The sequence below is a fragment of the Melanotaenia boesemani genome, chromosome 9, assembly GCF_017639745.1.
Source record: "Melanotaenia boesemani isolate fMelBoe1 chromosome 9, fMelBoe1.pri, whole genome shotgun sequence".
NCBI classification, from domain to species: domain Eukaryota; kingdom Metazoa; phylum Chordata; class Actinopteri; order Atheriniformes; family Melanotaeniidae; genus Melanotaenia; species Melanotaenia boesemani.
The window spans coordinates 17,228,403-17,282,513 of record NC_055690.1 but is presented as its reverse complement, the minus strand read 5'-3'; the positions used below and the strand labels follow the sequence as shown (position 1 = coordinate 17,282,513).

At 37.7% G+C, this 54,111-nt stretch overlaps 1 protein-coding gene across 2 annotated transcripts; it reads right to left on the bottom strand.

The window, feature by feature from the left end:
• Positions 1 to 11,683: 11,683 nt before the first annotated feature.
• On the bottom strand, positions 11,684 to 53,837 carry LOC121645593 (CD166 antigen homolog A-like). 2 transcript variants are annotated; one of them, XM_041994110.1, is made up of 16 exons: positions 53,542 to 53,836; positions 27,504 to 27,610; positions 27,071 to 27,284; positions 25,379 to 25,443; positions 24,861 to 24,948; positions 24,521 to 24,694; positions 21,920 to 22,044; positions 21,659 to 21,791; positions 21,224 to 21,336; positions 21,010 to 21,136; positions 19,785 to 19,906; positions 16,075 to 16,207; positions 15,461 to 15,490; positions 14,900 to 15,011; positions 13,446 to 13,585; positions 11,684 to 13,345 (listed from the first exon to the last, which is right to left on the bottom strand). In XM_041994110.1, the coding sequence occupies exons 1-15, from the start codon at positions 53,600 to 53,602 to the stop codon at positions 13,483 to 13,485; spliced, it is 1,707 nt and encodes a 568-aa protein (XP_041850044.1). In that variant the 5' UTR covers positions 53,603 to 53,836; the 3' UTR covers positions 11,684 to 13,345; positions 13,446 to 13,482. The 2 variants fall into 2 exon arrangements, with proteins under 2 accessions (XP_041850044.1, XP_041850045.1); XM_041994111.1 differs by lacking the exon at positions 15,461 to 15,490 and having other exon boundaries at positions 53,542 to 53,837.
• Positions 53,838 to 54,111: the final 274 nt, after the last annotated feature.

Sequence of the window (54,111 nt, the reverse complement as noted above, 5' to 3'; positions counted from 1 at the left end):
AGGAGAAGTCACTTCTCCACAGCAGCACCATAGATGGACAGCAGGGGATGCTGTAAAGACCTTCTCCTAAAGTCAATGCCCATTTCCTTGGTCTTCCCGACATTGAGAAAGAGATTATTGTCATTGTACCACCACACCAGCTGGCTCACCTCCTTCCTGTAGATAGCCTTGTTATTGTTGGCGATGAGGCCTACCACAGTCGTGTCAGCCGCAAACTTAATTTTGTGGTTGGTGTTGTAGCTGTTATAGATATGTTATAGATTCCTTCTGGAAGAACTGACCACTACATCCAGGAAGCCTTATCCCATCCTCATCAGTATAGCAACATAAGAGTGTATGTTTTAAAGACTGATAGATAGATAGATAGATAGATAGATAGATAGATAGATAGATAGATAGATAGATAGATAGATAGATAGATAGATAGATAGATAGATAGATAGATAGATAGATAGATAGATAGATAACTAAAAGTAACAATTATCTGAATAACATAATCAGTTTCTCACATCATGTGAAAGAATTCTAACTAATTTATTTCTTTTCAGAGCTTTGCTTCAGTTTACTAACATTAGTGAGCATTTGTTTTTGTACATCTTTCTTCAGGTGCCAACACAGCATTTAAACTAGTTAGATCTGGACCTTTGCACTGCTACACCTACAATAGTTTCTTTTTCAACCATTATACTGTAGATCTCCTGCTATGTTTGTGATCATTATTCTATTGCATGATCCAGTTCCAGCTAATTGTAGTTGTCAAACAAATGACTCCACACTTTACTTTAGAATACTTTGCTGTACAGAGGAGTTCAATGTGGACTCGATAACTCCAAAGTATACAGGTCTGTGGCTGTAAAACAAACCCAAATCATCACCCCTCCACCACTGTGCTTGACTTTTGCAATGAGGTGTTTTTTGTCAGATTCTGTGTTTTTTTGCTTTACACCAAACATGTTGCTGTGCATTGTATCCAAACGTTGTTGTTCATTTAAGGTTATATTAACCTAATTCTAAGATATACAAACCTGAGAATTACAAGGCATTGCTCCCTTTTTTCACTTGTGGTCAGGCAATTAACTTGTGAAGCTGAACATTTCACTCTTATTGTTTTTGTCTGGAAGACCTGGAGATTGAATAGATTATAAGGGCTTTGTGGTAGCCTATATCAAACCTGCTTATAGTAAAATACATTAACATCTTATTTTTTGATTGCAAGGGACACTTCCATCTTACTTGATTTAGCTTGACTCTATTTGTTTCTACCTTGCTTTCCACCGCAGGTAGCATTCAGTCAATGGTGTGAGCAAATGTTTGTCATTGAAACTCTTACACTGAGGAAGATAAAACAAAAGCATCCAGCCTATCAGTGGACTCAGGTGAAAAAAGTAAAGCTATTTTTTTATTAAGTTCAACCAAAACTAAAACATGCAAATGTTGCCAGCAAAATTCACATACCTCACTTTATCAATGTTCCAAGTTACACTAGACTCAAAGATAGTTTTGATGAATGTGCTGTGAACTTTTTTCTTTGTGACAATACACACATGAACTCAGATTCATAATCACAGTCACATTGCTTTGTGCCAATAAATAAATAAAGTTTGGAAAATCAATGTTATCCACATATTTCATACACCATTAATCGTGACCTATCTTTTAGGCTTCACCACATTAGAGTCTAAGCCTTTATTTAGCCCTAATTCCTAAGTCTTGGTTTTCAAAGTCAGAGACATTAAATAAAAACAGTTTAACTAATCTGAATGGATTGCAAATATTCAACCTTTTTAGTTTTTTTTTAATGGTCATCAGAGTGAATCAGGGGCAAAGTTTGTTCTGTGTTTTGCCCAAGTACACATTGATATGGGAACTGGGAAAGCCAGGGAATAAACCAGAAACTCTTTGATTGGCAGATGACCGTTCTACCTCCTGCACCACAGTTGCTTGTATTTAGAAAAGAAATATTGAGAATAATCTGATTAATTGTTATTCTATCAACTTAAACTGAAATCCTCACAAATGCTGTTTTGTTATCTTCCTATTTTATCTGATTTCCACCATGGTCAGATTCTTAAAGTTCAACTAACAAAAGAGACACAAAAATAGTAGGCCTACTGTAACTTATTGAATGCAAAATGTATTAAAACCCATGAGATCCCTTTTACTTCTGCTTTAATTTCACAGAGACATTGGAGGATGCCAAAATTGGCCTGCCGCCAATAATGCCTGGCCTGCAAGATTACATTGATAAAAGAAACACTGATTGCAAGAGTTATATGTCAATGCACAGCAGCACAGTGCTATTTACAGCATTGATTTAAAAAATCAGAATGGCCCCTTTAAGGTTGAGTTAGCATAGCATGTCAGCTGGTACACGACATACAGCACAGGTCTGAGTTAGAGCCGGGGGTATCAGAACAGAGAAATTTAGCTGTGAGAAACTGCCTGTTTAGTGGTGAATTCTTTGCAAGCATTAGCAATAAACACCATGCAGCTCTTCTAGTTACAGCAGAGTCCTGTGTCTGACCACTGCTGAGTAAAGTGGAGGGAGTTTACCCTGAAGCTAGTTGCAGCTTTACCCAGGAGGAATCACTCATCCTCACAGAATGGTAAAAATTAAGGGTGGGACTTTACCGTGTTGATTACAATTAATTAATTAAAGAAAAATTAAAGAGTTAAAAAATTAATGCATTTAATCCCAGTTTACATTTTGAATAAAGTGGAAAATTTGTCAGTTTATGATTTTCTGACTTTTTCTGGTGACACTGGAGACTGACATGAAAGCTCCAAGCTCACTAGAACAGTGGCTCTGTTTTGCTTCATGACCCCCTTCATGCAAATACTAAAAAAACCCACCCCATGCTGAAACCATGTTTGGTTTTATGCTTTCACAAGTGAGATTCTCACCATAAATAACCTATTCTGGCTTAGTCTTGTCCTTCGATAAAGCCAGTTAAGTTCACAACATATAGCTATTTTTCTTAAAATAGGGACAGTGGCCCTCATTTATCAAACAAGTGTGAAAATGAATGCACATCTGATCGCAGCAATGATCTTTCGACCTGGGTTTTGATACAAGGATATTCAGATCTGACCCATCCCAGTGTACAAATGATAAGGTCTTGAGAAATGCTGTGGCTGAAATCCATTGTCATTTACATGTTATTCATGGTCCAGAGGCCTCTCCCAGTGAAGTCAAACCATGGAGAGGAGACATTTTGCCAAAAAAAAGAAACTTTCTGAGAGATCGAAACTCTCACTTGTGAGGTGGAAATGAATAATAAAGTACTGTTTGGCAGCCGAAAAAACAGATTTAAAGGTGTGCACAAAAACGTTACATGGAAGAGGATTACAAGGTAGTCAATAGCCTTGCCGTTGTTGAACAGACTCAGGCTGAGGTATGAATATAATTCTTAATACGTACCCTACATATGCCCATGATTATGTTTTATCCATTATCTTCGCTTTTAGTTTTGATTATACCCCATGCTTGGTAACTGAAAGTCACAACTCTGTACTTTGCACACTTGAAAATATAAACGACACACTAAGAGAGCAATAAAGACCTTAAAAAGAGGTGAATAAAACTTTTTCAAACTGCTAAACGCCTGTGTTTAGATGCATTAGCTAATAGCTATTTGCTAAGCATTATTGCTTTCAAGAAACTGTTATTACTATTCCTCTCTAGAATTTGTTTTTAGAAACTTTTTTGCAAATGAGTTAAGTACTAGTAAGTACTGAATATGTAGCTTCTTGTGCATAGATGACAGTTTGAGGTGTTTTTAATAATGATTTTCAGGGTCTCCTGTGGTTCATCGCAAATCCACTGTCTCAAACCTATGTACACCATCTCAGACCTGTCATGAGATTTGATCGTATCCTACACTCACATCCAAATTAATAAATGCAGACCCTTGCATGGACATGGTCATGTGCACAAATTTCCTTGGTACATTCATTTGATAATTGAGGGCCAATGTGTGGACATTAATTTCAATGCCTCTGAATTTTCAAAGCCTCGGGGACCCCTTTGCTCTTTGAGGGACCCCTTAGGGGGTGTCAGACCCCAGGTTGGGAACTACTGCACTAGAGCCTCAGCTCTCAATTCCGAGCTGCATTCAGAGCTTCATGACCAGACTGAAAATGTAACATGCAAAGTTGACTGTGCTTACTGTCAGATGTTAATGCCTATTAAAGAGTGTGGATGAAAGTACTGTAACATGTTGTAGACTCTTAATTAAAGAACTGCTGGAGTTGTTAGTTAAAGTACTTAAAATAACTTTAGGTCTATTCATTTTTGGCCAAGGATATTTTTTATTTCTTTAAGTACTGTATTGAACTGCAAAAAATGTAACTGAAAGCATTTTTCCAGATATGACTAGAACTTGCGTTTACAATGTTAATGTTTGTATTTATTACTTGATTCAGTCATCCACTAAAATCCATTTAAATAAACCGAAAATATTGCTTTTTGTTATGCAATTAAAATGTGATTATTCAAGATGAATTAATTACAAAGCCTCTTTGGGTGCATTTCTTTAATCGAGTCCCGCCACTAATATATATACTCGGCTCAATAATCAAATAAATAAAATAAAATAAAAGCAACAAGTTCTGCTTGTCTCAGACAATGTTATCTCAGTGTCATGCCTACACCCGCCTCTCGGGTGCGTGCCACTTCTCCTGAGTACTAACCACCCTGCACTACATCACCCAGAATCCTTCTGTTCCAGCCATCTTGGATCTCACCTGCATCCCATCATCATCAGTCTGCACCTGGCCGTCTACCTATATAGACTCCCTGTCCAGGCTGATACTTTGTGTAGTATTGTTTGTCTATGTTGCCTAAACATCTGTTCTAGAGGCTTCATAAAACACTTCGGTTTTGTACCTGCACTTGTGTCCGGCTTCTCCTCCTGGCTCACCTGACACTCAGCATAAAAACAACAGCGTCAGGATTTCACACGAGAATAAGTCGTGTAACTAACGGAAAGCCAATTCATTACAATAAATGTCTTTAAAATGATTACTGTGTTAGTTAGGCTCAGATAAGTTTTAAGTATTTAAAATGGGAATTATTTAACCCCGATATTGTAAAGGACAGAGTATGTGAGTGGGTAATTAAAGGCAGCAGCCTTATTAACACCGGGTTACTGTCTGTTTCACAACATAGGCACATTGGGGAGTAAAAGTAATAACACAGTACCTACAGTCTGTTGCAAATTTAACTGATTTTGAATAAAAAAAAACTTTATTAAATTGCATTTTTGTACAAGATATAGTGGTATAGATATGAAACATTTTGTTTAATTGGAAAAAAACAGGTTTTGCCTGTAGCTCAGGAGGAAGAGCAGTCGTCTTTCAACCAGAAGGTAGGCAGATCAATTCCAGGCTTCCACTGACTACATGCCGAAGTGTCCTTGGCCAAGACACTTAACCCCACGTTGCCTCCCGATGTGCCTATCGGGGTGTGAATGTGTGTGTGAATGGGTGAATGTGATAAGTAGTGTAAAGCGCTTTGAGTGGTCAAACTGACTGGAAAAGCGCTATATAAGTACAAGTCCATTTACCATAAAGATGCAATTTGATTAAATTTGAAAATTGGCCCCTGCAGGCCACATTTAGTTGCAAGTTATCCACTTGTTTTACATGAACTCATTGCAACAGTTATTTATTTTAATTATTGTATTAGTTAATATTTATGTTATTGTAAAAGCTCTTTTTGGTTGTAAGTGTATTAACATTAAGAATGTTTCCATCTGTTTTATTATACTGTGCACATGTTAGTAATGCCATTCAGCTGTGGTAAATTTACTAAACTGTTGAACAAATAGCATTTCTTTTTGACTGATTAAAAAGCAAATAGAAGTATTTTAAAGTATCAAGTAGCTTGAAATTTGTTCATAGTCTGAATTAATTAGAATTTTAGATTTAAGTATCCATACATCCCCACAACCAAAAGCAAAAACACTGTAGGTCGCATGTTCTTTGTTGTCTCTCAGAAAACTTCTCATTTAATAATAGGTTTTTCTGTTCCAACATCAACAAATTACAGTTTATTCTTTTTGCCACTGGATGGCAGCAAAAGCTTATTCAGCTGATAGTGTCTGTCTCTCATGACTTAATCTGTGAAAGCTACATTTAGTAGTTAACATTAGCAGAAGGAAGGGTCCAATAACTCCTACCAGCTGGTTGGAAAGAGAAGTAAATACTTGTATAAACACTGACTCATTATTTGACTCTCATAGCTTGAAGACCACTGAACCCTCATGTGACATAGACCTGTAAATCACCATTATTTCTGTGAGAAATGTGAATTAATGCCTTCAATAACATGAACATTTAGTTATTAGAAGATGTCTCAGCTGAATCGTGTCCCTGGATATTCAGGACTCAGATTTAACATTATTGTTCATTATTGTGCTCAGCGGTCTCTTCCACATATACTAATGTCATCTTGCACAGTAAGACACAATATGAAATTCTAGCTTGCAAAAAGCAGTACCAAGGTGTAAAAATCAAAGGACAGAGTAACTGCTATTAGAAAAATATGAAAAGATATCTATGTTAAAAACACTCTCAAAAAAGAAGCTTTAAAATGAAAGCTTTGGGGATATTTCATTGGAAGTCATAGATCAAATACCATTTGATTTTTATTGTGATTTTGGCTATTTGTTACTGCCTTTTACTACTTTTTACTTGTAATGCTTTTAATGTTATATATAAAGCTTTTTGAATTGTCTTGTACATGAAATGCGCTATATAAATAAACTTGCCTTGACATCAGGCATCAAAAAGCCGGGTTCTGTATAAAATTATTGGCAGAGCCATTTTACTTTTCTATATAATTTAAAAGCAGCATTGCTACCACAATTTGAAATGTCAAAGACATGACAGGAGAAGAATAAACGCAACTACGATTTGCATTAGAAACAAAAACGTAGTGGAACCATGAAGGTTAAAACACTAGTTTGGTTATCCTGACCGATATGTTATTTTAAAATCTTAACCTCTTCTTGATGAGGCCTATTTTTTCTGCCTCTTGTCCAAAATGACACATCCAAAATAAATTGGACATATCTTTACACTTACAAGGGCTGAACGTATAATCTCGGTTGGAAAATAAAGCTGAAACATGTGAGATTACTACAGAAGTGTCGGAATTAAGATACAGTACAGTGTGTGCAGAATTATTAGGCAAATGAGTATTTTGACCACATCATCCTCTTTATGCATGTTGTTCTACTCCAACCGGTACAGGCTTGAAAGCCTACTACCAATTAAGCATATCAGGTGATGTGCATCTCTGTAATGAGAAGGGGTGTGTTCTAATGACATCAACACCCTATATCAAGTGTGCATAATTATTAGGCAACTTCCATTCCTTTGGCAAAATGGGTCAGAAGAGAGATTTGACGGACTCTGAAAAGTCAAAAATAGTGAGATGTCTTGCAGAGGGATGCAGCACTCTTAAAATTGCCAAGCTTTTGAGGCGTGATCATCGAACAATCAAGCGTTTCATTCAAAATAGTCAACAGGGTCGCAAGAAACGTGTTGAAAAAACAAGGTGCAAAATAACTGCCCATGAACTGAGGAAAATCAAGCGTGAAGCTGCCAAGATGCCATTGGCCACCAGTTTTGCCATATTTCAGAGCTGCAACATCACTGGAGTGCCAAGAAGCACAAGGTGTGCAATAATCAGGGACATGGCCAAGGTAAGGAAGGCTGAAAAACGACCACCACTGAACAAGACACACAAGATAAAACGTCAAGACTGGGCCAAGAAATATCATAAGACTGATTTTTCTAAGGTTTTATGGACTGATGAAATGAGAGTGAGTCTTGATGGGCCAGATGGATGGGCCCGTGGCTGGATCAGTACAGGGCAGGGAGCTCCACTCCGACTCAGACCCCAGCAAGGTGGAGGTGGGATACTGGTATGGGCTGGTATCATCAAAGATGAGATTGTGGGACCTTTTCGGGTTGAGGATGGAGTCAAGCTCAACTCCCAGTCCTACTGCCAGTTTCTGGAAGACACCTTCTTCAAGCAGTGGTACAGGAAGAAGTCAGCATCGTTCAAGAAAAACATGATTTTCATGCAGGACAATGCTCCATCACACGCATCCAAGTGCTCCACTGTGTGGCTGGCCAGAAAAGGTCTAAAAGAAGAAAAAATAATGACATGGCCTCCTTGTTCACCTGATCTTAACCCCATAGAGAACCTGTGGTCCCTCATCAAATGTGAGATCTACAGGGAGGGAAAACAGTACACCTCTCTGAACAGTGTCTGGGAGGCTGTGGTTGCTGCTGCACGCAATGTTGATCGTGAACAGATCAAGACACTGACAGAATCTATGGATGGCAGACTTTTGAGTGTCCTCGCAAAGAAAGGTGGTTTTATTGGTCACTGATCTGTTTTTGTTTTGTTTTTGAATGCCAGAAATGTATATTTGTAAATTTTGAGTCGTTATATTGGTTTCCCTGGTGAAAATAATTAGTTGAAATGGGTATATATTTGGTTTTTGTTAAGTTGCCTAATAATTATGCACAGTACCTGCAGTCACCTGCACACACAGATATCCTCCTAAGATACTAAAACTAAAAAAGCTCCACTCCAACATATATTCAGCTTTGATATTTATGAGTCTTTTGTGTTCATTGCAAACATAGTTGTTGTTCTATAATAAAATTAATCCTCAAAAATACAACTTGCCTAATAATTCTGCACACCCTGTATGTATTTCTTTGTCCAAGTAAATTCACCTGGAACACAGTAGAAAATGTAAATGTTATCTCCTCCTAAAGCAGCCTAATTCATCTCAGATTTATTAAAGTAATGTCTGGTGAGAGCAAAAATAGAGGCTAAAAAAGTTAACCGGAGGGGTTTTCCCTGTTTTTAATAAAGGTGTTATACTAATAAATACCTCAAGAGCCCATCAGCTGATGTTGATTGACTCCTCTGTCAATGGTCAGATTTAGAAGAATCAAGGGATAGCCCCTAAATATTCACATTAGATGCCCCATGGTATCCAAAAAGAAGTGATCCCCAAAATAGTACATGATTGGAAGAGTGAATATTTTAAACCTCCTTCAATTCCATGGAAACTACCAGGACCTTCTCTATTCCTTTTAAACAAAGACAGAGTCATGGAAGAACACATTAGCAGAATTTTTTTCAAGGTGGAATGAAACTTTTGACCACAAAATGGTTAAACTGAGACATGCTCTAAAACTTTTTTGTCACTCTTTGGCTGCTGACTTGAAGAGATTTAGTCCCACAGTGATGTGGTAGACATTTTTGTAATCAGCAGAGTCTCTGCTTTCATGTGAGACATTGTTTATGTGGTTGCTTGAAGTAGAGATCCCAACAGAAGCTCCAAAGTGGGCATTGCTGTTCTCATTTTTTGTTACATTCACATACAATTACATGGGGTTTGAAGTGTGTTTCTTTTGGGTGACAATGCAATCTTTCTCCCTGGGATTTTGGTGTGCTTCATGTCAGGATTGTTGCTTCCTAGCATGTGCAAAGATCTTCTGTACTACATGCATCTCAAGTTGCCCCCTGTACAGGGAACTCTAGTCAAGAAGAAGCTCATAGTAGATAAAAAAAAGCATAAATTTTTGAGCTGCAGAATGTGGCTCTGATTGAACCTGATTTCAGTTTCTTGGCTTTCATCTTCTCTAAAATATTTGCTGAACTGTGTGTTTATATAAAGATTTATTGAAATAAAAATTTGAGGAACAACATTGATTGGAAGCCCAGATAATAAAATCTTATCAAATCAATGTTGAAACATCAGCCACTGATATTGAAATAAAGTGGATATCTGACATTAAAACCACTTTGAAAGTGCTCATTATGATCATTGTTGATCAATGATCAATGATCAGCAATGCTTCAGTGTACCAAAAGTCACGTGGCCACTAACCGAGGCCTTGTCAACCTGTAAATGTACAGTATTTAATTGCATTGTAAACCACAGGTTTTAGTGAGATTTTCCTAGCAATCTTTCATCTTTTCGATTTGAAAAAGGACTGAAGGAAAGCATCACATTAGACTGACCTTGGGTCAGCTTTCGGGAGTCAAACATCTGTGCGAGATGCTGTTTTCAGGGTAACTGCTGAACGTGTATGAAAACAGAGCGGGCAGGTACGATACATTTCATTTTCTTGTAGCCTATATTGCTGTCTTTTATATAGCTTTACAATAAGCATACTTGAAAAGTTGATCATTTTAGCTTTCTCAGGAAGCATCAGAAGAAACATCTGGGTTTAGCCTCAAATCACCATCAGCATTCATTTTTAATGCTTTTAAAGTTTGTTAATTGTCATTTCTTTTTTCTTTCAGGTGTAACGCTAGTTTGCCAGAAGAGGGGCAGAATGAAGCCAAACATCATCAAATAAATAATTTTTAAAAATCTATTAAACTTTGTAAAGTCGCACAAGCATGTCTTAAATTTTATTTATACAGCTTTATAAAAAAAAGATTAGACAGGAAGCCACATGAGAATAGTCCCTCAACTGCATCACACACAAACAGCCAGTAGATGGAGCTTCTTTTGAATCAACGTTTCGAAGCATTGAGTCAAGCTCATGGCACTTAAAGAAAGTGATTGTGTTTCATGAGGCTTCGTTTTAAACATCCCTAAACCAAAGTTATGATAAAAATGTACAACATTATTATTATTATTATTAAGCTTTATACAGGTAGTCCAAATGAGACATATGGTCTAATTTACAAGGGAGACCTGTCACCTAACCTAACATACATGTCTTTGGATTAACATTCCGTTAACCTTGTATTTACTTTTTCCGTGGATATTACCATCATGTTCGGTGCAGGAAGAAATGGTAAAACTGGGCAATTCTGAGGAAAATGCTTCAAGAAAAAAAAATAAATAAAAAAATTAAAAAGCTTAACAAGAATAAAAAACAAACCATTTTATGTTGGTGGAAAAATGCCAACCAATGGAAAAATAATAAAATAAAGATAACATGACATATTTGGTTGCTGAGGAAGGGGGCGATTTGTAGAAGTTACCAAAAGCAGATTGAAGTGCTGCCTCCTGGTGGACAAGAGGACTAACATATCCTGGAAATGTCAGACCTGTGATTTCACTCGTTTCTTTTCTCATATTACCCTTGCTGTTATACATATAAGTACAATAAGTCTCCTATTTACAGTTTGATGTAAAAAAGTCAAAGTTTAAAATAAATTATTTATGTTTGAATAAAAAAAAGTTATAAAATGATCTGTTAAACATGTTTGTGGTTTTCACACACACACACACACACACACACACACACAAAAGCAAAATTACGCATGAGGTTGGGCAGAAAAGAATGATACCAAACAAGGCAGGTAAACCGTTTTAAAGGTGAAACCTAAAGGTAAAATCTAAAGTGGAAGTCAAAAACAGCCAATATACCCTAGACCCAGAGGGTCATAAGGGGAAATTCTTGCAAAACACATGCAAAAAAACAGTTTTGCAAGAACAAATTTCCAGATTGTTGACACAATCATATACATCTTAGACAATTTCTCTACAAATATAAAAAATATTGAAAAACCTTTAGACTTTTCATAATTTAGCACCTTTTGCAGAAATGATTTGCAGAACGAGTGTCATGATTTCAAAAGATGATCAGATGGAAAATGTGAAAACTTTGACAAATTCAGCCGACATAATTTTCCAAATGTACACTTTATTTTAAACAAAAGTACAAAAACAACCGTCAGTTATTTACAATACTTGCATGGCAATGTGTTCACTTTCTTTGGTCATTTTTCCAATTTGACGTTTTTTTTTTTGTTTTTTTTTTTCACAAGGTAGGCAACAAACAGCAGATTGTAGGTCTGAGTTTATTACATGCTGGATATAATATTCGACGTGGAGCAAACTACTGATGACTGAACTTAACATTTTTGTCATGTCTGCAAGCAATTTATCACAAGCTTAAATCCAAGATATAAGTTATCTGACAGTCATTGAATTTGCCTACCAGGATTTTTAGTCATGTACAATATAAATAGCAAAAAAAGAAAATTAAATTCACACACTGCACAACTACATCCTGGTCTTGTCTTTTCAATTTTTCAATTTAGCAAAGGCTCTTAACAGACTAAAATTGTGACATGTACAGCTGCATGTATTCCATTGTATTCTACAGAAGTTTGACATGAAACATGAATCCTATTTCACATCACAAACTGAAGCAGTTACAGGTAGATTTTTAAAAGAAGGCAAACATATAAAGGCTACTTTGAGACACACATCTTGTTCACTCTGCATTCTTGATAACAAAGTGATGCCATGGCTACATAATAAACAATCAATCCTCAACACTGATGGAGCACAAACTGCTTATATCTGACATATAATCAGTCAAACTATAATGTCATGTCATTACTGAAGGGTCAAGCACATTTTCATGGGAGTAGCATGACAATAAACCTAATGTAAAACATGTGCAGCCAAACTAAAGTGAGTTGAATGATGCTGTACATTTTCCCAGTCATCCTGCTTGTTTTGTGTTGTGGTTATGTTAGATGTACTCTTAAAAAAACATATCAAGGCAAAATGAACTGTCATTTTTTTCCTGATTACACACAAAGACCAAAAAAAGAAAGAAACAAAAACAGTAATGTTAAAAAAAACTCTGCAACACACCATCTATTTCCTGCAATGCAACATGAAAATCATATCACCATCTATAACTAATGCTGAGTATTACAATATACCCTTAGCCATTTCAGGAGTTACACCTCAATTTCAAATTACTTTCCACCAAGTAAACAAACTAAAATAAATGCACGAATAAACAGATTTACTACTACTGCATAATGATGTGGAAGGCAGAGGTGGCTTGACAAAATGGTATGAAACTAAAAAGCAATGGTGGTAGTTTTCCTTGGTCCCTGTTATTCCCTCAAGAGCCAAAGCGCCAAACACAAGACTAGTGGAGGTTTATTTATCCTTACAGCAAAGGCAACTGGTCTAGGTCTGGTAGTTACTTGCATCAACTAAGAAAAAAAAAGAAAGAAAAGAAAGAAGCATTTTCTCACTTTTTCAAAATCAATCCTAACAAACATGAATCCTAATAACAGACAAGTTTACACATGTATCAGTAGTGCAGACGAGTTATGTATACCACAAACAGAATCCAGTATTTTTTTTGTTTTTCTTAGATGAAGGGTTGAGGTGTTGATGGGCGCAGGGGATGTCTGGATGTGCATTTTGTAAGTGTCCCTGAAGCCAAATCCAAGCTGTCTTCATCCCAATGTACACATTTTTTTATTTCCCCATGAGACAGGTGAAGAGAAATGTGCAAAAGTTCTATGTTTTCACTGGAAGGAAAATAAAAAAAAATTATAACTATGTTATTTAAAAAAGATCTATTTGTTTTACTTTTACATCAGTACATGATGGCTGGGTTTTGCTCACTACCTTTCACTTCCCCAGTTCAAGAATGGTTGTAGTTTCTTTACACCTCGGCTTTTTGACTGTTTTCCTCCACTTTCTCCTCGAGTTTTTTCTCCTCCTCAGAAGAGCCATTCTCCTTCTCACCAGTCTTCCAGCTTCCTTGCCTGTCAGGATTGAAACTTTGTTACATGATGATCTAATAACTTTTCCTTCCACAATATATTTATATAAAATGCCAAACTTTTCATTAAATTTTAATGAGTGAACTAAAGGACTGCATTGGGTTTGGGATCCTGCGGGAATCTAGCAACAGGAGCATTTTTAAAGTTGCTACAGATGGGAGCAAGCAGTCGAAAAACAGTTTTCAATGTGATACTGACAGTCATTTTCTGGCTATGACAGAGGCAGTGATTTTTGTATTAATTTAATTTAATTTAATTTAATTTACGGGTGAAGGAAAATATAAAGATTGACACATTTCTTACATCTGTTGTTCATATGTGGCTAGATACAACAGCTTATCAACTTAGCTTAGCATGCAAACTGAATCAAATAGTATTTAGCCTCATTTCTAACAGAGATATTTTTCTTACCTCTGATCTTTTGTTACCTTTAAAGCTAAGCAATAAACTTTCTAGCACAGACTCCAAAGAACAAAATCTACATCATGTTTGAGCATTAGCTTGTTGTTTCCAGTTTTTGTGCTAAGTTAAGCTAATCGTCTCAAACTTTAGCGTGCTGGTAATTTTGCCTTCCAGTTATTATCCAGCAAGAAACATAATAGCATTTGCCAAATAGTCAAACTGTTACATTCGCACCAAAAGCATCAACTAACTAACCTTGTAACCATGTATGAAACTACAGCTTTCAGTCATATATTTTATATTTCTACTGCCAGGGTGGTGTTAGCGTTACATAATGGTTCTCCTTGAAAACATGTATTGTCTGCTTTGTACTAAGCATGCATTGGTTTGAGACGACATTTAAAGGAAAACTAAAATATTAATAATCTGATACAGAAAGTATGTCAAAATGAATTAGAAAAATGTTCTAGCTTTTATTTGTTTGGTTGTTTTGTCATGAGACAAGCTTGATAGCTTCCTGCTGACTTAATGATTATCTTTCACAACAGAAGATTTCTTTTTCCAAGTAAACAAAATCTAAATAAATTAAAAAGAATTTGAATAATAATGGAGTGGAAATGACTTGTGAGGTTTTAACAAGCAGGAAACCTGTGTATATATATATTCTTTCTTCCTTTTTTTTGGAATGTATAATAAGAGGACTCCCAGATGGATAGTTGGTTCAGTAAAGTTGATGTAAAGTGTTAATGATTGAAAGTGAGGAAGCAAATGAGAAAAAAAGTCGCATTATCTTAGTTTGCTAGTGGAAAAGTGAATTTATAAATTTAAGAATCATATGAAGGTTAGGAAAATAATTAAATTACATTTATAGAAGGGTTAAAATGGACTTCTTACTTGGATTTCTTCATGTAAACCCAGTATGCCAGACCTATAACCAGAGTGGCAACAAGGAGGCCAACCACAACTCCAACTACCACTTTGGTTTGGTCATTGTCCTCCGACTGATCTGTAACAAAGACAAAAAAGAAATACGAGACATATTTTTTCTTTTCTGCATAGAAATCCAGTTTCAATGTACGTAGGGAGATCAATGTGCTATAAATGCATTGATGAATGGACACATCTGCATTGTGCATGATTATGAACTGTTATGAATTGTTATCATGAACTGTTAAAGTTAATTGTTTTTGTTAATTTTAATGACAGGTATCCAATTTTGTTTCATCAGCCAATGGGACAAGAGCATCGTTGACATCTTGTAAGGATGCTGGCAGCTTCATTCCTCTTATTCATTCATTAAAAAAACACACACTGGCTAAACTGATTGACTAGTGATGTTAGTGGTCAATATTTCATAAGGAGTCTTATTCTTGTGAGCAACATCTGATTTTCCCAAAGTCTTCACTTATACCCCTCCCGCAGTTTCCAACAAGCCAGAAGACTGCTACAACTTACCTTGTTTATCGATTCTCACCTCCTCAATTACTGAAATCAGATATAAAATAAAATTAACGACCAAAAAGGGGGAAAAAAATTTGTCGTCCAGAAAATGTTCTACTCTACTTCTATTCTAGGTTTGCATGCAAAGAAGGAAAAGACTGAATCCAGCATCCCAACATCCAGAAACCAAGTGAGGTGGAAAACAGATGTGAGCAAGAAGCAGCACAAGATGATATAAGCACTGCACACTTGTACACAACAATGTGAAATAAGTGCATGCATGAGCTACATTTGACAGGAAAAGTGAGGGTACATAGTGTGATCTAAATAGGCAAAACATCAATAAAACTCATCTTCAATTAACTGGCTTATGACTTGTATTTCCTACAGCACAAAGTAAACTGATTGGCTGAATATACAGTGTTCATGTCAGCCATAAATGTAATTCCTCACATGAGTAATAAAAATATATAGTTTAACATCAACAACATTATGTTATGTCAGCATGCAAACAAAGACAGTTAGTGGGTAAAGAAGGAAAATATTTAAAAAGACATTCCTGAGGAAGGCTTTTGAAAAAGTAGAAAGGAGAGAGATGTGAGAGGATTATACTGTCACTTTGTACTTACAAGAAAACACATTTATATCCCTGGTATCAATGCCAAACTCATTGGACACTGTACAAGAGACAGTTAGGTTTGTAGCGGGCACAACTATGATCTTCTGTGTTATCTTGCCATTGACGAAGGGACTCTCACCAAGCTGAGCAATAAGAGAGAGCAAATGAAACACAAGGGTTACACATCTGTTTGCACCACTAGGCGGCAATGTTGGACAGAAAAGTGACTCAGCATTTCCTATGACAAAGAAGCAGCTTGTGCCTGAGGGATGTAGAATCCACAGTCTCAGAGGAAAACCCCAGACACAAAGACAAACTGCCAACACCCCTTTCACATCCTCTACATATACTGGCAGATGTAGCAATTTAGTAAATCCAACTAATGAGCCTATATTCCAGCTTTAAATTGTTCTGTTCCACTAAACAGGCCTTAAGGGATGTAGTCAAAGAAAATACACATTTTATTAACTGCAGGACTGTGTTGTATATGTGAAAGAGTTCTGGGCACCTTTATAATCAATACATTATTGTACACACCTTCCAGGTTTAAGGTCATTCTTGTGGTTAGAGCGCTGCAAAGAATACTGTGCACTCCCTGAGGTTCATATGTAATTCACACTGCCTCGCTGAGGCTCACCTACTGATGTTCACACAGGTGCACAGCAGAAACAGGGAAAAACACTGTGTTCTTAAAAATCTGGTTTACACATGGGAAAAAAATGAAATCTACTCTTTATAAACAGTGGGTGCAATCACCTGGAAATGTTTGGGACAGATACGTTTGGATGTGTGACAGCTTGGGAGAAGAATGCAAAATAACCTCCTTGTGCAAAATAGGAATGATTCACTCTCTCTGCAGAAATAGGTTAGCAGCAAAAACAACTGATTCACGACAATCCAACGGACTGATTTAGTTTAATCTTACAAAGATTTTGGGGTTTGATTTTCCACAACATGTAAGGTTACCACAGATTTATCTTAAATGTAATTACAGACCTTATAGCAGTTGTTGGTTTATGTTTTGACAGCTGTAAGTCATGTACTGCATGTATTGGCTATTTTCACTGTAGAGACTATGGGGTAAAGATGTCTCTGCAGTTGTTCCTGCACAACAAACCTGTTGCCATCTGACATAGTAACACCACTGTCTGAGAGAATTGCTATGACAACCAGTATTGATTTGCCAACAAAAGAATACATTTTTAAAAGCAGGAAGGGACAGAAACATTAAAAGCATTCTGAGTACTGAAAGACTTAACAATTTCTTCTTAGACTCAAGGTAATCTGAAGAGGAATTTGAAGAATAGATAGGATGTCACTTGTTAAAGCTGATATCTGCCTTGTTGCTTTAATGAATAAACTGTTAGACTTAACTGTGCTAGAAATTAACAAGCACATAGGAGAGAAAGTGTCGCCCAGTATGTACTTCTGAGAAATCGGCTTGTCCAGGCTTGATGGGTTGCAGCTGTCCAAGATGTCAATGATGATAAAACTGTGCTGTTCAGTTACTGTAATTAAACATAAGCTCCAGGAGTGCAAAGACTTATTCAAACAAAGTAGAGTCAACACAAACTTTGAAACCAACACCCTCATTTTTGCTGTTATTCATGTCACCAAGTAAAAATGCTGAGGTTTTATTTGCAAACTGGCAAAAGTTAGGGCGATTAAACAAAGGACATTTATGTTTCATATTTACTGTAAATGGCCTTTGCACTGATTTTCTTTCAGTTATTTACTTTCAATGCAGCAGTTCTTTTTTTTTTAGCTAAGTCTGTATTCTAACTGTGTGCTTACACACAATAAATTTGCTGAGATGATTTAAAAAAGAGTTAAACTTAGCTGCTGGTAAATTGCTTGAAAACCAACAAACTAACAGTCCTAAAGGTCATTTGTCTGACAGCGAGATATAACACATGTGTCACACATATCAGATATAGTGACTATTCCAAAAAGAGCCACAAAGTGCATGGTTTACACACCAAAACCCATTCCATAAGGAAGAAAAAGATCATGCTCTGGGCTTGTTTACAATGCTTATGCCATGTTTAAAGTTCCAGAATTCACCATAATGTAATTATAATAAGCAAAAAAATATTGAATGCACCTGTAGTGTGTGCAAACCTACCAAAGACACCTCAAATAAACGGCTTATAAAATAACATTTGGCATTCAGTATTAACTCATATTGAATTCTATCAATGGTATCTTGTATCTGTTCAGAGGAAAGCAATAAGCTGCACTGGAAATTTAAAACCAAAACAACAAAACATTAAAAGGCAAGAATTTAGCATTTTATTAAATCTGGCTGCCTGTCATTCTTTTTAACCTTTAACAGGAATGAGAAGCTAAATATCTTTTCATGCTTGATTTAATGTAACATTTTTTTCTTCATAGACGTTTTGAAGCCTGAAATAATATGAAGAACTTTTTGAGAAGAGAGGAAAGAGAGTGGACAAACTATGAATAAATGTATGTGCTATTGTATAATTCTACAATTATTTTCAGTGTTAAATGTTACACTTAATTCATTGTAAAGATTTCTCAATGTCATCAATTTCTATAAAATATTGTGTGGAAGCATAACACAGATCACAGGAACATCCGCACGCAACGAAGACAAAGTTACACCGTATCTGCGTGTTGCTGCTGGTGTTGCTTTGTTTTGGTTCTGTGTGAGTTGCAGAAGATTAGACTTAGTGGGACACTATGGCAGAGGAAGAGTTACTCCCTCAAAGCAAATGGATAAAATCATCCTTATGGGAAAAAAGAAAAAGATCAAGGTGTTGTTGTGGAGGACAGATCACCAGCAAAGCATGATATAAGAAGTTGCATTGGATATGTTTCATCACCTGTATGATAACCTCCAGCTTTTTATACTAAAGATAAATGCAAAGTAGTTTAGTTAAATGGCGCTAATGTTTGTCTAATGCAACATTAAATAAATGTTATTGTGTCATTTGCTATTTTGTAATCATGTACAACCCGGGTTGTTCTTACAGCACAATGTGATGCTTTCACTGAACGTAACATTATACAGATGAGAAAAAACAAAAACAAAAAAGACTAATTGTATCTAAATACAAAGGATAGTGATGCTGTCCAGAGATAATTAACTTGGCATGAGGTCCATGGCTTTTAGTTGTCAGTGTGCAATGGTCTGTAGAAGAAAGCGTATGCAATTGGAGATATGTGGTCTTGTTTCATTATTTCTGCTGTTCCAGTATTATTCGTGTATCAGAACAGCTGGAAGTCAAATCCAGCTAGATGTTTGGCATGTGTTTCTAAATTCTACACTCATGTTGAACAGAAATGTTAAAAGCCATTTTTATAATGAAGTTTCCAGAAAGAACTCTCCCAAATCCAGGTAGCGGTCCCATAGCCTTTCCCTCTACTTTCTCTAAGATAAATCCAGAGCTATTATGTAAGATGATTTTTTCTTTGCACAGCAGAGGTGACTAAGTTGCAATGAGACTTCTTGGTTACTTTACTTTGTTTTTATATTACTTTTTTATGTTAGCATCAGAAGATAGATATAAATAAAACTTAAAGACTTTTAAGCAGTGTTTATGTAGTTTTACACATTTACAGTGTTTTATTAATTCATTACTGCAGAATAATAATGTTAATTGTGATTACTACTTTGACAGTAATCATACCAAGAAAATCTATAATCGTGACCTACTGATAAAGGCTGAGTTTTAGGTGTGTGAGTGTGCATACCAAAGTGCCATTGATGCTCCAGGAAACAGCTGGTTTTGGGGAACCTTCAGCCTCACAAGTTAAGACATTGTGTTGGCCGTCTTCACCAAACTCTGTGAACAGCTGCCTGATAACTGGGGCACCTGCAACAGCAAGAAACTTGTCAGCAACATCTGAATTAAAAGATGAATGGTCATGGTTGTACTTCATGCATGACAGAAACACACTTTAAAACAAACAAACTCCACTTCTGACTACTTTATTACATCAAAATGACATTTGAGCAAAACAGCTCTTTATCATATAGTTAAAATAAACAGCACCATGTCTGTTTACCTTGGTTCAGTAACGTATTTTCTTTTTTTTTTTTTTCTGGTCAAATTTCATGCAAATTTTTGGCTGAGCACCTGCCACTATGTTTTGTGTAAATTTCATGTAAGGGCACTTCTGAAATGACAGAGGTAGGTAGATTCTCAGTGCTGCAGGTGGCTACTCAACTTATTTTCTTGGTTGTTTCGGATATTTCACCATTCAGTTTGATCCAGAAGGCGTCTATAGTGCTAACTGACTGGAGTGAATATGTCAGTGAGTTATGAATGTTCCAACAACAGCTTATAAGCCTGAAATTACCCAACTGGTCAATTATAACTGAAGACATCCTCTAGATGAGAGGGGACACACGTTCAACAACCAAGAACAGAAAAAGTTGCTGTCTATTCAAGCACTTAGGAGTATTTTGAGAAGTATGAACATTTGTTGCCCTACTCTTCTGTCTTTTGCTGAAGATGGGTCTAGAGACTGGACAACAGAACTCTAAGACAGAAAACTCTTTCACTGTACCCTACAAATACTCAGCAATTAACCAGCGATTTCTAGATTGTTTAATCTGTGCAGAAAAATGTGTAAAAAGACAAACAAACAACTTAAAACAAACAAAAAACAAGTTGTGACTTGTGATTAACTGTCTGGATTCTCCGATGATTTGCCTGGCAGCTTCTGTTAAACCACAAGTTGTTTTTATGCTTTGATTTCTGTATGAATTAAACAAACACGAAATAATTAATTTGGGAGCTTTAGAGTTATTTTGAAGTTGCTTTTTATGAAACTTCTTCCTCTGTCTCCAGTCTCAAGCTGAGCAAACCGACTGCAGGCTGAAGCCTTGTGTTTGCTCTTCATACATGAGAGAGAGCGGGATAAATCCTTTCATCCAACACTGAGCAACAAAGAATTCCCTTTAAACTGTTACCTTCAACAACCAGCTCAAAAGATGCTTTTCGGCTGAGGGGCCCCATTGTCACCTCGCACTCGTAGACACCAGAGTCTGAGTAAGCCAGCTGGTTAAACTTGGGCTCTTTATCCAGTTTACCATTATCCTGGATCAAATTAACAGAATATTAGCACTTCTAATTAAAATAACAAACATTTATTTGTGGATTTACTCTATGAAAGACAGCTTTTACCTTTGTCCAGGAGACCTTTGAATTAGCAGAGGAATCAATCTGCAGGGTTAGATCCAAGGGCTTGCCAACACGCTTGACGATGCTCCCAGAGGGGATTAAATTGATGTCTAGGTCTAAAAAGGAGAGAGGGTGATGAGAAGATGGTTCACAGGTTCGATGAGGGTTGAAGCCATCCTGTTGTTAACCATACAACTCTGCACATGGCTCACAGCCCTACAGATGCAGCTTTTTAGAAGGAGTGCAGTTGATCTAACACAGTTCTCCACAGATCACAAGAGGACAGTCTGGCAAAAAGAGATATTAGGACTTCCTTTTCTCCCACAAACACTTCCCTGCTCTCATTGTGACAGATAAATCTGCAGGCTGTGAGGGTAATTAAAATGACAACAATGAAGGTGTGTGGTGAAATTGCAGTATTTATTTATTTTTCCTTACAGTTGACTGTGATGTTATTGGTTGCTTCCATTGAAGGTTCATCAATCAGAGAGCATTTGTATTCACCGGTGGTGTTGCGTGAGACATTTATGATGGGGTAAGTGTCTCTGTTTTCAACTTTCTTCAACTCTCCCTGCAAAGGACATTGAGTCAAACAACTGTAGGTTAGCTGTTATATATTATTATATATTGTTAATATATAGCTCTAATAAACACAAAATGATGGAATTTCTAAGTAATTGATGGCATTTTGACAGGTACCTTAAGGTGAAAGTGAAAGCTGGTTGGTGCAGGATTACCATCTGCTACACACTTGAGAGTCACGTTGTCTCCTTCTACAAGAGGCGACTGAGAGATGACCTGAAGGGCGATGTTTTCCGTGGAGTCTGTGCAGAAAATAGGGAACAAAAATGTCTAAGAAGCGATATGTGAGGGTGTAACAACTGGAGCGTGTTCCCCAACAGCTGACTGACCTACTGTGTCAGTACGCTACAGAGAGCTCTATCTTTGGGCCTCAGTATTGGTTATGACCAACCTGAAAATGCAGCTGAGGAGATGGCTGAATTGCTGTTATAATCTGAGGCATTCAGCCAAACAATCCTTTCAAAACTCAATGTTTCTGCTCCATCTGAAGTGAACGCTTTACAGATTTTCTTGAAAGAAACTGTTCGAGCAGCAATACAATCCACTTTGGTTTACAGGGCACAGGTAGCTTCAATGTTAAATGCTGCATTCTGCAGAAATTCCACCACAAAGTTTCAGAATCCACATTTAATTTTTTTCTTAAGTTCCACTGTCAATGCTGCTGTAACTGTTTGAGTGTCTCTCCTGGCAACAGCTGCAAAGACAGTTTGTTGATCCTTTGATGGGTCTGAAGCGGCTGCTGTGTGCTGTGATGTTGAAACAGCTCAACATCAAGTGAGTAGTCAGACTCCCTCAATCTGGAAGCCCATCAGCTTAAAACAAATGACCGTGCCAGTGGGGGCAACAGCCAATATTCTGGGCCTCCGGTGTAGCCAGCGGATATCTGGATAACAGATATCTGGGCCAAGACCTTCTTCTCTGTGCACTAGTCTCTTCTTGTTTCAGTGCAGTTAAATTCAAAGAAAAATAAGCAATAAAACTGAATAGTTGCCTGACAAAATCAATAATAATAATTTTGTCTGTATTTCTGCAATACAATCTTCTTTTCCCACTTCATTCCAGGCTTTTCATGTAACAAAATGTGACTGCTAAACAGACAACCAACAGAAACTATAAAGATTACAGTACAGAGAATCTTTAAGATCAGTGTTCCTGAGCTCTGACCATATTATTAAATTCTAATTAGGCAGCTGTTTATACATCACAAATAGTAATCACATAAACGGCAAATAAATTATTTTTGCAGTGTTAGAGAGATTCTTAAACAGATCAATCTGCAGTTAAACAATATGTCAACTGGTACTTTATTTTAGCTCTTGTAAGAATTATTGAAGTCTCATTGAAGGGAAGACATGTAGACATTTGTAGGGACTTCACAATCCGATCTCAAGTATAAGACGAGGCTCCAGATCAAGGCGCTTTTTGAATGAATCAGTATTAGGTTAACAGAGCACACTTCAGCTCTCAAGCTCTGTTGTTTTATGTCCCCTACAAGTTCAATGTTAGTGATTAGCACAAGGCTAATTAGCACATCATCACAGATGCACACTGCTACTCACCAATATCACTAAATCAGTAATGAAGGCACTGTATGAGACCACCACAACGTAACATGTTCCAGTAAAGCAGGTTGAAGCAGCCCCCCCTGGTTATGTTCAATCGATGCATGCAGTGCAATTATGGAGCAATTTGATATATACTCATTTTAAGTTTATACTTTGAATTTCTTATCTAACAGATCACAATATTACTTCAGCAATATTATAGAAATAGTAGTTGGTTCAATTTTATTAGTTAAACAAGTATAATGTATTATTAGTTGAATTTATGCATGGCTATCTTTTCAACAGGTCTGACCAGAATCAGGAAAAAAACTTAAATGTGACACCTTTGGTTCTTAGGTTTTTTTTTCTTTTTTTTTAGGAATGTCCCTCCGATTTTGTAAATGGTTTCACAAGGGAAAAGAAAAGAAGTATGCTCGAAGCTTATACCAGTAGTAGACATCTGGTGAGCAGAACTACCCCTTGAGGCTACATAACTCTCAGAGGAACTCCACAAACAGTAACTATCACAGAGTCGCCAGAAATGTTTGGTCCAAAAATGCAAAGTATAGCCTTGGGTGTCAACTTTTCATATTTTCAACAGATACACATTCAGACGGCAAGCACTCCTGACAAACTTGCACAAATACAGAAAAAGTCAAAGATTTCCATCTTACCAAAAAGGACCCACAGTTGAGAGATAAAAGCACCAAATGAGCAACATCTTTACTTGGGAAAAGGAACATTTTAACACTAGCTACAGTAAATATGAAGCTACAGTGGGAAATCACTTCTTCAGTTTAGCTTGGCAACACCAATGAATCACATTTGTTAGCTTATGAAGAGCAGGCAGATGTTGTTTCAGTTAGATCTTTGCAAATTTAAACAAACCATCTGCTGGCTGTAATATATTTTGAGGACAGAAATAAGTGGTGTCATTGTTCTGAATTAATATACCAAGAAGGCAAAATATATGTTTCTCACTACTATGTTTTCCCGCTACAACACACTACTCCTTTAAGAAAGCTTAGCATGATTGTGGAATGAAAATAGGTTTTTGACGCATCAAGCTATTGTCAATATTGACTTTCCTTAGTTTTGCATTTAAGGAGTGCTGCTACAGGTGCTCTGAGAGCAGCTCATCTGCAAACAACACAAAGTGGGTTGAGTTACTCACACGTGATAGTCAGAGTCACTGGAGAGGACACAATCTGTGCACCTACAGCGTCACGAGTGCTGCAAGTGAACTCTGCTTTAGTGTCTTCCTTCTTGGCAGAATACTCCAGTGTGGACGTTGTGGTCGACAGGCCAGTAGCAGGGTCTATCACCACTGAGTCTTTGATGGAAATCCCTGGACACAAAACAAACAAGCACTGCCTGAAAACTCTAACAAGGAAAAAAACTACCAAAACCCTGCAGATACCCTTTCAGCAAGAGGTGGACAATTTAGAATTACAGAACATTTCATACTGAAAGTCATACAGATAATAATAATAAAAAACACAAGGAATGCACACCTTTCCCATCATCTGCCAGAGGTTTTTTGTTCTTCAACCATGTGATGCTTGCAGCTGGATTAGCATCTCGTGCAACACATGTTCCCAGCTGAGGAGCGACAACAACAGCAAAATAAATTTAAAAATTTAAGAAACATAACAAAAAACTGCTCTCAAATGTATGCATTTCATTATTTTTTTAAAATAACTAAACATGTTAACAAATTAGTTTTCTTAGTGCCTACACAGCATTTGAGGAGTAAAGAGTTTCTCTGCCCAAATGAAATGAAATGCCCAAAGCATTTCTAAGGCTCCTCCAATCCTCTGAGTATTCTAATTACAGTAGGTAGGAGTGGGGGGGATGGGGATTTCTGCTCTTTACAAATTCATGAGAATCACTTCAAATAACTCATTACTCTAGTAACATGCACGCTATCTGTTATAGGCCTCAAGAAACCTTAGTGCAAGTCAGGGATTTCCCTTGATGAGTTACTGTTAAAAATGTAGGAATGAGCAACATTCAGCACTAAAAACTCCACCTTAGTGAGTTTGCCAATCTCCAGTTCCTTCGCTTTGTCAGATATATCCAGGTTTGCAGGTGGTTCTGTAATACATAAAGCATGTGTTAATGAATGTTTTTTTGGGGATACAAGGCTGTTGCTCCTTTAAGTCATAACAAAAGGGAATTACTCTCTCCTACAAAAAGACAAGCAACTCCTGAACTGTCTGAAATGCTTCTTTTTGTTTTTGCTTCTTTCCAGATCAACATCTAAATGTAATTGTATGGGTGTGATTTGTATATATATATATATATATATATATATATATATATAAATATAGATTAGCGTGTGTTTTTCTATTTTGGTTCAGTATATACTGTGTATACAGCATATACAGTATATTCTGTTTATTATATACAGCTGTCTGCAACACTAAATTGCCCTAATGAGGGACGAATGAAGGTCTATCTAATCTAATTTAATCTAATCTTATCTAATTTCCACTGTGCCTGTCTAATACGGTCAATAAGCTAACCAGTCAATGCACATTTGACTTGACAAGAGATGTAGCAGTGTACTTTATGAAAAAAAAGTGTTTTTTAAAGATTTGTACAACTTTTCTGGTACACCCTATAAATCAGATCAAGAACCTGTAAATTATATTTAAAACATAAAAAAATTAAGAACCAGGAACAAGGTAACGCAACTGGAAAGATACTACCTAGGATGTACAAAAAACACCTATGAAGTATAAATTAAAAATAAACAACTGAGATTATTTGCGAACCATCCACATTTAGTACTAGATTGAAGACAAATCACCACTGTTGCTAATCTGACCCGGAGCCAACAGAAGAAGAAAAAGAAGCAGTGGCAAATTATCAAATTGGTGGCAAACAACACGAGCTGAAATTAATGACAACCAGTGTAATTACAATAACGTTTGAAGCTCCTGGCAAGCAAACATCGCCCTTGCCATTCCTTTCTTTGACGAAGAAGCCATATTCAGCAGCAAAGATATGAAATAGCACAAAACAAAAAAAAAAAAAAATACTGGTGTTCTTTGTTTTGTCAAGACAGCCTTTGGGATGTAAAGGACTATTAAGTAAAAAGCTTGCATTGTTAACATTATGGATGCAGTTTATATTGTAGCAATAGTTTTTGAGTCCACAAAGCCAGTTTGTTGTGTGTTAGCACACACTGATGAGGTGTTGATTGATTTGCCTGTTTGGTATGTCAGAATTGCAAAAGATAGACTGATGTGAAAAACCGCTGGAACATTGTTACATCGTGTTGTGTGTGTGTGTACTGTTTAACAGTTAAATGCATGACTCGTGAGTGTTTGGGCCTAAAAAAGTGTTCAGTACCAACTCTCAGTCAAGTATTTATCATTTTGGTGTGGGGTAATAGTATGAGCTCTCAAGCTATTTACTATGTGCTCCTTAATTTGGTAATAATGTGCTTCAAGGATTGAGTGCTACCAACATTAAAGGTGCAGACCCTGGGGAAGAATGGGGTAAACTGGAGTAAGTCACTCCACACCATCATATTGGCCAGTGTGAAAAGAGCTGCAAATCTATGCTTGAATTGAAGCTCCTATATTTCTTTCTGTGCTATTTTTCACCAAAGCAAGTTACAGACAATTCATTAAGGCCTCTGGAAATGGTTTTAACTTATGAAAAACGAGCTCAGTATGCCTCCTTTAGCAACACTTCACCAGGTTATACTTACTGTAGACCACCAGATTAATGGGGTATTCTCGAATGTCTACATCAGTCACCATCATGCAGGTGAAAGTTCTCTGGTCAGTAAGTTTGACTGCGGAAAGCAGCAGGCTGGAGTTCTCGGCCATTCTCACACGGTCCTTGTATTCATCTGTGGCAGTGATCACAGTATTCTGGTTGTTCCTGATCAGCAGGTCTCCTGAAAGTCCTTCTCCTTTGTCCTGGAAGAGCATAGTGCACTTGTTACACGTCTATCACATGCAGCCACCAATTCAAATAAAAGCACCCAGTGTCTTGTTCCACACCCCGTGGTCATGCAGTGTCATATGGAGGCACAGATGCATGCTCTAATGCACTCAGAATGGGCGTGGTTCAGACATGCTAAGTGGGTGTCCGACGGTGGTAACCATTGTGAAACCATTGACCTATGTGTGACTTACATATTTCCATTTGGTAATGAGGATGCTTTCTGCTTTGATGCCTTCACTGTTGCAAGGAATCTCAACTGTTTCCCCATACAGGCCGATAACGGATTCCAAAGCGCTTACTGTGAAATACAAAAGCATAAACATGTTCTTCAATTATGTATCATGAGATACTAATCTGGTCGGGTCCAACATAAATTTTTAGACATAAAATCTAAGTCTGTTATTTTACAGCCTTTTAACAATACCATTTAGTCTCTCTCTAAACACACAAAAGCAGCAGATCCAATAGAATTCTGATAATTTTACAGCTCCTTTCCTGCCCTAAATTTCATTCAAAACATTGCCATGGAGACAAAGTGCTTGAGGGGGGGGATGGGAGGAGGGTGCCTACAGAAGTGTCTCGACAAACTGTGATGAGGGGTTAGAGCCAGAGGGTTGCAGGGTAGAAAAAAGCTGCCACGGCCCGCCTGAAAATGAGGTGGTGTTCATTTTTCTAGGATTCGCATTTACATTTCAGACCTCTTGGAGTTCAGGCTTAGGTAAACGTGCTAGTGGGCGTGTGGAAGCATAAATCTGACAGCTAAAACCCAAAACAGTTCCACAGCACAACAAAGTGCTGGCCAGCCATGCTTTATCTGTTGAATCAGTAACAAGTCATGTTTGTGTATTTATGGGAAAGGAATAAAAAAATACTTGAATATTTCATGCACATTCAACTTTGAAAGTTTTTGATTATATTTGTTCAAAATAACAAAAAAAAAAAAAAAAAAAAACCCAAAAAACAGCTGCACACATCAACAGTCCCCCCTTTAGCTTCACTCTCAACTCATCAGCGCTTTAAAGGTTTCCTCAGAGTGGTGCAGAGTTGGAGTGAATTCATTTGCTGTGTGCGTGATCCTCATTTGAATCCTGTTTGAATGAAAGTAAATGCTTTTACTATGGTTACCATTGTTCACATTATGACAGAGTAACAACTGGGACCCTGAGGGAGTGTTTGCACAGTTGAATGTGATGTCAGGCCAAGGTGACAAGTTTCGAGGTGCACGACTGTTTGTTTCCTCCCCCTACATGTTTTGTTTCCCACGTTACAACCAATGTTATTCAGTGTCATTTTCACATCAGGACTATCAAGCAAGTTAAAAATATGTCCTGTAATAGTTTTGCTCTGGTTTGATGTACTGCTTAAGTAAAGACTCGAACAGCTTGCCTCAAGTCAGCAAACTCTTCTACTGCTATGTTCTTGACACTTAGCCGAACAAGTCCACACATAAACATTTGCCACTCATCATTATGAGCTGTCAAACAACTCAAGTCTGACGCCTTAGTAACTGGCAAAACCTGTCTTTAAGGCTCCTGCATGAAGAAGATGACTAAATGCAGACCATTTAATCAAATGTTTTTAACAGGGTCTGTCTACCTCACTGCTCTGCTGCTTTTTAAGTTGCTTTAGCCATTTTTGTGACTGGGATGACTTCACTGCCCTGTGGCCACTTGTCTCGCTTCAAAAGGTTTGGTTCTGGAAATGCAGAGAGTTTAGATGACGTGACATGACAGATACTATTTGACAACATGGAGAAAAGGCTTGTCTGGTGCCATCCACAGGGGACTTTATAACTCACTGATCAACATGATATACCTTGTTTATTTATTTATAAAAGCCAGATGTAATAGTTATACAGCGGCCAGGGCAAAGCTACTTCCTTACTTCTATTCAGCCTTTGTGATAAGCTGTCATTCTTCTGGCAAGAGGTATTTATCTGAAATGCAACCCTGTCTAATCAGTTTCAAAAGTAGCTTTTTACACTTTTTTATCAGTCCTTTTAAATGTTTGAGACTAAGGTTGGATGAAATGGCAAAAAAAAAAGACAAAGAAAAAAGAACTTCAGCTGTAAGAAATAAGTTCAGCCAGTCCTTCCTGAGACTGAGCTGTTAATAGGTGTACTTCTAAGATACTTAACCTTTATCTTTATCTTAAAGTGATCCTAATTTATCTTGACACCGGCAAAAAATAAGCAAGCTTGATGGAAGTAAAACATCAGGTAAAACCAATACAGATAGGAAATAAAATACACAGAAAAGGATGAAAGGGCTGGAGAATGGTGCGGGGTGGAGTATTTCAGTGGTGGTAACTATAATCAGCGCTGACAGCTGTGTCCATGAAGCAGAAACAGGTTATGAAAGCAGAGTAACCCGCCCAATGAAAAGTACGTGAAAAACACACAGCACTGACGTAGCATTTCACCTCACATTTGTACAATCACAGCATTTAAACGAGGCTCTGCGACATTTACTAGTCACAGCTCAGGACAAAAAAAAACAAACAAAAAAAAAAACAAACAAAAAAAACAAAACAAAAAACATCACTCATTTAAACCGCTGACATATTTTTACAAAGAATTCTTTAGCAAACATGGGGATAAGCTCTGTCTCCTGTCAACTAAATTACTTTTACTTCCTGCACTGATTCCTCTCATTGTCCAGGACCCCTGAAATCTGCTCATCTCACATCATTATGTTCAATAACCCTTTAGCGGGCAAAGGACCATACTTGAACACTTCACTGGACATACAAAAGTTTTAAAGTCTTGTAATAGTCTAAAATATTGTTCATGAAAATTTAAATTTTCAACCTATGGTTTAAATTTTCAAGTGTTTCAGTGAGGGTCTGATAAAGGGCTACAAGCATTCAAAGTTTGTTTACTTTTAGTAGCAACCAGAGCAATAATCTGCTTAAATAATCCTCTGAATTATAAAACTTCAAGTTTTTTGCCTATTTTCTTTGTATTCGTGAAGAGGCTTGACTTCTTATTAGTTTCAGCATTTGATAAAGTATTAATTACTTCTTATACATTTGAAATGCAGCTGATCTGAACTCTCTTAACAAGTGGAGTTTGCTGGAATATAAATTTGCATCTAAACTTGCACCCATCTAAATTTTGCCAACAAGGTGTCCATCAGCAGGTAGTTTAAATACAGCATGCTGATAGAACAATCCCACACTCCGTAAGTTCGCCTCTCTGATATAAATCTAATGAAACGTGCAGGTTTCTGATCAAGGCAGAAATGATTGCATGTGCTGGGTGGAAGAAAGGGAAATGGAGACATTCTGAATACATTGTGAGGTGGCTGTTAATGAGCTTTCTGTGCAGTATGTAGGGACATGATTTGCATATGTGTGAAATTTGATGACATCCAGCTACGCTTAATTTTTTGAGGTATTTAAGATGCCAAAAATAATCTCTCCATGTTCTGATAATGTGTTACACCTGTGCACGATGGTGCTTGAATAATGTAATGAACTAGAAAGAACATGCAAATGTTTTTCAGAGTCTAGTTGGAAACCAGGTCTGCATGTCTGCATGCATCTTAGTGCTGAGAGTCAAAAATCTCAAGAGAAAAATGCAGTACAACCTGCTAGGATGAAGCTTACAGTACAATGACTTTTAAAAAAAAAAAGAAGTTTTATACTGAATAAACGCTGCAAGCACAGCAGTGTTGAAAAGGTTATCCTTCTTCTTGTATAATAGGTTTCTTACATTTCACATTCAAATAGAGTTTTTTGAATATTCAAACAAAGCTGTGCTCAGTGTCTCTGAGAACTTTAAAAGAGTGTATTGAGAAAAAGACATTATCGCTGCAGATTACACTATTGCACAATGAGAACTAATCGCACGTTGAGTTACAGAAGGCAAAGCTCCCGCTGCTTACTGAGATAAGGTAATCCCTCACAACAAAAGTAAGTGAACAGTGACTTCACACTGACAAATTCTTGCACCAAGTTCAGAGTACATACCAAAAAATCATCACCTCCAGCTGTTGTCTGTAACATGCGGGTTTAATGGGAAGTGATAAGAATAACACCGGCTACTGAGATCAGCTTAACTGTCTTATTGTCTTACTCTTTTCGATCATGTGTAAAAACGAAAATAATACTTTGATACATAGGAAAGTGGTAATGACCGAAACTATTCTTGAACAATGGCGGCAGCTCAACGTAATGGGACTGGAACTGAAAGAATTATTGTTTGTTAAGTGTTTCAATGGTCAAAAGGTGTAAAATAAAAAAAGAAAATCACTTCTTTTTCCTGGCTGCACGGTGGTGCAAGAAGGTCGCCGGTTCGAATCTTGGCTGGGCGGAGGTTCGAACCTTGAGGGTGGTGGCCTTTCTGTGTGGAGTTTGCATGTTCTATCCGTGTATGCGTGGGTTCTCTCCGGGTTCTCCGGCTTCCTCCCACCGTCCAAAGACATGCATGTTAGGTTAATTGGACACTCTAAAATTCTCCCTCGGAGTGAGTGTGTGTGTGAATGGTTGTTTGTCTCTGTTTGTGTTGGCCCTGCGACAGACTGGTGACCTGTCCAGGTCCAGCTGTTAAAATGCTGGGATAGGCTCCAGCTCACCCGCGACCCGATATGGAATAAGAGGTCAAGATGATGGATGGATGGACTTCTTTTTCCAAACTAGTAGGCACTGAGAATGTTAAAAAGGTTATGATTGTATTGATAAATACAGTTGTAAATACAACTGATTGGATCCCTTTATGTAGCGTCCATATAAACATGTCAGCTGGAATGTCTTATCAGATTGATTTCAATCAGATAGATGAAATATTTGTCCATGTAAACATAGTTAATAAACTCTTTTCTATTTCAGCCATTCTGTTATAGATTTGCTCTTATTTTTGGGCTCTTGTTTTTTCCCCAATTTTAGCCAGAAGTCAGATGACAGCACATTTGAGTTATTTGAAAGAAATTATACCAAAAGTCTTGTGGTTTCCTTTAATGCATCTTTGCAAACCTGGAAAAGAAGAGGAAATTCTCCTTGCCATGCTTGTTTGGTATTTCCTGAAGTGTATTGTGATGACAGTACATTCCATTTGACAAGCTAACTGAAAAGATGAGATAAGGCCCTTTGACGTCCACTTCTGGGAAGATTGGTGCCTATCTTGAATGTTTTCCACCTGTGAATAAACTCTCTCACTGTAGAATGATGAACTCCAAATAGTTTGGAAATGACCTTACAACCCTTCCAAGACTGGTAGCCAGCAACAATTGCTTCTCCAAAATTGATGTTCACGGCTTTGGTCTTCAGAACCCCAAAATAACTAATCTCACCAGCTTTTATGTGCATTCCTTTTCATTTATGAAAGTAGAGCTTTCACACTGGACATTAAAAAAAAAACCGATGCTAAGGTAAATCAAGGAAAAACCAGGTGAATGACTGAGACAGGAAGCAGCACCACAGGAGACACTTTCATGTTCCTGATTAAGGCGCCTCTATCCGCGAGAAGAGACAGGTGACAACAGCTCAGATAGAAGCTCACCAGGGAAATCAGCTACTTCGCCACAGTATCCCTGTTTTTCTACCTTACACCTACCTCCCATTTGAGTGTGTCTGAGTGTGTGAATGCCTTTCAGCTACAACTTCCAAAAGAAAACTGAGGGGCCAAACTTATTAAGTGCTGAAAATGAGGAGTGTGCAGTGAATGGAGATCCCATGGTGCATGTCTACAAAGACTTGATGGCAAATAGCCTTGCTTCAGAGGTGGTTCAGCAGTGAGGGGGCAAACAGAACCACCACTAGATCAATAATACTTGAAGAAAGGCCAGATTCTCATACTGAACTGCACCTGCCTGAGGAGAGAGAAATCAAAGGAAGCCTAACCTTCCATGACTTTCTGCTTCTAGTCCTTGTCTTTTCTTTAATAATTCAACAAGTCCTGAATTTTGATTAGCCATATCAAGTACCCCAAATGAGAGAGATCAGTGATTTAATAAGCTCAATCTCTAAGCGCTTGCTGCCAAGAAAAATTGCCATCACACAGAAAGGTGAGAGAGGGCTTTAGAAAATTGCACAGCCTACAACCAGATCCCCAAAGCATCCTTGTAGCTATCTGCAACCACCTGAGCTCTACAGACTGCTGTTGTGTCAATTCTTTCATTCTGAATGCACCCCATCAGCTCATATATTGCCAACTGTGACAGGCACATGACTACGATGTAATTCCGCTACAGTATCAGCTTAGGTTCAAGAAATGTTCCATATCAGCTGGCTGAAGAAAGACATTAAAATAAATAAAGAAATAAATAACAACTACATCCTCACTATCCGTGTCTGTTTCTCTCGAGGGAAGAGGTGTAATCATGTCACTGATGGATAACTGACAGCACAACATCCCTCTCACACTGCATCTCTTTTTGTTGCAGGCTGAACCATGGAAGCAGCGTTCCAAGCAACACTGTATGCTCTGTAATTTTACTCTGTCCTTCCCACTGTAATTGCCTGTCAGTGTCTGTACAGCATAAAACTGAAGCCATCAACTTGTATTTTGACTGTCAAGAGCCAGTGGGCAAAGAAAAAAAAAACAAAACTTACATCTGTTCACTGCTGAGTGATTTTTAAACATGTAATGAGGAAGCATAGAACTTTCATGGGCAGGCTGCAAACTTTTTATCTATGCTGGCAGCATACTAAGCAGGTCTGCTAGCCAGCTGGCCAACCACTGTGGTCCATGCTCGACTATTTCAACAACTGTTGGATTTGGTGTGTAGTGCAGAGCTTCACGATGCCCAAATATTCATTTCTGCTGCATTTCATGATCCTCTGACTTTTCCTTTTTAGTAATTTTGAGGAAGCCACAATAATTACTGTCAATCCTAACCATTTATGAGCTGATTTAATCAAGTGTCATTTTCATTATTCATAAATTAGCTCCTTTTCTAGACGAATCTCTTCATCTTTTTGGATATCCATTGCCAAAAAATGGTGTTAAAAGCCATTTAATTATCCCTGCTTTTCTGACTCCTTTCTTGTGCCATCAACATCAAAGATGCACCATTTACTGTCATGTTGAAGAAAAAAAAGAAAGTCTTCGCATTGGAGATTTTTTCTTTTTTTTGGCTTGAGACAAAATGTTTGTGATTATTTATCAATTACAAAAATAATATCTATAATTTATAAGCTTATTCTTAGACTTCAGGGTTGCCAGAAGCTGTATTTTGTAAAATTAACATTATGAATTTGAGACGCGCAGATTTTAACCCATTTGCCTGGTTTATGCCACACCATCTGGTTCAGGGCACAGAAGCGACACAACAACACCCTAAAGATGTGACCCCGTGTCTCCCTGACCTTCAGTTTTGAAAGAAGGTTCATTTATGGACAGAAAGACTCAGACAAAGCTTTCATTGTCTGACAAGGTTCCCCAAAGGGTCTATCTGCAGCTCAGCTGAACCACGGTAGTTTTTTTTTTTTTTTTGCTTTTAATAAGTGATCCACTCTCTTTGGTCTCTTATCTATAACTTCCATAAAAATGTTGTCTGAAGTCTAGCACATTTATTAGTTTTATGATGGAGAAGAGTAGAATATTGCCTGATAATAATAGAACACTGCATTGATGCATTGCCGTGCAATAAAAAAAAAGTGAAATGTGAAATTAGTCTCGAGAATAGCAAGCCAATTTAGTTTTGTACTTATCAAATGCTGCAGTACATTCTGCATGCCACATTTACACGAGGTATCACTGTCCCAAAACTTGAAAGAAATACATTCACTTCCAAGTTTCATATCATTAAGGTATAATTACCTTTCTTTATATGACTTATATTTTTAATGTTATTTTATTAAATATACATAAAGCTAAAGGTCAGGTGACTGATCAGTTACTAAATTAAGTTAGATAAGTAAATCAGCAACTATGTTGATGCATGGTTTATGGTTCGCAATTTTAATCCACTGAAGTTGTGCGACAGACCAATGAAAATTCATTTGTTTGATTCATTTGTTGAGCAGGAAACCATCTAATTTGATTTGGCCCTGGCAAGAAAACAAAACAAAACAAATAAACAAAAAAAACAAACAAACATCAAAACAAAATAAATAAAATGGCCAATTGAGGCTTCAAGAGCAAGCTGAGCTATACTATTTCAATTGTAGAATGGCGATGCACTGCTGCACCAGCTCTAGTTACTCTGTTAATCTATATCTTACTGAAATTTATAGAAATTTTCTACTGAAATTTCTAGCATGTTATCATGAGTAACCATGTCATTGGGAGACATATGGGAGCAGCCCGAGTAATGACTGGAATGGCCAGTGCAAATAAGCTGAAGAAGAGACATTTTAGAAAAATCCTGCTCTCTGCATCCCCCGTATCCTTGCAGGGATTAAAGGACACATTGGAAAAAGAATTAGCAATTACTAATATTAGAAAACAAGTTAAATTATTTTAACTTTGTGATCATGCCAGAGCACTACAGCTTAAGATTATACATAGAATGCACATTTCTCCCAACTGTACATGTTCAATCCTTTTCTTTCCCCTATGAGCCTTAAATGTGAGATGGAAGTGGGTACTCGAACTCATTGCTTCTGGTCATGCCACAAGTTGCAAAAATATTGGACTGATGTCCTAATGGAAATGAAGAAGATATTTAGAGTTAAGTTGCAAATGGACCCTCAATTTCTCATTTTGGGACTCCAAGTAGAGCCATAGCATCTGAATATAAGAAACTTTATTGTGCTTTGACCTTTGCTGCAAGGACGAACATTTTACTGCAGTGGATCAACAACAAAACACCAATTGTTAAAGGCTGATGGAGAGTGCTATTGGATTTGATACCACTGGACTATCTGACATGCATGGTACACTAAAAGTCTGATCTCTTCTTAAAAATCTGGATACTTTATTTATTTATGTTATGTGTGCTTCTTTTGTAAAAAAATTCTATATCAATAAAAATATTGTAAAAAAAAAAAAAACAACTAGACATGTTAGTGAGAAGAGGTGTCTCTACACCCTGGGTACCAAGTTGTTTACCAAAAGTGTAGACCTGTATAAGCAGTCTATATGCTGAATGTAATATATGTTTAGCTTAGCTGTTACAAGGCAACAAATACAACACCACAGTACCTTTATATCTCTGGAGATTTCAACCATACTTTTTTTTTTTTTTTTTTTTTTGCTACACTTCCAAATTTCCAAAAATTCACCAATTAATTTGGGGATGATTTGCATATGATACGTAACTTGATGCAATATGATGTAATATTATCTGAAACAATATGATTCAATGTCATGAGTCATTGTCGCCTTGGAGAAATATGTTTAGGATTCAAATTACTAGCTCATAACGATGTAATATTCAAGTAGCTTAAATTGAATTTGGTACAACAATTATCCACAACATTAACATCACTATAGAATAAAATGATAAACTGATTTTATGTGGGGAAAACCTGCTTCCTGATATTAGCAGGATGATCACAATTTAATAGCTTGGTGTAAATTCTTATTAAAACATTACAGCACATACAAACATTTATAACCTGGCGAAGAAAACAAAACTATTTTGTTCTCACTATCCATTTCTACTCCTCATTAACAGGTATAGAAGTAACTCACTTAATTAAATTGTATTTAGACTTGGTTATGCATTATTATGTAGCTTAAAGTCACAGCTGAGTGCTGCTACATGATTAATATGCATAGTATACTCTCAGATTCTTCCCAGACAAGTCCCTTCTAGCTCAAAATACTTTAGATGTTGATGGCTCAATGCTATAATTAAGACGTCCAAATGCAAGTTCACCAACCAGTGAATGATATCAATTTTCGTTAATATACAATCTATGCTTCCAAACTGTCACTTAATGTGAGGATTTGTTGCAGCTTAAGTTTGGATCTTCAGATTCCTTGTTTTTTTCTAACCAAAAGCCCAAAACCAAATACATGCAGTTAATAATAACAAAAAAGAAATTGGATTTTTTTTCTCCTTGAAAACAGCTTAAACCATTTTCAGTTGTCAAAATAGCAGCAAATGTTGTGTTGATCAGCTATTCAGCAAATCAGCTGCATTTTTCAACCCTATAACCGACCCCTTGTGTAAAAACAGGACCTGTTAATCCAAACGGACACAAAAATAAGTAGAACCCCTTCATATTTTCTAGTCATGCAGAGCCATGTTTGTCATCTCAGGGTATCTCAGGGCTAAACAAGTATTTGCTGTTGTCTGAAAGAGGATGGACAGCAAATGGAAAATTATGTAGAGAGTGCAAAACGAGGTATTATTAGCATGAGTCTATTAAGGATAAGCTCCCCTCCCTCAACCCAGTAGCAAGGACATATTATGAGATCACTGTGCTCCAAAACCAACAAAAGAATTCATGGTTGGCAACCATGAGACAAATCACAGAATTCATGATCATTCTCCATGTTTTTTATGAGCAAAATGCTAATCTAAGGTGCATATAAGAGGTTTTATAAAACATATGAATGCAAAAGCAGTGACTGTCATCAACAGGGCTCTTTATGAGTCTCTACACATCCAGAGCAATGAATATCTTAACCTGCTTCACACTCCTCTCTTGCCAAAATACAAAGCCCATCTCTAACAGGGAAAAATATATATTTTCTAGAAAGACACAGAGGTTTCTCTTACACCTCAAGCAAACATTGTTCATTAGTTGAGACATGTATGGTCAACAGACACCTCTGGACCACAGCAGGCGGGAACAGGGCTGATATACTGCCTGCAGTCTCACCTGTTGGGTTCCCATTGTTGCCTTTTCACTGGAAATGCTGCCTCCCTTTTCTTTGATTTCAGATTTGTTCCAAGGAGGCCGCAGAACCTGTGCAGACCTGCTGGGGAGGGATCAGGTTTCTACTTCTGCCTCTCGCTGGGGATCAAGAAGAGAGGACAACGAAAGGGGGGAGGGCTCATGAAGGCGGAGATTTATTTTGTTTACAGGCATTTAAGGCCCTTGTGTAATTACTGGCTGCTTCCCTAAAGAAACATTAATGTTGTCAGGAGAAAAATAATTAATTTTACTGATCTGTGATGCTTTAAAGACCCCTAGAAACCAGTTAGTTAATGTGGCATTAGTCTTGCATTAGAACAAGATTTAGAAGAGCTGTGGTTGTTTATGTGTATTTGCATTTTTTATTTTTTGGCTGTTTTTACTGATTTACTGTAGGGGTGGACTCAGCTGTAGACCACTTGTTACTGTATAAATTTGTTATTTTAGAAACAAATATCCTCCAATCTTATAACAAAACTCTTTGCTATGGCTGTAAATAGTATTTCAATGAGTACCTGAAGAAGGGTTAATGTTATTAAGGCAGTTTGCAGGTTTTTTGTTATCTTTTTCTCCTCCTTTTTTATATATATAAAAAACATGTAGTCTCTGAAGTAATTTAAGGGTATGAGTGACAGTCTGGTGAACATGATTCATATCATGGCTTGTTTGCTTCTGATTCTGTGATTTCCTGCAATTCCCAGAATACCTGTTGACAATCCAGTAAGAACAGGTGGAAACACTTTGCACCTGCTGCGGGTTATTCGTGTAGATGGAGCGAACAACAGCATGAGCACCGAAACAATAAGCCCAGAGGAAGAAACGAGTCCCGCTCTACAGCTGGAAACATGGGATATCTTCTCACTACACTGCCTTCTGCAGCATTAAGGAGATCATTTTCACTCAGCATTACTTACTAAAGAGAGTATGCAATAATGAAACAACACAGATATATAAGTTGTAAATTTTCCATTAGGTTTCAGTGTTGTCAGATGTCACTTTTCCTGTGTTTGGTCTGTTATCTAAGATAATAAAAAAAACATGGCGTCAAACAACAACAATGACCTCCGACTGGCAGGTAGATTGTTGTAACCTTGTGTCTTTAATATCCACAAGCAAAATCCTACACATCACAGTTATACTTAAGCACTATACACTATAAGCTCATATTTGCGTGCAATACACACTGACTTCACTCAAAGTTTGAAACTGGATAACAGATATAACAAAGATTTGTGTCATATAGAGAAAAAAAGAAAACTTCCACAGTTTGAAGAAGATCTTGCATTTTTCTTTTTGATTAGTGAGTTTGAATTGAGAATTTAAAAGAAAGCCGTTGTCAAGCACTTTAATAAATTATGTTCTAGTTGCTTTAAATTACCATCTTTCTCTATTGATGCAGACAGCACAATTGAAGCAGAACATTCAGTTTTGATTCGGCTTAAATTGAACAGTAACGCTTCAGAAAAGAAACCAAACTGGGATAAGAAAGTTTTAGTTGGTATTGAAGTTAAGTAAGTACAAACACAGCTAAAGAAGCTATGTTTATGCAATATCAAGAGGGAAAACACATAAGCATCCATTTAACAGGACCAACATTTTGACACATGGCTAATATCACTGACAATATCACAATGATTTTTGCCACATTTTTGACAGGCTGATGGGGAAAGATAAAAGCACATTACTGAAGGGTGATTATCCCCGTAATTGACATGCCGTGAGGTTTCCTAGAAATTGATCTTGTTGCACGATCATTAGTCTTTAAAATGTCCTCTTCTACACACTCGACCACACGTGTGACCATAAAATCCTCTTAAAAAATGTCATAAATTGCATCAGCAGATGAGCTGTGCAGAGTTGCAAGGACTGCTCTTAAGATCACAGCTGGCTGAAGCGATTGGATGGTAAGTGCACTCTAAAATCACATCCATTATCTTGTGAATTATGTATTGGAGGGGCACACGCCACACTAATCCAAGAGGGACGGTGGGGGTGGCTGTGAGATGCCTGTGGGCAGACTTGGGGCTCATCAAAGAAGAGCACACTGTCCTGACTCCCCCAGTATCCCCCAACAACTCCCATTAAGGACATACCATTATAGGCAACATTAGGCCATTAACAAAGCAAAGCACCACCACTTCCTTCTTCTTTCTTCTTTCCATTAACCCTTCCTAATGCATCTCTGTGGCTAACATTTTCCCAGTGACTTCATGCTTTTGTTTCCGGAAGGGCATGCATTAGCTCACCTAAGTGTCTGGCTCATGAACAAGCATGCCCTATCAGAGGCTAATGGATCAGCAAGTCTTGACTCAATCACACTAGTGGCGCCTCTCAGGTAAGAATTTAAAGCACACAAGCTCCTCCAGCCATCCAAACTGTTTCCTGAAAAAAGACAAAGCCTGCGGGCAAATCACCAGTTTACGGGGCAAAAAGGTTATCAAACCATTTCTACCCATTAAAAAGATAAAACTGGGGCATTTTCCAGCCTGAACCTTCAGCTGCACAGATAAGAATTATTCTAATTAAACTTATGACATGTGGAAATGATCTTACAACATCTTACTGAGTTATAATTCACACAAAGAACAGCAAAGAGCAAACGGGTCACTAGGATGTTTAAAACTTTTTCAATATGTACACAAAACATGACCTCCAAATTTAACAAAACAATATTTTAAATAATAGAAATTCTGATAACTTCTCACATCTGTAAAGCTAAAGTAAAAGCCAGTGACTCAGTGTTTTCACTTGTTTTCACAACTGTGTTTAAAAGCACTATAAAGACTACACCTGCTTAATTTGCTTATGAGATTTCTGCACATATAGGCTTTGTGTGAAGGATGGCAAGGCTAAGGCCTGTTAACCCTCCATTCCAGTCATTTATTCTTAATTATTCCTAAGTCATTTAAGCATGATAACGTCCTCATGTGCTAAGGAGCCTTCAAACTTTATTAAACTGAAGGATCCTACAAGCATTATTGAATTTGTTCTGCCTGCCTGTGCCTGATGATGGGCTTGCATAGACATGCGTCATTACTGCTTCTGATCACACTGGCTTACAGTTTAACTTTGCTTATCTTGCAGTCACTGGAACATTTTGAAGTGTCTTTTTCTGGGGCCAAAAGTTGAGCTAAAGTTTAATGTTTGATTTGAAAAAGAACCAAAAAAATCTCATGGTCATGGTTTTTGTGTATGGTGGAAAAGAAAGTAGGATGCAACCATATACTGTATATAAAAGATGGACGGAGACTCTGTGACGTCACCCGTAGGTTTCTGAAGAGCAAAAGTGAAGCTCGTTGGGCGGTTCCTACCATCGCTATCTTGGTAGGCGTCAAGCCTGCAGTTGCTCCCAGAAAAAACAAAAATGGGCAAAGCTCTCAGCTAGCGGGGCTGTGAGCGTGGGGGTGGATGATTGACGTCTATCAAACTCCGAGCTGCTTGTAGCTAAGAGCTAACTGAGCCAGCTCGAATCTAACGTGAGCTAAAACTTAGCTTAAAACTGTGTTTGTGCGGCACTCTCCCTTCTTGCCATGGAAATTGGATACCTGTCAGTCAAAAGGACACGCCCCTAATTATGCCAAATTTCAAGATTAAATAGCATCCAAACAGATGAGTTAGAAAAAAATTCACCCCCCTGAGGGAGGGATGAACTGCAGTTTTTTGCACTTCTGCATAGGCTTTTACAGGCGGAGGTTTCTGCTTGGATGCAACCCAAATCCTGAACAATCCTCTGATTTGTAGTCCTACTGTATGCATATTGTTGACTTTTATTTTGTACATTGAACCAGACATGCCGCCAGAGCTTGGAAAACAGGTATCCAATGGTTCATATGTTCCCCTGGTGCTTATTTTGTATGTGAGATGAGGCTCAGATAAGTTCTCATTTTCTCAGATGGCAGGGCTTGCTGTTTGAAAACTCTATTTTTAGTCAGTGTTATTAAAATTACAAACCCTTTATCCTTCAGCAATCACAGGGAATAATCATCAGCCAAATTAGAGCTTTAAAGTGTGGTCACACTGGTGATAAAATAAATGTTTACAGTCTGATAAAGTATATACAGGAGCCACAGAGGTGCAGTGGAAGCTGTTATACTGTGGATGAAACCAGCAGTGGGTAATTCTTTTCACTAATTAATGTTACACCCTTTGAATTATGGAGAAGTTGAACTGATATTGTTGCATCTAAAGAAATTGCCCCTCAAGTTCTCAAAAAATTCCCCTTTTTTTAAGTCAGGTTTAGTCAGATGATTTAACAGGCAGCTTTAAAATATTCCTGACACATTCAAAACAACCTTCTTGACATCAAAGTGCTCCTCGTTTCAGCAGGTGTCTTCATGAAGTGTCACATCAGTCTGGAGGCATCAGTTTTTTGTTTTCTTGTTTTTTTGCATAGGAGCTTGCTCTAGTTGGCTCAGCTGCCCGAAGCAACTAAGCCAACTTGAGCACGAATGACTTCCTCAGTAAGTGTCTGCCGTCTGGATCATAAAGTTAACATAATTTATAATCAGATTTATTACTGGCTATAATGGTCCTGAAGCACTAGAAGGAAAATGGGCTGGCTGGTCCTAGTACAGTTGGTTGATTCATTGATTTTTTTAGATCAACAGAAAATAAACAGATTTTTTGACAAGTGAGTCACTGTTTGTGTTATTTGTCTGACAAAAATGCCCAATAGAAACCTGTAAGGATTTTCTCTCATCCATGTCACTGTAAACTGAAAAAGAAAAGAGTTGTTTTACGAAAAAAAGCAACACAAAGAAATCATCTTGAGCTCTGGAGAATGAGAAACAGTTCACACATTTTTCTGGCATTTTATACACCAAAATATCGATCATTAAGGAAAACATAATAGATTAGTTTGTAATGAAAATAACACTCTTGTCAGCCAGGATTGATCACTTTAAAATGACCTGTAAACTGGTTTCCCACTGATATATCTGTGTATGTTTATTAATATGTTTTCATCAAATCATAATGCAGAAAAAGATGCTTTAAATTTTTAATTTTTTTAGAAATGGCCCCATTACGTTCGTCTAGTAAAGCAACTCCTACACACTCAACAGATGTAGCAGAGTGAACATCACAGCTGAGCAGATGGTGATGTGGAGTCAAGCAGTGCCTTTATGGTACCAAGTACATAATAAAATACATTACCTCACAAATTCATATAGCATTTTTGATTGTCAAAAACTCTGCTTTGGTAATGCCGCCATAATATCTATTAATAATTTGGTTCTACATGGTCCTGCACAGAGACAGGGTTACAAGCTGCTTTTATTAAAAAAAAAACTAAACAAACAAAAAAAAAAAAAACAGGAGTTGCGGACGATTCATTTTGATATTAAAAAAGAAAAAAAGCAGCTGAGACTATATGGAATTTATGCCTGACAGATGAAGTTTTACCGATTACCTTCTCAGTTTTCTCTGTAAAGTGGTTTATCAAAGAGAATATTAAACATTCTTTAAGACACAATTTTTATTTGTCTTATGCCATTGTTAACATATTTGGAGGGATTTAGACCATTGACAAGATAAAACAGCCCACAACACTACTCTTTTCCCCATCATTTTCTGACTGAAATAAACATGCATACATATTGGTAATGACAATATGTATTAGTTACAACTACGTAAACAGAAAGGCTCCATAGGATGGTTGGGATGGACAACACCCACTAAACCATCAGAACAAAAACTCTTTCCACCTGCTAGAGTCAATTCAATATATATATATATATATATATATATATATATATATATATATATATATTTATGTATTTATTTATTTTTTAATTTTGAGATATTAGCCCAGATGCTCCGGATTAAACTATTTACACAACATCACCCTGCTTTTGTTCAAGCACTCGCCTGTCTGTCTGAACCACAAAAGCTCTCTGTGTTGTAAACGCAGCCCCACCCAGTCAGTCCCTGCCCCCACACTTGCCATAGCAGAGAATCCTTTGAACATTTGTACCTTATTGGTCTTTAGGGAGCAGTCGTGTTTACTTTTATGTTATCTGTATGGCACTATTACAGTGTCATGTGATTTCCGAAGATACCAATCAAACCTGCTGCCACAACACACTGGTTGAGGGTAAATTGATCCTTGCAACAAAACCACACGTGGCCCTGACCAGGGCAGTGTAAAGCAGAGAGTACATGGGTAAACAAGATTGCATTCACTAATCAGCCTTTGAGTCTTTTATTAGACACAGTCTAATTCTTGCACTAATTTTCTCAATTAAAGTCAGATAATTTATGGAAATATGTGCTATGGCTTTATTTAACACAGAAGCTACTTTTCTGTGTCAATGTCTGCCTTGTTAAGCAAGAAGAACCATTTGCAGGTAGATATTCTCCTTTGTTCCGCAGATGAGGCACTCCTTTCGTCCATAGTAATTGTCGAAGCGAGGCTGATACTCTCACATTAGTTGGGCAAAAAGTGGTGTGTATGCTGTTGCGCACTCATAATGACAGAGCTGACCTTCTAACCCTTCCCAGTGAAACAGAGCAGGCAGCGTTCTCCATTCCAATAAGCCTGGTTGGTATTAGGAGAGCATGACGGTTTCAATTTGTGTCCTGCTCCAGCTTTTTGCTCGAGGGGGGTCCTAAAGCCTTTGCTGGCTAAACAGAGCAAAAAGTGGTGGGAGGAATACATGGAATGCAGATAATACATACAAAGGATTATGTACCTGCTTGCACATCAAATCTGTGTGGCTTCACATTTAATACCCATGGACCAACGTCTGCTTTGATGAAGTACTGTGAAAGGCCTGAGCTTAACATGAACTCTTACACTACTGGGTCTTCCTTCAGCTTCAAGACTTTCAGATTTACATTGCAGCATTACTGTTAGCACGAACTGGACCGAAGGTTTTACTAGAGGGAACACCAAAAGCGTTCACAATAGTTTTTCTTCACAATGAGCTTCTATATTCTACAAAGGGAACTGTTCTTTTACATGCTGTAAAATAATTTACATATAAAAAGTATTTCTTTTTTCATGACAAGATCACTGATAGTGTTTCTTTTGTTTTTTTCCAAAGCACAAAACAGATAGACGTATCACAACAAATCCAATCTTGCTCTTTTGTTTATGTGTTCCTTTTGCTTCTGCAAAATGAGATAACCACTCTCAGTTTATGTAATTTAGCATATGTCACGATGACTCCAGGTACACAGGACATTTAATAATTTCATTAGCAGTGGCTATTACATTTTCTTCTTCCATCATGACATGAAGAAAATCTATGCATCAAGGTAAGTGCTTTTAACCATCCACCCTGCTATTGCATTTTTTCCTGTACAGTGCATCCCAAACATGAGCGGAAAAAGCCCTGCAGATATGTCTGATAGTGAGATTTTCTAGCAGCAGTAAAGATTCATTCCCTTCTCAAAAAAAAAAGAAAAAAAAGACAATAAGTAAAAATGTACCAGCACTTCTTTTCAGCCCCTGAAAGAGGTTCAAAAATACCTGCAATGTGCCTTGAAGAGCTCAAAGGTGAAAGCTTCCATGGGAATTTTCTGCACAGGCTTTCCCGCTTCAAGCAAACTGAGTCAACACACTGTTTACAAAGCTCAGAACAGACTGAGAAAAGTCTTAAAAAAAAAAAGCAAAGCCTAGATTTTCTGAAATAATGAACTGATTGTCACCAAAGATGTGGTCCTCTAATGAAAACAACGCAAAATTTGTAAAAGCAAACTGTCAATGTTGTTTTCCTTTTGTATCAACAATTGTTTACCAATTGCATTGTATAAAAACTTGGAAACTTGGAAAAGCAAAACAACAAGACTTCTCGGTGTTTCTTCACCATTACAGACCATATATGTATCTTACAAAGGGGTTGAATATTGGAATAATATCATTTAGCTAACAAGTGTCATAATGTTGAAAGGTTAAAGAAATGTTTGAAAGACCATTTACTTGCTGATTTATAATATTTTATATGTATGTCTTTATTCTAACATTGCGTTTTTTTCTACAATTTTGGATGTTTAGTTTTATGTTGCCAACTAAGCATATTTCTTTAAAGATGCAATTTATCTGTTTACCTCATTGTTTTATTTGGAGGTTTGTTATAAGTCTATTTGGGCTTTTTTTTGCCTCTCCCTGCACTGTATCATCTGTCTTTCATGTCTTTTATATCTATTGTATATTTTAAATCTGCAAAATTAAATTAAAATAATAATGAAAATTTTTTTCACTATTTTTTGATGAGTTACTTGAAGGCCAAGTCTTGACAACTTTGGGGACACCTTCCCTTTCCACACACTGGAAAATCATCAGTTTGCCTGATGCAAATATTCGTGATATTAATGATATATTTGTTATGGTATGTTAAAGCAGCAAAGAATGGAAGCACAAGCTTTCAAATGCAACAAAACACAAAATAACATTAAAAAATAAGTTCTTGCAGGCTGCCACTGTCTTGAGCTGTTGTTAATATAATATAAATGCAAACTGGCACATGTAATGGCTTGAGATATGAAAACACATTAACTACCAAACATTTCAATAAAAAATTTATTCATTCAAGCATAATATGTGAAGAAAAGCTGCCCTGGGCAGAAAGGGAACAAAGTCAGTGACTTATTTGAAACCCATTGGGTAATATTTTCCTCTGAACAAACACGCCTGTAAGAACAAATTGTGACTGTGATGTTGTCTTGGTTTGGAGAGCCCGTTTGTATTGGCTCTGTTTATATAAACAAAATGAGCGTGTTCGGGCACGCTCATTTTGTTGCCCCACAATGAGACAGGTAATCCTGAGATTTCCCTGCTAAAAGTGTAGAAAATGTAAGCTGCTTCCCGCTGCAAATCTCACTATTTTGTGGAGTTTTCACTGTTGGTTTTTTTGCCCATTTAACCCTGAAACCAAGTCACTATTATAATAGAGGAGGAAATTATGTCCCATCACTTTTGCATTTTCTACTTGTCCAAGGGAAAAAATTTTGAGTTATTATTAAAAATTAAACCCTTAAAAGTTCATTTGACAACATCTTTGATCTCCAGACTAGTTAGGCATAGCAATAACAAAAGTTTTATCCCACAGGGACAAAGATAAGAAGCTGCTTGTGAGTAATTAGAAAAACTTTCTTACTGTTTTGTTATGTGCAGTCCAGATGCACTAAAAATACAGTAATAAAAATTATCTACTTATTATTAATGTATTTGTAATAAAAGGAATCAGTTGAAAATTCTGTTTTAAATTGGACCTTTGGGGTGTGTAATGCTTAGAAATTTCCCCCAGGTACAAAACGGCTACTGACCTCGTTAAATTCCCCATTAGAAAAATTAAGTATTGAATCCAATTACCAGACAAGCATCTCTTCACCTCGCTTCTAAGGTCTGGCAGTGGTGCAGCTGAATACTTAACAGCTGTGCAGAGCATTTTATCAGGAATATCTAACACATCCACAAGTCAGGCAGCAGCCAAAGCGTTGCTTGTGGGGTAACTGTCATGCAAAAAGCCACAGCTTGACTTCTCTGAATAAAAACTGAGGTTGAATGAGAGGAAACATTGCTGCTCCTGCAACTGAAACAGTCTCAAGTCACTATAAGCTGTTGTGAGGATTATTTCCCCATACTTAATCACGTTGTTTCTAAGACGTCTCACATTAGTAAAGACATGCCCCGAGGCCAGAGAGGAAGTCTTAACTTTTCATAGACTGGAATGCAAAAAGGTCCTGCTTTCAGTCGAGACAGGAGATAAGAATTATGACTTATGTAGCCAGCTGGTTCAACATTTTGGCTTTTCTTTGCAGATTATCTCCTTTTAAATGTTTAGAAATAGGCCAACTGTTTTATCCTGTAAAGTGTTTGTTACTTTGCCACAGCCAGAAGGACAGGTTTTTAATTGCAATCAGAGACATACTCTTGCAACCTCCTAGTAAAAAGAGACTCTCCCTGAATGAGAACTCCTGTCTCCAACAAGTTCAACCGTAGCAGTATAATCAGAGATAGCTTCAGGCAATGCAGACTGCTGCTGCAGCCTGCAAAGAAGGAATGGTGGACATCAGCACCACACAATGAACCAGCTTTTAAAATGGCAAGAATGTGAATACTGAGGTCAAATTCTCACACAAAACCGTTCTGTTGGGTCCCAAGGGCGGGACATGATAGAGAGGAGCACAATGTTTCATGAATCAAAAACTGACAAGACACCATCAAACTGAATGGAGCAACTTCTTTCTTTTGCCAAAGAGCCAACAGGGTGATTCAGACATGACTGTAAAGACAAAACTCCTGTCATTGTATTAGTTGCCCAGAGGCTTGAAAATAATGTTTCAACTTTTGCACAAAAGCTGTGTCAACTTGCCTGACTCTGTTGTACCTCAGACATAGTAAAAACAAAAATTAAATTCAATAGAAACCTCCTGTCCTGCAGAGAGACTATCATAAATGGGCAAAAATAATGACTTTATGGGAGCACAGGTACAAAAATAAAAGGTTCAACACTGAGCCCCTTTTTTGGGTCAATAAGAGGACCTGGTACTGCTTGTTGTTACACTCTGCTGTCTGCAGCGGTGCTGCGTTGTCTTGTTTTATCTATAAGATAAATTGTAATGAGAAAAAGGAGTCCATTAAATGTAATTTACAAAAACAAAGGTGGCATTAGCACACATCCTGCAGCTTCCCACATATACATGTGCCAATTTGTAGTATTCTTTGGCTACTTTCAGAGAGCAAATCATTACCATTACAGTTAATGGAGGCCACTCGGAGAATTCATTAAAACAGAGCAATGACTCTAATGGAGAATTTGAACAAAGATCCAGGCCCTGTTAAAACTGGGTGTGGCCACAGGCTTTTCATATGGAGGAGAAGCCCCCTCCCTACCCCACCTCCAGGTTGCACATGTGAAGTGCTGGGACCGGCAGAAGCAGCTACTCTGCTCCCACTCCAAGGGGTGTGTGCTGCTCCATATTAATGACAAAGAGAGGAGCAGGAGCAAGAAGTCGCTATCATACTCTCATTCATTTTAAAAAGAGCCAGCTTCACAATACAGTCGGCGGGAGTCTGCAGGAGGCCAGTGAAAGCTGGGGGATGCACCAATGACAAAAGACAGACACAACCTCACTTTTTTGTCCCTGAAACAAGGGCTGCCCAATTTCAGACTCCCGTTTGTCTTTCACTAAAACCAAGGCTAGCTTCATGCATTTCAATGGGCGTATTCCTGCATAAAGAAAGAAGCACCACTGCATAGCACAGTCATCTCTCTCCTGTTGTTAAGGCTTTCTTTAAAGCTGAAACAATAGAACTCTGGTCCCACCCCTTGGACAACAAATAAACCACTACTTTGCAAGTCAGGGCAACAAACCTGAGTATGAGGAAGAGATTGAGAAAGAAGCCCCAAAAAAAAAGCGAGGCGTTAGGCCTGTGTTGGTAGAATATCAAAAAGCTGAAGTACATCTCACCTCAGTATGTGAGCTGCAAAAAATCATCTATAAAAAAGCCAATAAAGCACTAAATTCTAGTAATCTTTCTCAACCTGACCAGCAAATTACACCAGAAATGGGATGCTTAAGAGGCAATTTTACCTTAGATTATAAAAATTGAATATGCCTCACACTCTGCCTCTTAAAGTGGCGCGAGCCAATCAGCAAAGTGTAATTAAGATTCACTTGCTGCTGTTTTACTGATAATTCTGCAAGTAAAACTGTCACAGGCGAACAAAAGACCCTTTTCTTCATTGAGTCATTGCCTAAGAGTGATTACTTCTGCCACCCAAGTCTTTTCATTTTCTGAAGGCAAAGATACTCATACATCTCCCAGCTTGGGGAGTCCAACAGAGAGGGAATTGCTCTCTGTGACATGCAGGAAACTCAGCATGTTCATGCAGTGCCTCATATTTCTTCAGTGGCATCTTGCAGCAACTAATATAAAGGTGATGTTTAGTTTAAAGATGATATTACAACCAATCTGAAAATACACTCCAGCTGTTTTAGAACATGAACAACTAGTGAATAATGAGACCTAAAGTTATATTTTAGCTTAACGAGAGTGATGGGAACAGGCTGTTCTTTCAACAACTGTACACACAAACAGGGATCATAAAGAGACACCCCTCCTTCTTCACAGCTCCAAAAAACAAACACTTCTCCACCTGTTCAGTGTCCTGCTGGGGGTGGAGAGAAGTGAGTGTCTGCACACACTGTGTAAGGGCTGCAGAAAAGACAAAGACCAAAAGAAATCAGCACTTTTGTCTGCAGAACTATGTTACATCAGAAAAAAATGTTCCCTTATTTTTACCATGCGGACTATGGATTACTTTACCTTTAATTTTAGGTGCTCTGTATAAATGAGCTGTCCCACGGCAGCACACCATATGGCGAGGATGCACGTTATAAGCGTCATTTCTCTGGGGACTGGCTGATGCATCGGCCTGATTTCTTAGAAACTAGTATCCAAAGGTTTCTCTCCCCTCTCAGAAGTAGAGCAGGTTAACGATCAACTCTAATACGAGCTTTAGATGTGCAATAAAACCTGCTCTTTGGTGCCTCATTAAAAAATCTGTTCAATTTCACCATAACCTCAAGTTATTCAGCTGTATTTTTAGTCACTTTTAATTTAAAACTAAAGTTACCATGACCGTTGTTATTCAAGCTTGATCCTCACATCCTGGCCATAAAGCACTGCTGCCAGGGGCGCTGTTAGGAATTCTGCACCCCCTGATGGGACGTGACACTGCGCTCTCAACCCAAATGCTGCTCTAATTTACAGTACGACCTCGCCTGCCTGAACAAGCGTCTCCTGTTTAAGGAGCCTCCCTTTTCTCTTCATCAGCAGCAGCTCTGCCTTCTGCTCACACTTCCACTCATGTCTTATTCTGATCAAGGGCAGAGGAGCACAAGGTGCACAAAAATAAGTTCATTCTTCTTAGTGAACATCTGTCTCCTTCTTATATCTCACTTGCTTTGTACTTCTTGTCTGAGTAATAGCATTTTTCTCACTTTATACTCAATCTTTTTCATCCAGAACATAAGTGTAGTAACTGTGTGATAATAGAAAAAGATTCCACTTCACACTCTTGCTCCACACAAAGGACTAAGAGCCTTTTGAGAGACATTATGAGCTGCTGAATTTGGGTTAAGCATCCAGAAGGATAATAACTTGTGTAGACATCCCATTTGGGAGGATTTTAAGCATTCCTATTTCAATAAGCAAGAGGCACCATGGATTAATAGGTTTGTTTCTTTTGTTAGTTTGAGATGCTGTTAGTCAAAATAAAAATGCGTCATAACCAGAAAAGCTGTACCACTTGTTTTTTTTTATTTTTTAAAGTTCCTCAGTCTTTAATTGATCACTTCTTCCACCTAGCTGGCTTTCTCTTTAAATAATCTGGTCAATACTCAACTGTTTGAAGAGATTAAAGGTTTAAATGATAAGCATAAAATGAAGGAAAGATGCAGGATTTCTATTCAGAGCCATGATTCGCTTGAGCTGCCATACTCTTCATGGCTGGATCTGAATTTTGCACGAAGGAACACAATAAGTCACAAAGAAATCTGATTCAAAGAGAAACAACCACAACCAGTCTTCAATCGAGACGGGACGTGCACAAAGACACAAATGAACACTCAAGCAAAACCATACAGGTAACTCCTGAGTGCTTCTTTGTTTCCCCCTATGAATTAACATCACATCACATCTATGAGAGAGTGGAATCTCAGGTGAAATTTGGTGACCTCCAACACAAGAGATTAGTCCATTAGCAAATGGGAGAGCCCCACTTGCTTGACAAGTAATACCAGCTGTGACACCGAGCGCTAGCCTGTCTGCTGGGGAGGGGCGGCGGAGAGGGTAGGGGGTGGGTAAGGGTGGAGTCAAAGGAGTGAACAAAAAAAAAAAAAAACAACAAAAAAAAATTAACAGATGCATCTTTTTGGACTTTTTGTTCCACAACTAACCGACTAGCTCCGTTTTTCTGCTGTGTGGTTGCAGCCATGTCTCATCTTTCAAAGCCAAATAAATGGGAGCTGCTGTAAATTTAATCTGTTTAAATTAAATGAACACTGGCATGTTTTTTTTCCCTTCTTTTTTACAAGTATTGATGTGGTTTTTATTGTAAATTCAAAACTCTACAACTTCCCTCACTGGATAAATTAAGCACATACTGAGCAAAATGGCAAGAGTTCACCTTTTGCACTCTTCTTCTCACTGTTCTGTAAGCAAACACACATGTTTTGGCCATCACTGAACACTGAACACACAGCCGCACAGATGACCATAAAGTCCACCCTCATTACCAACTCAGACTACTCTCTTGTAGACTTAAGCACATGGCACTGCAGCAGCACAGCAGTGTAAAAGCACCTTAAAAGGGCTTTTCGTTTCCTCTCAAACATGCCACCTGAGCTTGACTGATAGGTGCTACATGGTGTTAATTTACAATAAGAGGCGCCACTGTAGTGTGACGAGGCGAAGAGGAACAGTGTGGGTTCAACCTCCCCACCCCTTTCCTATCTCAGGAAGTGTTCTGAAACTTAAGGCTTTGCTTGTAGTCTGACTGAGTGATGTGAACACATGCCGCTGCTACCTGTTGGTCTGACAAAGTACACAACAAAGAACTTCACAGAAGTGAGATAAGAGCCTTCAAAAATGCAAAGCATTTCAAAACCATGTACAAAAAATATTTGTTCTCCATGTTTTCATCTAGTTTTTTTCTTTTCACAAAACAGCTAGTGTGGGAAATTATCACTGATCAACTATACAAGGTTGAGGAATTAAATTTTAACCAAAGATTGAACATTAATTGCTCAAACTTGGGGCTGGTTCACTTGTGCGACCCTTTTCAGTTGCCAACATCCTGTGTGTAATTACCAGACAGAGTCTGTAAGGAATATATTTCTCGCATGAGCAGCCCATAATCATAATAAATCTTACAGGAAAGGCATCATTCACTTCACCAGTCTGCTTGTTAACAATGACAGAAAACATGACTAAATGACTCATGGTAATGACATCATGGCATGAGCACATGTGAGCATTGAGTAATGACTACCTCACAGTGGCACAATACGCACATAGGCACTTTATATACAATTAAAAAAAACTCACTTTTTAATCATTTGAGCAGTGGTTTTAATCCACAGACAGAATACTGAGCATTTTAATGAGCCGAGAGATTATATATATATTTTTATTATATGAAAGGAAGTAACCACTAGATAAAAGGTGGTTTATAACACCAGCAATTAAATATAGCTTAATATATACAATTTTAGGTTATCATACATATGAAACCATAGCCAAGTTTGTGATATATATATGATTAAAAAACTAACAGAAAACTGTAAGAAAGACCAAAAGAAAAACTTATATCTAAAAACACCGACATTCCTTTCTCTTCCGGAAATGTGGTCGGTTACCCAGACTGAAGTTGTAGAGGCACCTGCAAACAGCAGCATGGACTTTCCCCTTTTCCTACCTGCGGCTACCACCGCTGCTCAGTTACCGAGACAAAAGCTTACCTGGGTGGAGGAGCGCCGTGAAGAGGAACGCGCACACGCAGCTGGCGGACAACAAGTGCATCCTTGCGAGTCTCACAGATCCTCGGTTGAATCTTGCTTGATTCAGAGGGTTGATAAAAAAAAAACAAACAAGAAAACAAAAAACAGACACCAGTTGAGTTGTTTTCTAATAGGTGGATTAATTCGTCTTTGCGTGCCTGGAGCAGTGGAAGCGGTGCAGTTCAGTTTTGGCTCTTCTTCCAACGTGGCATGTGCTCGGCAACCCGCGCCCACATCAGTTCTGTTGGAACAGGTAATTGCAAGGGGCTCACAGACGAGCGCGAGGGCGGAGGATGCTGTCTGCAGCTCCGCCTCCGATACCCCCCACCTCATCCTCCTCCCTCTGGCCGGCCGAGCCATCCTCCGCCACCCCCACCCACACAGAAGTGCACCCCTACCCCACCTCTTCCTTAAAACCCCTCCTCCCCTCACCCCTTAACTCTCATCTCAAACTCCCCATTGCCTCCCTCCTACCCCATTCTCACTCAGCACACACACAAATTCACAAACATAAGGAGAAACCTTGATTCA

Bases quoted from the DNA above. Each gene is read 5' to 3' on its own strand.
- LOC121645593 (XM_041994110.1), bottom strand. From the start codon at position 53,602: ATGCACTTGTTGTCCGCCAGCTGCGTGTGCGCGTTCCTCTTCACGGCG. The intron at 24,949-25,378 runs GTGGAGTTTTTA...GTCGCTCCTCAG, and splicing joins AGATTGGCAAACTCACTAAG to CTGGGAACATGTGTTGCACG. The intron at 21,792-21,919 runs GTACCTGTCAAA...TGTCCTTTGCAG, and splicing joins GCTTTCACTTTCACCTTAAG to GGAGAGTTGAAGAAAGTTGA.